The 72089-nt window shown below is 39.3% G+C and overlaps 1 long non-coding RNA gene across 1 annotated transcript; it reads left to right on the plus strand.

Annotated features, from left to right (window-relative positions):
• The first annotated feature begins 28628 nt into the window (after window positions 1-28628).
• On the plus strand, window positions 28629-47025 carry LOC104109704 (uncharacterized). Its single transcript, XR_689293.4, has 2 exons — window positions 28629-45973; window positions 46484-47025. It is a non-coding gene; the product is annotated as an uncharacterized lncRNA (long non-coding RNA).
• Window positions 47026-72089: the final 25064 nt, after the last annotated feature.

The raw sequence follows: 72089 nt of genomic DNA on the forward strand, positions 1-72089 counted from the left end.
TGAATATCAGGATTTTCTGAATTTTGAACCAGAAAACGATATGTTTTACTATTTGTCGCATATCCTATGAAAATGCAATCAACGATTTTCAGTCCAATCTTTACCCTTTTGGATTTAGGAACTTGCACTTTAGCCAACACCACCACACTTTAAGATATTTTAAGTTGGGTTTTCTTTCTTTTCATTTTTCATATGGAATGGATTGTATTTTGCTATAGGGAACTCGATTGAGTATTCGGTTTGCTGTAAGAATAGCTTCCCCTCGCAAGTTCTGAGGTAAACCAGAATTTATCAATAAAGCTATCATCATCTTCTTCAACATTCTATTCCTCCTTTCCGCAATTTTATTAGATTGCAGTGAGTAGGGGGCAGTTGTTTGGTGAATAATACCATATTCCAAACATATTTTTTCAAAAGGAAATTCATATTCGCCACCCCTATCACTTCTTATCATTTTGATATTTTAGTTTAGTTGCGTTCTAACTTTATTTTTGTATTAGTTGAATGCATAAATTGCTTCATATTTACTATTAAGTAAGTAAATATAACAATATCTAGTATTGTCGTCAATAAAAGTTATGAAATACTATTTTTCCATCGCGAGATGGTGTTGACTTCATATCACAAATATCTGTGTAAATTAAGTCTAAAGGATCTGAATTCCTTTAAACTGACTTGTAAGGATGTTTAACATACTTAGATTCCATACATATTTGATATTTCGAATTATCGCATTCAAATTTAGGCAATACTTCCAAGTTAATCATTTTCCGTATAGTTTTAAAGTTGACGTGACCTAGACGTGTATGCCATAAATTCTTTGACTCAAGTAAGTAAGAAGAAGCTTGAACTTTATTGATATCAATAGCTATTACATTCAACTTGAAAAGGCCCACAGTTAGGTAACCTTTTTCTACATACACATCATTCTTACTTATTACAACTTTTTTAATAAACAAACACACACTTAAATCCATTCTTGATAAGAAGTCCAGCAGAGACCAACTTCTTACGAATTTCAGGAACATGGAGAACATTGTTTAGAGTCATAACTTTGCCCGAAGTTATCTTCAAAGATATATTTCCAACTACTTCAATTTTGGTTGTTGCAGAGTTTCCCATAAAGATAGTATCGCCGGGCCATAGGGGAACATAAGAGGCAAATAACTCTTTGTTAGCACAAACATGGTGAGTGGCTCTAGAATCAATCCACCATTCCTTGGGATTTCCTACCAAGATGCATTCAGATAGCATGGCACATAAGTCCTCCATTTCATCATTCTTTTCAACCATGTTTGCTTGACCTTCTTCTTGTCCTTCTTTGGTGCACAACAATCCATAGCCTTATGTCCAACCTTTTCATAGTTGTGGTAATTACCTTTGAACTTCTTCTTGCTTGGGTAATTCTTTGGTCCAGACGGCTTCTTTCTTGTCACGACCCATAATTCCCACACTCGGGACCGTGATGACACCTAACATTTCACTTGCTAGGCAAGCCAACGTTAGAAATAGTTTTTGGTAATTTTTAACAAATCCAATTAAATAATACCAAGAAACTAAATAAAACTGAAATAGAGTGAGTAACCAAAATAACAGCGATGTCTAGATATAATTCCAAAACTGGTGTCACAAGTACACTGGCGACTAGAGTAATAGAAATAATAGTCTGAATGAAAGCATAATTGTATGAGATGAAATAAACAGCTAGAATAATGTAGAAGGGGACTTCAGGGCTACGAACGTCGTGCAGCTGTACCTCAAGTCTTCATCAAGCAATCAATCCGGGCAATCTACTGACCACCACTAGGTTCGACTCCAAAATTTGCATTAGAAGTGGAGAGTGTAGTATAAGTACAACTGAACCCATGTAATCTGTAAGTGTCGAGCCAAGCCTCGACTAAGTAGTGATGAGGCTAAGGCGAGTCACTTACAATAACCTGTACGCAGTATAATAATAATAATAATGGAAAGGAACACAAGAAATGATGACATAGCAGTTAACTGATGAAAACAAACTCAATCCTCGAAATCAGTGAAACCAGAAATATCAGTCCTCAGAATCTCATATGAAAATACTGAAACTTAACACAATACAAGAATGAGCACAACACACACAATCCGTTATGGCGCGTAACCCAATCCCACCGTACAAACACAATCCTCCCTTATTTCACCATATCAATATCAAGAATAACATGTAAAATCCATAGCGGTGCGCAACCCGATCCTACCATATAATCAGAATCAATATCATAATCCTTCCTTATTTCATCATATCAAAATCACATATGAAATCCGTTGCGGCATACAACCCGATTCTACCATATCAATATCAATCCTCCCTTATTCCACCCGTTGCGGCGTGCAAACCGATCCATAAACAAAATCAATATATGTAATCAATTCAACAACTCAATTCACAAGAATTTCTATGACTAAAGAATGTGAAAGCAAAGCAATAAGGAACTCCGTACCAAATCAAAGAATGCTACAACTAATACAAAGCAACAAGACAAGCCAAATATATGATAGTTAAAGTGTACAAGTAAGACAATTAAGGCAAGTAGCAATTAATCATGGAATCATGGAAGAGACGAACATTTCAATACAAGAGAAATTAATAACAAGTAACAAGTTACAGCATAGGAAGCAACTAAAGTATGTAACAGTTAAGACATGGAATAAGATAATTAATGAAATACGGGAAAACATGGAAATAACTATTTTGATGGCATATATACACTCGTCACCTCGCATATATGCCGTTAAACATATAATTCACATAACATATAGTTCTAGGGTTCCTAATTCCCTCAAATCAAGGTTAGACCCAATACTTACCTCGCTCCGCAAGCAAATCAAGCTCAACCGGGGCCTTTCCTCTAAAATACGCCTCCAAACCAATCTAATCTAACCAAAATCGACTTGATATCAACAAACAATGTGAGGAAAATCAATTACAATACATAAAGCTAAGATCTTTACACTTTTCCAAAAAAGTCAACCCCGCGCTCGCTTGATCAAAACTCGAGATTCAGACCAAAATACCGTGTTTGGAACATTTTAAATCACTAGCGTCAGGTCTTTATCGCGTTCGCAAAGGACCTGATAGGATTGCGAAGCACAACAGCCCTATAGGCCTTCGCATTCCCGAGATGCCCTACGCGTTCGTGATGTCTCTGCCTCTAGCCTTCGTATTTGTGACCTATGATCGCGTTCGCGTAGAACACTGCCCAGCTCCCCCACAATGCTTCACGTTCGCGAAGGGTAAGCCCCTTAAAGCTTCACGTTCAGGACATGTTCCCCACGTTCATGTAGAGTAAAACCACCCCAGCCCTTAGTTCCCCTTCGCGATCGCGAGAGTAGCTTCGCGATCGTGAAGCACTAAACACCATGCACCAGCAGACTCCAAACCAGTAGTAGCCTAAGCCCGAAAATCACTCCAAAGCCTATCCGGAACTCACCCGAGCCCCTCGGGCTCCAAACCAAACATGCACATAAGTGTAATAACATCATACGAATTTTCTTGCGCGATCAAAACATCAAAATAACACCTAGAATTACGAATCAGACATCAAAATGAATGATGTTTTCAAAGAAACTCAAGAACACGCAATTTTACAACCGGATGTCCGAATCACGTCAAATCAACTCTGGTTTGCACCAAATTTTGCAAACAAGTCATAAATACTGAAATAAATCTATACTAAGTTTTGGAACCAAAATTTGAACCCAGTAGCAACAAAGTCAACCTACGGTCAATCTTAGGAATTCTTTAAACCTTTAAATTGCTAGTTTTCAACAAGTTACGTTAAATCAAGTTAGGGACTTCCAAATTTGATTCCGGGCATACGCCCAAGTTCCAAATCATGATACAGACCCACCGAGACCATTTAAATACTGATCAGGGTCCATTTACATAAAATATTGGCCATGGACAACTTAAATGAGTGTTAAAGTAAAATTTCATATTTTCATCAATTTTTCACATAAAACTTTTTCGAAAAAAGACACAGACTGCGCACGCAAATTGAGAAAGGTTAAACCGAGCTATTCGAGGTCTCGGAGCACAGAAATAAAAGGCAGAAACTCAAAATGACCTATCGGGCCATCACATTCTCCACCTCTAAAACAAACGTTCATCCTCGAACGGACATAAAAAGGTACCTGGACTGGTGAAAAGGTGTTGATATCTACTCCGCATGTCCGACTCGAACTCCCAAGTGGTTACCTCGATCGGATGACCTCTCCACTTCACTCGAACTGAAGGATAACTCTTAGACCACAACTACCGGACCTGCTGGGCTGGAATAGCCACCCTCTCCTCCTCATAAGTCAAATCCTTGTCCAATTGGACTGAGCTGAAATCTAACACATGTGACGGATTGCCGTGATTCTTTCGAAGTATGGACACATGGAACAATGGATGGACTGCTGATAAACTAGGTGGAAATGCCAGCCTGTAGGCCACCTCACCCACTCTCTCAAGAATCTTAAAGGGTCCGATATACCTAGGGCTCAACTTGTCCTTCTTTCGGAACCTTATCACACCCTTCATGGGTGAAACCCGGAGCAATACCCTCTCTCCAACCATGAATGCAACATCACAAACTTTATGATCGGCATAACCCTTCTGCCTAGACTGAGCGGTGTGATATTTGGCTTAATGTATGCATATTTTGGTATATATTGCCTCACATTTTGCTCATGCCTCATAGATTTGAGATGCATAATATAATGATTTTTGCTAATTTATGGTATTTCTATGTATAGGAATCATTCGGATGCAATTTGGGATGAAAGGGCACGAATTGGAGAGATAATGGGAAGAAAAGGCAAAAGTGCAAATTTGAGGGCTACAGGCAGCGTGGGGTGCACTTTGCAGTGTTGTTGGAAAGCTGAGCGCTAGGGCCAGCGCCCCACGCTGCTCTGGATGCTCAAAATGCGAGCATCTCCTAATTCAAGTAGGACTCGGTTATTTCGATCCCAAGATGCCCCAACTCATATAAAATCCAACCTAAACCTATTTTGGGGGGGGGGGGGTGACTTTGAGAGGATAACAAAAGGACGAAACACTCGGGAGGACGGAGTTGATCAATTCTTCCATTTCTCTTCTAGTATTCATTGATTTTATGTTTGAAAATATTATTTTTGATGATTGTATGAACATGAATGGCTAAGAACCCTATTATTCTGGAGTCATGGGTGCTACATGAATGTTGATGTTTGAAGTTTAATTTGGCGAGTTTAAGTTTATCATATTGGGTTGTTTATTTGATTCAGTTTTTAATTATTTTGCAAAGTAGCTAACAGTGAAATACTATCTACGAATCTAGAGTTGAACTCGAAAGTGGGAATTCTGGATTGCATATAGAATTAAATACAACAAGTTCTTGAACCTAGGCATCGGGGAACAAATTCGCAATTAGGATAGACATATACCTAATTGCCTTGCTTGGTTGAAATACAGAAATTATACATGCATTCTTTTTAATCTTAATTCCATAGACATATAGGCATTAAGTTAGCTTGAATAGGCGAGTAAGAACTCGACAGTTTCTTATGAGTAATATCAACCCTGTCAATCAACACTCCAAATAAACTAATTAGTCATTTTAAGCCAAGAACACAACATGATTGTTAGCTAGCCTATGACCCTGGAATATCCTCTCCTACTGATTGTTATCCTAATTTGCTTAAGTGTTGGGGTTGATTTCTAGTCATTTCATTGTTTGATAGTTTTAGGTATTAAATTAGTCACTTATATATTTTATGAGAAATCTGTTGAATCGATAAGTTGTTTGAGTTTGACTTAGTCAAAAGTTAATCATAAGTCTTCATGAGAACGTCACTCTACTCACTACTTTATTACTTGACAACCATGTATACTTGAGTGAGTGTTTTTGGTCGCAACACGGTGCGAAGTCGATCCTGAATAATCTTGACCTTTTCCAAGGCACCCTGAACCAAATCGGTACCCAACAACCGAGCCTCTCCCGGCTCAAACCATCCAACTGGCGAACGACATCGCCTCCCGTACAATGCCTCATACGGAGAAATTTGAATGCTCGACTGGTAGATGTTATTGTAGGCAAACTCCGCAAGCGGCAAGGACTGATCCCAAAACCCCCAAACTCCATAACAAAAGCGCGAAACATATCCTCCAATATCTGAATAGTGCGCTCGGACTGTCCGTCTGTCTGAGGGTGAAATGTTGTACTTAACTCCACCCGTGTGCCTAACTCACGCTGTACGGCCCTCCAGAAGTGCGAGGTGAACCGCATACCTCGATCGGAAATGATGTACATGGGAACACCGTGAAGACGGATAATCTCGTGATGTAGATCTCTGAAGAATATGTAACTGCCACTGGAATGAAATGTGCTGACTTGGTCAACCTGTCCACAATGACCCATAGCGCGTCGAACTTCTTCTAAGTCCGTGGGAGTCTAATAACAAAATCCAAAGTAATAAGCTCCCACTTTTACTCAGGATTCTTTAGCCTCTGAAGTAAACCACCATGCCTCTGATGCTCGTACTTTACATGCTGGCAATTCAAACACCGAGCTACGTATACAACTATATCCTTCTTCATCCTCCTCCACCAATAATGCTGCCACAAGTGCTGATACATCTTGGCGGCACCCGGATGAATAGAATACCAGGAACTGTGGGCCTCCTCAAGAATTAACTCACGAAGCCCATCCACATTGGGGACACAAATATGACCCTGTATCTGCAAAACCACATCATCTACAATAGTAACCTGCTTGGCACCACTATGCTGTACCTTGCCCTTAAGGACAAGCAAATAAGGGTCATCATATTGACTCTCTCTAATGCGCTCATACAAGGAAGAACGAGAGACTATGCAAGCTAAAACATGCCTAGGCTCCGAAACATCTAACCTCATGAACTGACTGGCCAAAGCCTGAACATCTGATGCAAGTGGCCTCTCACCAATTGGGATATACGCAAGGCTACCCATACTCATAGCCTTTCTACTCAAGGCATCGACCACCACATTGGCCTTCCCGAGATGATACAAAATGGTGATATTATAGTCTTTCAACAACTCCAACTACCTCATCTGCCTCAAGTAAAGATCCTTTTACTTGAACAAATACTGTAGACTCTGATGATCCGTGAATACCTCACATGACACGGCGTAAAGATAGTGCCTCCAAATTTTTAGTGTATGAACAATGGCTGCCAACTCTAAGTCATGAACAAGGTAATTCTTCTCATGAACCTTCAATTGCCGTGATGCGTATGCAATCACCCTACCATCATGCATCAATACTGCACCGAGCCCAATACGAGATGCATCACAATACACCGTGTAGGATCCTGAACATGTGGGTAACACCAACACTGGGGCCATAGTCAAAGCAGTCTTGCACTTATGAAAGCTTAACTCACACTCATCCAGCCATCTAAATGGGGCACCCTTCTGGGTCAATCTAGTCAATGTGGCTTTTATGGATGAAAAACCCTCAACAAATCGACGATAATAACCCGCTAAACCCAGGAAACTCCGGATCTCTATAGCTGAAGTAGGTCTAGGCCAGTTCTGAACTATCTCAATCTTCTTAGGATCCACTTTTATGCCCTCTACTAATACAACATGCCCCAAAAAGGTGACTGAGTCTAACCAAAGCTCACACCTTGAAAACTTGGCATATAACTATCTATCTCTCAGAGTCTGAAGTACAATCCGAAGATGCTGCTTATGCTCCTCTCGACTTCGAGAGTAGATCAAGATATCATCAATGAATACGATTACGAAAGAATCCAAATAGGGCTTGAACACCCAGTTAATCAAATCCATAAATGCTGCTGGGGCATTTGTCAACCCAAATGACATCACTAGGAACCCATAATACCCATACTGAGTCCGAAAAGTCATCTTAGGGACATCAGATGCCCTAATCTTCAACTGATGGTAGCCAGACCTCAAATCAATCTTCGAAAACACCTTGGCACCCTGAAGCTGATCAAATAAGTCACCAATCCTTGGCAACGGATACTTGTTCTTGATAGTGACTTTGTTCAACTACTGATAGTCTATACGCATTCTCATCGACCCATCTTTCTTCTTCACGAACAACACAGGCGCACCCCAGGGCGAGACACTAGGTCTAATGAATTCCTTATCAAGCAAATCTTGCAACTGCTCCTTCAATTCCTTCAACTTCGGCGGGGCCATACTGTATGGTAGAATAGAAATAGGCTGAGTGCCCGAAGCCAAATAAATACAAAAGTCAATATATCTATCGGGTGGCATCCTCGACTGATCTACAGGAAACACCTCTGGAAACTCACGCACAACAGGTACTGAATCCATAGAGGGTACCTCCGCACTCGAATCACAAACATAGGCCAAATATGCTAGACATCCCTTCTCGACCATATGTTGAGCCCTAATATAAGAAATAACCATGCTGGTAGAATGGCCAGGAGTCCCTCTCGACTCTAATCGAGGCAAATCCTGCATGGCTAAGGTCACCATCTTGGCGTGATAGTCCAATATAGTATGATAAGGTAACAACCAATCCATACCCAAGATAACATCAAAATCTACCATATCAAGAAGTAGGAGATCTACGCTAATCTCAAGACTCCCAATAGTAATCACACATAAGCGATAGACGCGATCTACAACAATAGAATCTCCCACAGGCATGGACACATACACAAGATCACTCAAAGAATCACGAGGCACAACCAGATATGAAGCAAAATAGGATGACACGTTGGAATAAGTAGAGCCCGGATCAAATAGAACTGAAGCATCTCTATGGAAAATTGGAACAACACCTGTGATAACGGCGTTAGATGACTCGGCCTCAGGACTAGCTGGGAAAGCATAACATCAGGGCTGGGCCCCACCACTATGACCAACGTCTATGGGACGACCTCTAGCTGAATAGCCTCCACCTCTAACGGCCTGACCTCTACCTCTAATGGCCTGACCTCCACCTCTGGCTGCCTGACCCCCGCCTCTAGATGGCTGAGCGGGCGGTCAAGCAACCGGTGTCAGGACCATAGCACGAGAAATCTGCTGTGGCATGCCACCCAACAATCTCGGTCAGAACCTCCTTATGTGACCAGTACCTCCATACTCAAAACACCCATCCTGCTGCTGTGGCTATTGAAGGTGAAGCTGACCACAGTGATAGCTCTGAAACGAAGGCGTATTGATAGGAGCTGATGGTGCACCGTAGACTGTCTGCCCAGAATGAGGTACATAAGGACCACGACTCCCCGAAGCACTGTGAGATACCTAAAGCACTGACTGAAATGGCCTGGGAGGATGGCTTCTACCAAAAGTACCCCTGCCTCCAGATGAGGCACCACTGAAACTACCGGAATGTCAAGGCCTCTTATTAGATACCAGCCCCCTCTCTTGATCACGAACCATCTCGATCCGTCTGGCAATACCTACGACCCTCTGAAAAGTAATATCATCTCCAGCCTCCTTGGCCATCTGTAGCCTAATAGTGAAAGTGAGCCCATCAATGAATCTCCTCCCTCTCTCCTTCTTAGTAGGGAGCAAGATAATGTCATGGAGATCTAGGTCCAAAAATTGAGTCTCGTACTGGGTAACAGTCACACTACACTACTGAAGACGCTCAAACTTCCTGCAGTAATCTTCTCTCAAAGTGTCATGGATGAACTTCTCTAGAAATAGCTGTGAAAAATGACCCCATGTAAGTGCAGGCGAACCAACTGGTCTAGCCAACATATAATCTCTACACCATCTCTTGGCAGAACCAGTCATCTAAAATACTGCAAAATCGATCCCATTGGTCTCAACTATACCCATGTTCCGCAACACCTCGTGGCAGCGGTCTAGATAATCCTGTGGGCTCTCAGAAAGTGCACCACTGAAATAAATAGGAAAGAGCTTGGTAAACTTATCCAACCTCAACAAAGCCTCAAAAGACATAGCGGGCCTATCAACGGCCTGTGCCGCAATAACCGGCTGAACCATCCTAAAAGTGTGGGGCTGCTGGAGTCTGATACTGGGGATCCGCTTGCTCCGGGGTGTGAGTAGGGGGAGTCTGTGCTCCTCCCCAGCCCAAGAGATGACCGGTGCCACCGGTAATGTACCGGTCTGAGCCACACTCTCCATAAGGCCAAGCAAACGAACTAGAGGGTCCTAAAACACTGGAGTGGCTATGAACCCCTCCGGGACCTAAGCCGGTCCGATGGGTACAGTCTGGCCTGGAACCTCCTCTTCGTGATCAATCTAAGGCTCCACTGCGAGTGCTGCTGCTTGAGCTCTAGGCTGAGCTCTGCCTTTGCGTCTAGCTCAGCCTCGGCTTGCCTATGCCCCTGGTAGTAGCTGCCACAGGGGGCTCCGGATCCTGTGCGACTGTAGATGCTATGCGTGTTCTCGCCATATACGAGAGAACAAGAATAAAATTGTTCAATCATCAATGATAGAATAAAATCGCACGATAGAGAAAGAAAGAAGTGAAATTTTTTCTAAACTTCATAGCCTCTGGAAGATAAGTACAGATATCTCCGTACCGATCCTCGAGACTCTACTAAGCTTGCTCGTGAGATCTAGGCAATCTAGTGCTCTGATACCAACTTGTCATGACTCGGAATTCCCACCCTAGGGACCGTGATGACGCCTAACATTTCACTTTCTAGGCAAGCCAACGTTAGAAATAGTTTTTAGCCATTTTAACAAATCCAATTAAATGATACCAAGAAACTAATGGCTCCAATTAAAGTAACCAAAATAACATCGATGTCTAGATACAATCCCAGAAGTGGTGTTATAAGTACACGAGCGACTAGAGTAATACAAATAATGGTCTGAATGAATGCATAACTGTCTGAGATGAAATAAACAACTAGAATAATGTAGAAGGGGACTTCAAGGCTGCGAACGCCGTGCATCTGTACCTCAAGTCCCAGTCAAGGAATCAATCTGAGAAATCTACTAACCGCCGCTAGGACCGACTCCAAAATCTACACAAGAAGTGCAGAGTGTAGTACGAGTACAACCGACCCCATGTATTCTGTAAGCGTCGAGCCTAACCTCGACAAAGTAGTGACGAACCTAAGGCGGGTCACTTACAATAACCTGCACTTATTATAATAATAATAATAATAATAATAATAATAATAATAATAATAATAATAATAATAATAATAATAATAATAATAATAATAATAGGAAAGGAACACTAGAAATGACGACAAAGCAGTTAGCTGATGAAAGCAAACTCAATCCTCGAAATCAGTGAAACCAGAAATATCATTCCTCATAATCTCATATGAAAATACTGGAAGTTAACACAATACAAAAATGAGTATAACACACACAATCCGTTGCGGCGTGCAACCCGATCCCACTGTACAAACATAATCCTCCCTTATTTTATCATATCAATACCAAGAATAACATGTAAAATCCGTTGCGCGCGCGCAACCCGATCCCACCATATAATCAGAATCAATATCATAATCCTCCCTTATTTCACCATATCAAAATCACATATGAAATCCATTGCGGCGTGCAACCCGATCCTACCATATCAACATCAATCCTCCCTTATTCCACCCGTTGCGGTGTGCAACCCGATCCATAACCAAAATCAATATATGTAATCAATTCAACAACTCAATTCACAAGAATTTGTACGATTAAAGAATGTGAAAGCAAAGCAACAAAAAACCCCGTACCAAATAAGTAAGACAAGCCAAATATATGATAGTTAAAGTGTACAAGTAAGACAATTAAGGTAAGTAGCAATTAATCATGGAATCATGGAAGAGACGAACATTTCAATACAAGAGTAATTAATGACAAGTAACATGTTACGACATAGAAAGCAACTAAATCATGTAACCGTTAATACATGTAATACGATAATTAATGAAATATGGGAAAGCATGGAAACAACTATTCTAACGGCGTATATACACTCGTCACCTCGCATATATGTCGATACACACTTAATTCACATAATATATAGTTCAAGGGTTCCTAATTCCCTCAAACCAAGGTTAGACCCAACACTTACCTCGCTCCGCAAGTAAATCAAAGCTCAACTGGGACTTTCCTCTAAAATTCGCCTCCAAACCAATCGAATCTAACCAAAATCGACTTGATATCAACAAACAATGCAAGGAAAATCAATTACAATACATAAAGCTAAGATCTTTACACTTTTCCTAAAAAGTCAACAAAAATAAATCCAGGCTCGCTTGGTCAAAACCCGAGATTCAGACCAAAACCTAATTACTCATTCACCCCCGAGCCCGATTATGTGATTAGATTCGAAATCCGACCTTAATTTGAGGTCTAAATCTCAAATTTACAAAAACTTCCAATTCTTCCCAAATCCCTAATTTTCTACCAGGAAAAAGAATAGATTAAGGTTATAAATCAATAGGTATTGATGGAAATGGAAGAAAATGAGTTAACGTATACTAACCTATGAAATAGCGATGAAATTTCTTTTCAAAATCGCCTCTAGGCCAAGCTCTAATGAGAAGATAGAGAAAAATGGGTGACATCCCGTGTTTTGAACATTTTACATCACTGGCATCAGGTCTTCGTCGTGTTCGCGAAGAACCTGACGCGATCGCGAAGCACAGTAGCACTCTAGGCCTTCACGTTCACGAGATGCCCTACGCGTTCGCGATGGCTATGACCTCCTGGCCATTGCGTTCACGTAGAACACTGCCCAGCTCCTCTAGAATCTCCACAAAGATTCACGTTCGCGTGTGGGTGGTCGCATTCGCGACCTGTTCCTCGCGTTCGCGTAGAGTAAAACCATCCTATCCCCAAGTTCCCTTTCGTGATCACGAAAGTGGCTTTGCGATTGGGAAGCACAAAACATCAGACACCAGCAGACTCCAAACTAGCAGTAGCCTAAGTCCAAAAATCACTCCGTAGCCTATCTGGAACTCTCCCGAACCCTCGGGCTCCAAACCAAACATGCACACAAATCTAATAAAATCCTAAGAACTTGTTCGTATGATCAAAATATCAAAATAATACCTAGAATTATGAATCGAATATCAAAATGAATTATATTTTCTAAGAAACTCAAGAACATGCAATTTTACAGCAGGACGTCTGAATCACGCCAAATCAACTTCGTTTTGCACAAAATTTTGCACACAAGTCATAAATACTTAAATGAACCTATACCAAGTTTCGTAACCGAAATCTGAACCCGGTGGTAATAAGTCAACCTATAGTTATACTTAGAAATTCTTTAAACCTTTAAATTGCTAGTTTTCAACAAGTTACTTTAAATCAAGTTAGGGACTTACGAATTCAATTCAAAATACTGATACGGATTCGTTTACACAAAATATTGACCGTGATAAACTCAAATAAGTTTTAAAGCAAAATATCACATTTTCATCAATTTTTCACTTAGAAATTTTTCGAAAAAAGACACTGAATGCGCACGTAAATTGAGAAAGACTAAATGGAGCTATTCGAGGTCTCGGAACACATAAATAAAGGCTAAAACTGAAAATGACCTATCGGGTTATCACATTTCTTTTTTTGTTACTTGTAGAAGCTTCCTCAATAATATTTTCTCCCATAATTATTGAGTTTCCACGTGACTTCTTTTCAGTAGCCTTGTTGTCCTCTTTAATCCGTATATGAATAATAAGGTCTTCAAACGTCATCTCTTTGCACTTATATTTCAAGTAATTCTTAAAGTCCGTCCACAATGGAGATAACTTTTCAATAAATGCCGCAACTTGAAACGCTTCATTTATGACCATACCTTCAATCATAAATTTATAATTAGTAAAATAATAAATATCTTGAATAATAATATTGATTCCGCTTATTCCTTCAGCAAGGAGGTCATGAAAAATGGACTTGTGTTATGACAGATTTGCCGTCAACCATTTTGAAGTCCAGAAATTTGGCGGCCGCAAACTTCTTCAGTCCAGCATCTTCAGTCGTGTAATTCGTTTTACTAACATTCCACAACTCTCTTGATATTTTCATGGCGCTATAAACATTGTATAAATTATTTTCTAAGCAACATAAAATATATTTTGTACACAAAAAGTCAGAATGCTTTCATACCTTGGTGACCATTAATCGTTCATTTTCAGGAGTTCCCTCTGCCAAGACCGAGACATCCTCACTGATAAATCGCTACAAACTCAGTGTGGTCAGATAAAAGAACATCTTCTGCTGTCGATGCTTAAAATCCATGCCGAAAATTTTTTCAAGCTTTTCTGCTGGTGTAGGCGTTGTGCGACTTGAAGACGCAGTAGCCATTGCAGTAGTATTTGTCGCAGCATTAGTCATTGTAACAGAATCATTTTGTTGTTTTGTATCTACTGTCATTTTTATGTAAAAGTAATTGACACAACCAAATTAGTAAATCGGTGAATTTTTTATATCTTCAAATCGAATATAAACTTGGAGTAGAAAATTTAAAGATTTTAATCTCCAAAAATAGAAGTAGAAAATCACTAGGATTTTAATCTTTCAAAACAGAATATAAGATGAACACATAATAAATAATAAATTCCATAAGTTTGTTAAAATATGTGTTCGAAAATAATTTCTACAAAACAAAACAGAAAACAAAAACAGAAATAGAAATAATATAATTAAATGTTTCAAGCCGAACAGAAAACTGTGTTTTCTTAAGGAATTTTATCCCCTCATTATTGCCCAAGGTTATTTGATTAATTCTTCCCAGGATATGATGGAACAACTATTCTGTAATACCGGCAATGAAAATTACATAACTTCGTCGAACTCAAAAAACGATAGTAAACCACACTGATTCTTACGTTTTTATACTAATGCTGGAATGCAAAAGAAAGAGGGGAGAGTTTGCAGAATTTTGTGGTGAAAAATGAGGCTACTCCTCTGTATTTATAGTCAATGATTTGGGTTTCAACAGGTGCCAAGATACCTATTTGTCGAACATAATTAAAATTCTGTTAGGCGAGAATTTGACCATTAGGAACCGCGAATTTTAAATTAAACTTCTGCGAAAAAGTATCAGTAAAGAAATTAAATAATGGTAAACATGAAATAAATTTTAGTTCAAAAAATTATTTTTAGTTCAAAAAATTATCAATCAATCAACCCAACCCGAGCAACGATGACAACGGCGCGAGGCACCACTTCTTGTTAACTCTTTTAAGAGCTAGAAGATGTGCTTATATAAGCACCATAATTTCTTTTTCATTTTTCGATGAGGGACAAAGTGCCTTAGAAAAAGAAACACTTCAAACTTTCTATTTTCCTCCATTTCTCATTCACACCTCTTTATTTAATCAAATAAAAACACAACACCTACATCACACCCCTTAGAGTGCGGTCTTTCCGCGGATCCTGTATGAATGCGAGATCCTTCGTATGTGTACCGGGCTACCCCTTTTTTTTTCCATTCCTTTGAATAACAATATAGATCTTTTTTTGGTTAGGTCTTACGATGCGTGAATTGGTCACACGTTGGATTTTAAATAGAACCAGGATTTGGATTTGTGCATGAAGAAAAGTATGTGTATGAAAAATTCTATCGATTAATCCAATAAATCTGTCGTCGTTCGGTAAGAAAATCATGTCCAGCAAGACACTATGAAAGATAAAGTACCTAAAATACCAAGTGCTTAGGTATGATAAGATCCCCTACAATAACTTATTATCATTAGATACATTCTTGCTAAGTCAATATTAAAGGAAAAGAACTCATCATTTTTTTAAAAGTAAATACTAGATTCTTAAGTAATGATGCTGGGAAATGGTGGATGACAAAGTAGCTAACAAATATGAATATATTGGCCAAATTGCCAGTTGGGTTGAAGGTATGATTGAGTTCCACCAACTGAAATGTTATTTATTATCTTCTATTTCGATTACTATAATTTGTATATAGTATATATCCATTCAATTTAATATTGAAATAAAAAATTCTGCAATGAGATACGAATCTATTTGGAAGGCAACCTTTTCTTTGGGGGGGGAGTGAAGGGGTGAGAGAGGGTGTATACAACAAGGTCATCAACGAAAGTTTCAATGTTGTCTCATGCTTTAACGTTCCGAAAGCAGCCCCCTCCATTGCAGTATCCCTCCAGTTTATCCAGTGCACCTTTAATTTTATTACACCTGTCAACTTCTAGATCTAAGGGTCAATACTTGTTTAACTAATACACTCTCTTAAACCATGGTTAAGACCCACTAATTATAAATTTTATTCTTTCCGGCACATAATATCTAGGCTAAAATCTTGTTGCTCCTCCTGGAGATTCACTACTTACCAGCAAGAATAATAAAACTCATTTTCATGATTGTTTTTTAATTTTTTATGGTTCATGTCTCCAAAAATCAGTAACCCCCCACCCCCCCCCCCCCCCCCACGAAAAAATAAACCCCTTCCCCCACTAAACCCAAGCTCTTTCAAATTGTTGTATCGCTGACTACAAAAAGTAGAAGATTGATCCTTCTATATTCAGTTGCCAGATCAAATTTAAAAAAACACATGGAGTAGGCTCATCAAATTTATGATTCTTGTAGTGAAAATTGTCAGTGTGAAAACTATTAATCTCCAGAATATTTTTTGCTCACTGCATGATTTTCTATTTCCTTGCAATCGTTTGGTATTGTACCATGTAAAAAGTGTAATCTTCTGTTATTCTTGATCTCCATTTCTCTCTTGAATGAACATATGCTTTTTATGGTAAGAAAATATTTTCTCCAACCAAAAGGAATTTCCTCAGCAAAATTTTCGGATGCGAGTGTTATCCTAATAAATGGTACTGATCCAGATTTCTTTCATTTAACCATAGTCTAAGGGGGTGTATTAGTTAAACAAGTATTGACCCTTAGATCTAGAAGTTGACAGGTGTAATAAAATTAAAGGCACACTTGATAAACTGGAGGGATACTGCAATGGAGAGTTATTATCTCATCCTTGAAAAAATTCTTTAAGAAAGAGTCACGAAATTCATAACCAACTTAATTAAAATTCTTTGGCGAATGGTCTAATCTCGTTTAGAACCTCACATAGAACGAAAAGCAGTAAGAACTCTAATCTTAGTTCAATTTATTTATTCATATAATTATGTAAAGAGGATTATTGTTGTATTTGTGTAATTCTTAGGCTTTTTATAATGAAAGATTTTTTTTTTTTGGAACTCCAGAAAAACCCGCAGCCGCTACAGCCTCTGCCCTTCGGGTGAGCACTCTGTGGCAATGGCGGAGTCAGAATTTTGATAAAGGGGTATCAAAATATATAAAAGTAAACATACCAGGAAATTAAGGGCAGTCAATACATAGTTTATATATACATATATATATATATATATATATATATATATATATATATATATATATATATATATATATATATATAAAATTTATTTTTTTACCTATCTAAACAGTGTATTTTTTCAGCGAAGGGGTGTCAATTTGACACCCCTTCCTATAAGGTGGCTCCGCCACTTATCTATGGTGAGCGCTCTGTGCGCACTAGGTAAACCCCCCACTGTGTAATAGCCTGCAAACCATACAGAGGATGTAAACCGTACTAGGCAAGCCTTGTGCGACAAGCTCAGACCCATAAGGCATTGTGGATGGATCGATCCCAGGTCATCACTATGGATAACCCCCTCCAAACCAACTGGGCCGTCCCGAAGGACAACAAAATTATTTTCCAGCATCTAGATGTGTGTAATTTATCTTTATTAAAAAAATAATAAATTGATCGATGGTAGTAGTGATGGTTGGCAACTATGATTGTAGGACGGTGGTTGATGGAGGTGATTGATCGCATTGATAGATATATAGTTGTGGTGGACAGCAGTGGCGGATCCAGGATTCTGAACAATAGTGTTCAATATTATAAAGAAGTGAACAGTAAAAATTTCATCGAAGGGGTTCATCGAAATTTGTTGAATCCAAATGTAATATCAAATGGGTGCATAAAAAAAATTAAATCTAAATAGGAACTAAACTATAGTCGAAACTCATGCTAACGATATGTTGAAAACGCACACGTACTAGCGATTTATATTTTATTTTATTTGGATAGTAAGAGATTGAGATTTTTTCCTTCCTAAACAATATTAATCATGGTAACATATGTAGCAGAAGGGAATAAAATATCAGCAATTATCACCAAAGATCGAGTGAAAAGTATCTCAATTCTAAAGAAAATCAACAATTATTTTTCATAAGTTTATCAAAGCAAATGTAGTAGAAAACTCAATAATTTAAATTATTAAAGTCTACAGATTCAAGAATCAAAAAGCAACAAACAAGAGCCATTAACATAAATTAAGAATATAAAAAAAACACTAAAAAAATTCTAAAAAAGTTAGAAAGAACAAGGAATTTACCCGGGATGCTAATGCCATGATAGAAGAATAGAAAGCAGCAGCAAGGTAGAGAGATTGAAGAGAGAATTGAAACAGCGACCTTCTACAAAATCTGAATACCCATGACCACTAAGCCAAGCTTTTGGCTTGTGTCAAGGGGTTCAACATATTATATCTATACGTAAAAAATAAAATTATCCCTATATAAATGGTGTAATTTTCTGACGAAGGGTGTTCGGATGAACACTCTTCCGCACCCTAAATTCGTCCCTGATGGACAGGGAAAACAGTTGGAGGAAGTGGTTGAAGGTGATTGTTATGCTATGGAAGCTAGCTGATGGTGGTGGTTGTGTAATGATGGCCGGAGGTAGAGGTAATTTTTATGGTGGTAACTGATTTTGGTGTCCAGCAATACAGGTGGTTAGAATAATGGTTTTCTGGTGAAGGTTAGCTAGAGGAGGTGGATGTTAAAAGTGATGGTTGGTTGTCAAGATCCAAGTACGTGGCATATATTGCCCGCTTTAGCCCAACAATACATCATGGATTTATCCCCTGGCCTATTTTATCATCGAGCTCAAAAGCGAATGTATCATGTATCTTTACTTTTCTCTCCCATTCCTATGTGGAAATCACCTAAGGTGATGTGCCCCCCTTTTCATATGTTTACCAGCCTATAAGCATGATAGTCTTACTTGACCCGCCCTCGTCGGCACGCCCTTCGTCATGAGCTAATTGGTGATAGTAGTCGTGTATCACCAACTGAAGGTAAAGCTTGTTGGCTCATGATGGTCGTGTGGCGAAATTGGTGGTTGTGATTGTGCGATAGTGATGAATAGAGATTGTTAAAGGTAACCTTCACAAAATATTAAATAAATAACAACCAAATGATTTTAAGATTATGTACAAGATTAAATGAACCAAATGTGGGTAATCAGAATTTGGCCGAATGTGGGTAGTTTCTAAAGCTTGTTTTGAATTGTTTGAATGATAATTGGCTAGCTTCGGTTGGTTTGGAGGCTTGTTCTAAAAATAACATTGTGGTTGATTATTGATTGGGTTTCGAAAGAGGTAAGTGTTGTGGTTAACCTTGACTTGAGGGAATTAGAACTTGATTGGTCTATTTGATACTTGATTTATGTGTGGGGATGGCGTATATGCAAGGTGACGAGTGTATATGTGTTGTCATGGGTTACACATGGGGGAGGGGCTACTTAATCGCATGTTTTCATTTATACCATGCTTTTTTTAATTCCATGTTATTACTCATACTGTACTTTAATTGCTACTTGCCTTTACTTGTTAAATTCATGCTTTCATTCATTACATGCCTCAAATTGCTATATGCTTCCATGTATATATGCCTTCATTTATTGACCGCCTTTACTTGTTTTATGATTTTATATGTTGTTAGTTAGGTGCTTTTACTTGTCTTATGTTTGTACTTATTTAATTGCCTTACTTGCTTTCATTTCACTCTACTATGTATATTTAACCGTCTTAGAGACTTTATTTGTTTAATTCCCTTTTGCATTATGTTTGAGATACACCGTAACTGATTGTAGTATTATAATAAGTATATGTTTGATCGGGTTGTACGCTGCAACGATATTGATATGATATTGGGATTGGATTACACACCACTATGGTATTGAGATTATATATGGGATCGGGTTGCATCAGAGACAATATTGAGATTATATATTTGATCGGATTGCATGTCGCAATCGTATTAATGTTATAGATATGGGATCAGATTGCACGCCGCAACCGTATTATTATTTTGTGTGGATCGGTTTGCGCGCCTCAACGGAGAAGATGTATTATGGTTATTCTTGGTTGTTGATTATGTTACCATATGGTGTTGTTGTCACGACCCGAAATTTCTCACCGACGGGACCGTGATGGCACCTAATATTTTACTTGCTAGGCAAGCCAACGTTAGAGAGTCATTAACTAATTTTTTATTTTCATTTAATAATTAATAATAATTAACTAAGATAAAATATAATAAGTACGGAATATCATAAAACTGTATTAGTTACTACCACCCGAATCTGGAGTCACAATTCATGAACATTCTAGAATTTACTACAAGTAATAATTTGAAAGAAATACAACTGTCTGAATGAAAGAAACAGTAGAACAGAAAAGACAAGCGGGGACTTCAAGGTCTGTGAACGCCGATAGATCTACCTTGAGTCTCCAGACAGCGGACCAATAGCAAAATCTCGATCAACCCGAACCGGTATCAAAGTCTGCACAGAAAGTGCAAAGTGCAACATCAGTACAACCGACCCCATGTACTGGTAAGTGTCGAGCCTAACTTCGGCGAAGTAGTGACGAGGCTAGGACAAAACACCCACATATAACCTGAACAGTATAATCATGCTAGTGGCAACAACAGTAAATAAAGAAATAATGCAAAAATAATGGGAAGGGAACATACAGTGGGGGAATACAACATAAAGAGTGAGAATAATGAAAAGACAGAATTAAACTGAAAATCCTTAAACGAATTGAGCAATTAAAACACCAAGGAAAACTGCACGGCATCACCCTTCGTGCTTTTACTCTCAACCTCACCAAATAAAAAATAAGACTGCACAGCATCATCCTTCATGCTTTTACTCTCTTCCTCACAATATAAATAATTCATACACGGCATCACCCTTCGTGCTTTACACTCTTCCTCACAATATAAATAAATCATGTACGGCATCACCCTTCGTGCTTTACACTCTTTCTCAAAATATAAATAAATTATGCACGGCATCACCCTTCGTGCTTTACACTTCTCCTCACAATATAAATAAATCATGCACGGCATCATCCTTCGTGCTTTACACTCTTTCTCACAATTCATAGAATCAATAACAACGGATAGAGAGAAATTTCACAAGGAATCAATATTTCATCAATGATTACTTTCACAATTTAACATCTCAACCTCGAATCAATATTAACAATTTTATCGACCTTGGTGGAACCGGATACAAGTCTCCCAACATTTCAACAACAATAATAAGCATGGATAATAAGATTTAAGACTACAAATTTGCAAGAAATAGAATTTCACTCACATGCTATGACTCGACCACAACGTATAGATGCTCGTCACCTCAACTATACATCGTATTCAACAACAAAACACGTAGCAAATACTCACACAATACCTATTTCCTCAAGCCAAAGTTAGTCATAACACTTACCTCGCTCTGAATACCACTTAATTCTCAATCATAGCTTTTCCTTTGGAATTCACCTCCAAATCACTCGTATCTATTCAAAAATGACTCAATAATATCAAATATTGCTAAAGGAATCAATTATATTTCATAAATTAAATTCCCTAAATTTTCCTCCAAAAAGTCGAAAAATCGACCCCAGTCCCCTTGGTCAAAACTGGAGGTTCGGACCAAAATCCTTTTACCCATTCACTCCCGAGCCCGAATATATAATTAGTTTTGGAATCCGACCTCAAATTGGGGTCTAAATCCTCAAATTTCTGAAATTCCTAGTTTCTACCCTAACCCCTAATTCTACCATGAAAACTCTAGATTTTAGGTTGATAATTCATAAAATGTAATGGGTAATTGAAAGAAAATAGTTTAGAATCACTTACCAACACTTTGGGGAAGAAATGACTCTTGAAATCGCCTCTACCCGTTTGGTTCTTGAAAAATGTTAAAGAAATAGCTTAAACCCGTGTTTGGAGTCTGTTTTAAATCACTGGATAGGCCTTCATCGTGTTCGCGAGAGGCCTGTCGCGTTCGCGATGCACAGCGGCCTAGGGCCTTCACGTTCGCGAGTCTTTCTACGCGTTCGCGTAAGGCAGCTCCCCCAAGCCTTCGCGATCGCAACCCCGTGGATGCGTTCGCGTAGAAGAACATGACCCCCCTCCCCCAGGTCCCTTAAACTATCGCGTTCGCGTGAGACATATCATGTTCGCGAAGGGTACCATCCTCAATGCTTTGCGTTCGTGACCAGTCCTTTGCGTTCGCGAAAAAGAAAATTCTCCGGCCCCATTTTACCTTTCGTGTTCGCGACACTACCTACGTGAACGCGAAGAAGGGCACACCAGAATAGCTGATGCAGCAAAAATCTCAGATTTTCTAAGTGCAAATCACCCCGTAGCCTATCCGAAACTCACCTGAGCCCTCGGGGCTCCAAACCAAACATGTACATAAGTCTAAAAACATCATACGGACCTGCTCGTGTGATCAAATTGCCAAAATAACACATAGAACTACGAATTTAGCACCAAATCAAATAAAATTCTCAAGAACACTTTAAAATTTCTATTTTCTCAACTGGACGTCCGAATCACGTCAAATCAACTCCGTTTCTCATAAAATTTCACATACAGGTCTTAAATATCATAACGAACCTGTACCGGACTCCGGAACCAAAATACAGACCCGATACTAACAATGCCAAATATCAAACAATTCTTAAAAACAAATAATTTTCAAACTTTTAATTTTCATCAAAAATTCATAACTCAAGCTAGGGACTTCCGGATTCGATTCCGGACATACGCCCAGGTCCCATAATTTGATACGGACCTACCGGGACCGTCAAAGCATAGATCCGGGCCTGTTTACCAAAAATGTTGATCGAAGTCAACTAAAATCAACTTTTAAGGCAAACATTCTTATTTTCATTAGTTTTCAACGTAAAAGCTTTTCGGAAACCTGCCGGGACTGCGCACGTAAATCGATGAGGGTAAAAATGAGATTTTAAGGCTTAAGAGCACAGATTTGAGTTCTAAAATATAAGATGACCTTTTGGGTCATCACATTCTTCACCTCTAAAACAACCGTTCGTCCTCGAACGGACATAGAAAAGTGCCTGGGCTGGTGAAAAGGTGGGGATATCTACTTCGCATATCGGACTCGGACTCCCAAGTAGTTGCCTCAATAGGCTGACCTCTCCACTGCACTCATACTGAAGGGTAACTCTTTGATCTCAGCTGGCAAACTTGCCGGGCTAGAATTGCCACTGGCTCCTCCTCGTAAGTCAAATCCTTGTCCAACTGGACAGAGCTGAAATCTAACACGTGGGACGGGTCACCATGATATTTTTGGAGCATCGACACATGGAATACCGGATGAACTAAGGATAACCCTGGAGGCAACGCATGTCTATCAGCTACCTCCCCCACTCTCTCGAGGATCTCAAATGACCCGATATACCTAGGGCTCAACTTGCCCTTCTTCCCAAATCTCATAACACCCTTCATGGGCGATACCCGAAGCAATATTTTTTCTCCAACCATGAATGCAATAACACGAACTTTATGGTAGGCATAACGTTTTTGCCTAGACTGAGCTGTGCGAAGTCGATCCTGAATAATCTTGACCTTATCCAAGGCATCTTATACCAAATCGGTACCCAATAACCGAGCCTCTGCCGATTCAAACCAGCCAATTGGCAGACGGCATCGCCTTCCATAGCTGTTATTGTAGGCAAACTCCGCTAACGGCAAGAACTGATCCCAAGAACCTCCAAAGTCAATAACACAGGCGCGGGGCATATACTCCAAGATCTAAATAGTATGCTCGGACTGCACGTCCATCTAAGGATAGAATGTTGTACTCAACTCCACCCGCATGCCTAACTCACGCTGTACAACCCTCCAGAAATGTGAGGTAAACTGCGTACCTCGATCTGAAATAATAGGCACGGGCACCCCGTGAAGGCGGACAATCTCACGAATGTAAATTTCAACTAGCCTCTCTGAAGAATAGGTCATTGTCACTGGAATGAAATGTGCTGATTTGGTCAACCTGTCCGTGGGAGCCCAATAACAAAATACATAGTGATACGCTCTCATTTCCATTCAGGAATTTCTAACTTCTGAAGCAACCTACCAGGTCTCTAATGCTCGTACTTAACTTGCTGACAATTTAGACACCGAGCTACATATGCAACTATATCCTTTTTTATTCTCCTTCACCAATAATGTTGCCGCAAATATTGATACATTTTGGCGATACCTGGATGAATAGAATACCTGGAACTGTGTGCCTCTTCAAGAATTAATTCACGAAGCCCATCCACATTAGGCACACAAATACGACTCTGCATTCGCAGAACTCCATCTTCCCCCACAGCAACCTGTTTGGCATTACCGTGCCGCACCGTGTCCTTAAGGACAAGTAAACGAGGATCATCATACTGCCTCTCTCTGATGCACTCATATAAAGAAGACCGAGCGACTATGCAGGCTAAAACTCGACTAGGTTCTGAAACATCTAACCTCACGAATTGGTTAGCCAAAGTCTGAACATATGCAACTAATGGCCTCTCATCAACCGGAATATACGCAAGAATGCCCATACTCACAGCCTTTCTACTCAAAGCATCGGCCACCACATTGACCTTTCCGGGGTGATACAAAATGGTGATATCATAGTCTTTCAACAACTCCAACCATCTTCTCTGCCTCAAATTAAGATCTTTTTGTTTGAACAGGTACTGAAGGCAACGATGATCAGTAAATCATGAACAACGGTCTGTGAACGCCGACAGATCTACCTTGAGTCTCCGAATAACGGACTAATAGCAAAATCGCGATCAACCCGAACCGGTATCAAAGTCTGCACAGAAAGTGCAGAGTGCAACATCAGTACAACCGACCCCATGTACTGGTAAGTGTCGAGCCTAACCTCGGCGAAGTTGTGACGAGGCTAGGACAAAACACCCACATATAACCTGAACAGTATAATCATACTAGTGGCAATAACAGTAAATAAAGAAATAACGTAGAAATAATGAGAAGGGAACATACAATGGGGGAATACAACATAAAGAGTGAATAATGAAAAGACAGAATTAAACCAGAAATCCTTAAACGAATTGAGTAATTAAAACCCCAAGGAAAACTGTACGGCATCACCCTTCGTGCTTTTACTCTCAACCTCACCAAATAACAAATAAGACTACACGGCATCACCCTTCGTGCTTTTACTCTCTTCCTCACAATATAAATAATTCATGCACGGCATCACCCTTCGTGCTTTACACTCTTCCTCATAATATAAATAAATAATGTACGACATCACCCTTCGTGCTTTACACTCTTCCTCGTAATATAAATAAATTATGCACGGCATCATCCTTCGTGCGTTACACTCTTCCTCACAATATAAATAAATCATGCACGACATCATCTTTCGTGCTTTACACTCTTCCTCATAATTCATAGAATCAATAATAACGGATAGAGAGAAATTTCACAAGAAATTAATATTTCATGAATGATTACTTTCACAATTTAACATCTCAACCTCGAATCAATATTAACAATTTTATTGATCTTGGTAGAACAGGATACAAGTCTTTCAACATTTCAACAACAATAATAAGCATGGATAACATGATTTAAGACTACAAATTTGCAAGAAATGGAATTTCACTCGCATGCTATGACTCGACCACAACGTATAGATGCTCGTCACCTCAACTATACATCGTATTCAACAACAAAACACATAGCAAATACTCACACAATACCTATTCCCTCAAGCCAAAGTTAGACACAACACTTACTTCACTCCGAAAGCCACTTAATTCTCAATCACTGTTTTTCCTTTGGAATTCAACTCCAAATAATTCGTATCTATTCAAAAATGACTCAATAATATCAAATATTGCTAAAGGAATCAATTATATTTCATAAATTAAATTCCCCAAATTTCCTTCCAAAAAGTCGAAAAATCGACCTCGGGCCCGCTTGGTCAAAACCTGAGGTTCAGACCAAAATTCTTTTACCCATTCACCCTCGAGCCCGAATATGTAATTAGTTTTGGAATCCGATCTCAAATTGGGGTCTAAATCCTCAAATTTCCGAAATCCCTAGTTTCTACCATAACCCCTAATTCTACCATAAAAACTTTAGATTTTAGGTTGATAATTCATAAAATGTAATGGGTAATTGAAAGAAAATGGTTTAGAATCACTTACCAACACTTTGGGGAAGAAAATGACTCTTGCAAATCACTCCGTAGCCTATCCGAAACTCACCCGAGCCCTCGGGGCTCCAAACCAAACATGCACATAAGTCTAAAATCATCATACGGACCTGCTCGCGCTATCAAATCGCCAAAATAACCCTAGAACTATGAATTTAGCACCAAATCAAATCAAATTCTCAATAACACTTTAAAATTTCTATTTTCTCAACTGGATGTCCGAATCACGTCAAATCAACTCCGTTTCTCACTAAATTTTACAGATAGGTCTTAAATATCATAACGAACCTGTACAGGGCTCCGGAACCAAAATACGGACCCGATACTAACAATGCCAAATATCAATCAATTCTTTAAAAAAATAATTTTCAAACTTTTAATTTTCATCAAAAATTCATAACTCAAGCTAGGGACTTCCGAATTTGATTCCGGACATATGCCCAGGTCCCATAATTCAATATGGACCTACCGGGACCATCAAAGCACGGAACCGGGCCCGTTTACCAAAAATATTGACCGAAGTCAACTAAAATCAACTTTTAAGGCAAAAATTCTTATTTTCATTAGTTTTCAACATAAAAACTTTCCAAAAATCTGCTCGGACTGCACACGCAAATCGATGAAGGTAAAAATAAAATTTTTAAGGCTTAAGAGCGCAGATTCGAGTTCTAAAATATAAGATGACCTTTTGGGTCATCACAATTGTGAAACTGAGCATTGATGATATTCTGGGGCTCTCTGTTGTGTATTTCTTATTCCGATTTTCATGTCAATTGATGTTTCTCTATTCTGTTACTATTTTCTATTTATACGCGTACAAATTTATAGTGAGTGCCTTGTCATAGTCTCGTCACTACGTCGTTGAAGTTAGGCTCGGTACTTACGGAGTATATGAGATCGATTGTACTCATACTACCCTTCTGCACTTCTTGTGCAGATCCCGATGTTGGTCCCAATGGTGTTTTAGGAGACTTAAGGTAGAGCTGCACAATGTTCGCAGACTCTGAAGTCCTCTTACTATCTATTTATTATTTATTTTGATGTGGACAAATATTTTTTTATTTCAGGCCCGGTTTGTAATACTTTTAGTAGCTCATGCATTTGTTATACCAATTTTTGGGATTAGACTAGACTGCGTGTTTACGGATTTCATTATGTATTTCAAGGCATTTCAATCTTATTTCTTAATAATTTGCTTTCTAAAGTGTTATATTGAATAACTGTTGAGCTAATGTTGGCTTTCCTAACAAGCGGATGTTAGGCGCCATCATAACCCCGTGATTGGAATTTCGGGTCGTGATATCTTTTTATAACGATTTCTTTATTTTTTTCTTAATAGGTTCGAATAATTCAAATTTTGTACACAATTTTAAAAACACTAAGTCGACGTTCACTTAAAGATTCTTGTGAAGGTAACTTTTTAACACTATTCTAACTATCATAACAACACAATCGCTATTATCAACCTAAGGTCCATAACCGTCATCGTCAACCATCGCTATCAATCACCTGCACTACCAGCTCCAACCGCCACAACTATCATTGGACACCACCAACTACAATGAGAAACTACTTCCACCATTACCAATCAAAATCACCACCAGCCATGACTTTACCATCGTTAAAATTGATGAACATCGCCACCAATTTTACCGTCACTAGTGTTTAGTGTGTGCTTACTCAACAAACAGTTTTTGAAACACCATATAAATTAAAATTTCTCTAATATTTTGTTGATATAAGATTTTATTATTTCCTTAAATTTAGTATTTATTAGTTTTTAAATAAGAATAAGTTGTATATTCAGATGTTGAGAAAATAAACAGTTTTAATTATTTAGTGTTTATATTAAGAGTCTCTCTATATGTATCTTAATCTTAATAAAAATAAAATGGATCATTAGTGGGATTGAGTTTTTATCGTGTCTCACTTTTATTTCAAAAATTTAACTACTAACAAAATTCGGCCAATTGTGAAAATTCATTGGAAGCTTCCAGATATTTTGAGATGTAGAAAATGTAAACCGTTATTTCTTCTTAACCTTCTACTGTACAAGCTACCGTATGCATATACATAATGTCTTGACTAGCTAACTACTATCAAAGTGTAACCACCCCAACTAACTTATTACACGTGACAAAATATTACAATTAAGCTATCTACATGACTGGTGGAATACAACTGTATTGGACGGTAGAGATTGAATGAGACAAACGCCTATGATGTTGCCACGTGTTAATCCATGTGTTCCACTTATCAGCTACACGCCTGGCCTTGTGATTATTTCATTAATGCAAAATCCCAAATGAGAGTTTGAGAGAAAACCCTACCCGTCAAACTAGGTCTGTGGGAATGTTGAGGGTTCAATCGACAACTTTAGAGTCTTCATCGCCAACACCCCTCCTCAAGGTGGAGGGTGAAGACTGAACCCCCAGCTTGCCTAGCAAGGAGCGATGGAGTGGACTAGATAGGCGTTTAGTGAAGATGCCAGCAAGCTATGAGTACGAAGGGACAAAGAAGAGAGAAATCAATCTAGAGTGAAGCTGTTGACGCACGAAGTGGCAATCAAGCTCCACATACTTCGTGCGTTCATGAAAGACGGGTTTTTTGGCGATATGAATCGCAGTCTAACTATCAGAGTAGAGAGGAACTGGAAAAGTTAGTGGGATTGAGAGGTCATCAAGGAGATGAACAAGCCAAGTAAGCTCAGCCACCACTCAACTCGTGGATCTATATTTAGCTTCGGCGGAGGAAAGCGAAAAAGATGGTTGTTTCTTGGAAACAGGACAACCACCAAGGAAGATGAAGAAATCACTGATAGAACGAAGAGAATTCGAGCAAGACCCCCAATCAGAGTCACAAAAAACCATCAAATCAAAAGAAGGGACATCAGACATGAAAAAAACCATGCCCGGATCAAGGAGGAAATAGCGGAGGCAATGCATAGCAACAGACAAATGGGAGTCATACGGAGCTTGCATGAATTGACTCAAGTGCTGGATGGTGAAGCGCAAATTTAGGCATGTTTGTGTCAATAAATTCAATTTTCATAAAAGATGACGATACACAGTAGGATCAGAAAGAGAAGTACCAACATCAGCATGCAACTTAATGGAAAGATCCAGGGGAGAAGAAGTTGGAGAGATACCAAGGCAGTCAAATTCAGAAAGCAGCTCAAGAGAAAACTTACGCTGACTCAAGATGAGCCCAGAAGCTTCACGAAGAACTTCCATCCCCAGAAAATAAGATAAGTGCCCCAAGTCCTTTGAATCCCCAGATTTCTTATAAAAAAGAGAAAAATCATTCAACGAATGAGTAAACCCTTTGAAATTAAGAGAAACTGTAAGGCGAGAATACCATTGCCTCGAAGCTTGACGAAGACCATATAGAGATTTCTTTAGAAGACAAACCAAATTAGGAGCAAGAGGAGAAATACCTGCAGGAAACCTCATATAGACCTCCTCATGCAAATCCCCATGTAAGAACGTATTGTTAACATCTTATTAATATAAACCCCAACCCTTCTTAATAGCCAGAGCTAAAATGCACCTAATTGTGGTCATCTTGACCACATGAGAGAAAGTCTTCGTAAAATCAATACCTTCTCGCTGGGTATCATCTCTAATAATGAGCCTGGCTTTCAACCTCTCTATACTTCTATCAGAATTTAACTTGACTTTATAGACCCACTTACAAGGAATAACCTTCCTTCCAATAGGCAAGGGAATAACTTCCCAAGTCTCATTAGCCAACAGAGCATCAATTTCCTTATCCATAGCTTCTTGCCAACCAGGGTGTAAGACTGCCTCAGAGTAGGAAGTAGGCTCACGAATTGAGGTAAAGAACTCATTAATTTCTGATTAGAAGAAGATAAGGTAGCAAAAGAAAAATGTAGCGGAGTAACTAGAGAAAGAAAACAAGAGGTGGACACATTAGTGAGATGAATAGCCCCACAAACATAATCAGCCAAATAGACAGGGGTTTTATGATCCCTAGAAGACCTGCACAGGGGAGTTTGAAAGTAGGAGGAGAAGAATTAATAGAGGATTGGGAACTAGGAACAGGAGTGTGAGAAGAGTGAGGAGACAACTAGGGAATGTGAGAAGGAAAAGTAGCAGAAGTGACAGGGAAAGGAGGAGAAACAAGAGAACTAGCATGAGATGGGGGACAAGGGATAGGAGGAGGAATATAAGCATTAGGAATAGACAAAAGAATAGAACCAGGAGAAGAAATAGGTGCCGGAAATAGAGGTGGATGCACATCTTGTAAAATGGAAAAGGGACAAATTGTCTCATGGAAAATAACATTCCTGGAGAAAAATAGTTTGCGAGTCTGGATGTTTAAAAGTTTATAACCTTTTTTTCCATAAAGATATCCCAAATATATGCAAGCATCAGCCATATGATCAAGCTTTCCTCAATGTTGAGATAAAGTAGAAGCAAAGCATAAGCAATGACGAGCGCAAAACCGGTGTATAAAACTTAGGCTCGCTAGTCAAAGATAGTATAGTATTAAATCATCTCCACAGGGATTGGTTTAAATAATATTTTAATAAATCTTCATCTCAACACTATCTAGGATAATAAAATTTTGATTGATGTTATTATCATACAAATAAAACTAAGATTATCTATTGTAAAAAACTAATGACACTTTAATGACTAGTAGCAACGATTGAATATCAAGGTAAGAAGTAAGGGTTGTGACAAGATATTTCATCAACTATTATTCCGGGTAACTCTAGGTTAAGTTCATTCTTAACTTCTATTGACTCCTTCTATTTCAACAGATAATAACAGGTCATATGAACATATGCACAAAATAGTGAATGAATGATCTTTCGAAGAACATCTCTCGATTATTTTTCTAAACTGGGTTAATTGATAACTCTCTAAGCTCTTTCGACTACCTAGAAGAGGCGTAAAATCAACCCAAACAATATGGCACAATGCGAATATTAGAAACACTTCTCTTTCGATTAAAGTAAAATCACAATAAGCCTTGCAATTCAATTAATAACTCATTCAATGAATTCGGGCAGTTAACATAGAGTAAAACCCAAAACGATAGTTAAATCACAACATCCGTCAATAAGACTAAGTAAGATTACTCCACAATGGAGAAAGTATTCATCGCAAGAGTATTAGAAGAACAAGAAGACAATATAATTCCCAAATTCAAACAAACTTCCGTATTGAATGAATTGGATCAAGTATTTTGCGTTTTGCGTTGCTTCCTTCTTCTCTCCCAAAGGTTGTTCAAAAAATCCAAGATACCCTCTTTCTAGACGAGATGGGCTTTATATAGGTCAAGAGGAGTCTCCTCCAAAATTACAAAAATAGGCTTGGAAAAGTTTTCCGGACTGGACGTGCGCAGCCGCGCACCTGGGCAGGTGATCGCGCATATGGCCGCTCACTTTGGACAGTGTTCTGCTCTACTAGCGCGCCCAGTGTGTGCCCAGTGCACGGTCGCGCACCTGGGTGTCTTCCTGCTCCATTCTTCGTTTCTCTTCGTTAAGTGCATTATTGTCCGTTGATCCTCGATTACGATCCCAGCTTAATCCATGGGATTTTACTCAGACTTCAAAGTTCCAGAATAGTTCGAATTCGCTCCACAACTTCATCGTAACTCGGAATCACTCCTACAAAGCATAAAACACACACTTAGTGCAAAATAATACCATTTAAAGCTCAAACACTAGTAAAGTGCAGTGAATTAGAGAGCAATTAATGGCCAAAATACGCAATTATAGCCTACCGTCAATAACCCATACTTAAACCATTGCTCGCCCTCTAGCAATCAAATTACACTTCACCTAGAATACTTTCAACATCACTCAAACAGATTAGGTACAATATCGTAACATCTTAACCTCAAGATTTGACTCAAAAGTACCAAGCATTATCTATAACCCGCTCACTTACTCTAACATAGAGGTCAAGCTTTACCTTTTCTTCGTGAATCCAGTGTCCTCACACAACCATAGAGAGTAATTCCACACAGAAAAGACATTAAGAACAATTAGGAACTCAAGATAGAAAAAATTCAATTACTCTCAGAAATAACATTCATATGCCACAAAAGACGTACCATAGGCTTGCCCGTAGTGTACTACTCTACTAATTGAGTTCATTCAGTTAATGATCAATTAGGACTTTAATTGGTTGTAATGTAGGCTGCGGGACGGGTAGAATACATTTGGATATGAGAGTGACTACACCTCCCTAAGCACTTTTAATACATATACTTAACCATTCAAGACCCCATACTTATGTCAAACCATACTCCACCTTCACATCAATATATATTTTAACCCCTACTTCTTTAAGCACACTTACATCAAGGGTCACCACTATCAAAGAATATTTTGCACAACAATTCACTTTTTTTTTCTTTTTTTTTTCTTTAATTTAAGTGGCTCTTACTTTTTCAAACTAGTGCACCTGTATCCTTATTTCATTAGTTTCACTCTAAATTTAAACCAACCACCCCACACTTCAACTTCTAGAAAGTTCACGACAATTTCAAGTGTTAATGGGAAGTAAACGGTTCAAATTCATGCAAATGAGTAAGGCTCGAAATTTGGTTGCCAAAGAAACAAGATTATAGGCTCAAAGGGGTTAACTAAGATACATAAAAATTAGGTGGATAAGGTATATAACTGGTTCGACAAAGAAATGCCTATCTCACTTCCAAGACTGAATTAACTACTATTTCGCTTTGCAAACACACATGACAAGTTCTACACATCGAATGCAATACACAGAATAATACAAAACCTCACCCACACATGGCACATACTCACTTAGTATCGGACTCATCAAGACACTCCAATCAAAGCAGTTAAGCAAAGTCAAGAACATACAATTTAAGGTACTTCTACAAGAGTCAAAAACTGAGCTTAAGCGTCACAACTAGAGCACTCACTATTCTCAAGGCATAATAGAGTCCAGAGATATTGCTTCCATTTAAACCAGAGCTAAGGGTACCTACTCCTAACAGAAAAAAACTAACTACACCTGGATCAATCAAAACCCTTGGAAAAGAACTGCGGCACAAAAAAAACAAAGGGGGAATTAATACACTAACTAAAAGGAGAAAATCTTTTTGTCTTTTTATTTCGTATTTATTCCCTCAAGAAACCCGTCGAATGATATCAATCGTCGGGATATTTAGGTATTTTTTTCTTTTCTTTTTCTAACTACTGCAACTAACCAAAACAAATTACAACTACCAAAACAAAACTCATGTATATACAACATACATGTATATACAACTAACCAAAACAAACTACAACTACCAAAACAAAACTCATATATATACAACATACAAATATTCCCCTGTCACGCCTCCAAACTCGGGGGTGCGACCGGCGCTCAACCGAGTAAACCCGGTCGGGCAGGCCTGTTAGATACTTTCTACCCAACTCAACCATGATCAAGAGAAGACATGATTACATTAATTAGACAGTAGGAAGATCATATATACAATACTGAATCGTCTCATTAGTTACATCATTTTTAAGATTCAAGATACAACATAATCTGTTTGACTTTTCTAGCACCCATGTACAACCCACATAGTGTCTACGGAGCCTCTAAGAGATATATAAAAGAGTTATAATAGTGCCGGCAACAAAACCCCGGCTATATCTCAAAACATGATTATAATATGAAGAAAAGATACAATACATGACCGGGATAAAGTGGGGCTACCAAGTCTGTTGGGAAGAGGATGTACCACTATCGCTGATCAACACTGCCTGCTATGGAATCACCTGCATCTATTTAAAGATGCAGCTCCCCCAGCAAAAGGGACGTTACTACTGTCGAATAGTACTAGTATGTAAAACTAAACACCATCTCAGTAGAATGAATAATAATACAAGGGGGAAACAGTCATGAGTTCAATAAGAGCTTCAAACAATACTAAAACATCAAATAAGGATCACATAGGTTCTCAAGTCAATTTCCATGTTATTAGGTTGGGTGATCTTTAGAGCCAATATACCATAATTCACAATACCACCATATTCTTATACGGAGTCCGATCACGACCCGATCGGCTAGGCCGTCTCACCCGAGACATTACCATTTTCAGTCAATCTTCTCACATCATACTTCTTTCACACCCTATCAATTCATTGGCACTAGTGACCACAATTATAAAGTCATTCTTGGAACTTGGCTGTATTTCATAATTCCAGTTCCCCTTTCCACATTCAAACATCATTATCATTATCAACAACAAAAAGACTTCCCATTCAAGACATTAAATTCACATATGAGCAATTTGGGAATCTTAGGCACCTAAAGGCTTTTCATACAAGTTGGCATAATATTCCATATTTTGAACACATCCTCAAATGGAAAGATGACATGATGAAGCATTTAGAATAAATATTGAACATACTTCCTTCAACACAAACACATTAGGAATAGCCAATTCTATAATGATCAATTTGGGACTTACACTAATTACATGAACACCGTGTGATTCGATTCTAAGAAGAAGGGGGTTTAACCAACATACCTCAATTGATCTTCCTTTAGACTTTAAAACGTTCCAGAATTCTTAGCACTTCGATCTATTTTAGAAATATAACAAGTTGGACCAAAATTAGGAAGATGGTCATGAATCTAGCTCATTTGAGCACATTATCAAACCCTAGGCGTGCATTAATATTTTAAGGCCCTTTTACGAAAGATTCCATCACTCCTCAACCCATTCTCTACCATTTTTAACCCACAACCTTCCTACATTATTTGATAACACATGCATGCAAGATAACAACTCCCATACCCAAGAATTGTCTTTCAAATTATCCCATTTTGTTTGTAAATTTTCGAAATTGAGAGCTAGGACATAGATTCTTACCTTTAGGGTGAAGACTTTCTTGATAATCTTCAAGGATTGAGCAAGAATTGTTGGATATTAGGTTGAAGGTTACTTCCCCACTCTAAAAATATCAGAAATATACTCAAAATGGACTATGGCATATGTTTTAACGAAATAGGGCCAGGTTTAAAACCCCCCAAAATGAAGCTCCGGAACAGGGTATGCTGTTGCATATGCGACCACAGAATGGATATGCTATCTGCATATCGGCCGCACAATTTGGTGCCAAAAACTAGAAAATATCTGTCTGGGTCTGCGGTAGTTATGCGGCCCGCAGACCTATTCTACGGTCACATAATGTACCGCTGAACCTCCCTTCGCAAAAATCCTAAGGCTGATTGTGCGACAAAAGTGCGGCCCGCGAAATGGTTATGCGGTCGCATAGTTGGCTGCGAAATTGACATCAAAATGGCCCAAGTAGTTGCTTCACTCTACGGGCGGCCTGCAGAGTGATTATGTGGCCGCATAATGGGCCGCAGAAATACCTATTTCTGCAAAATATTTTCCTTCAACTCCCCAGCTCACTGTTGAATCCAAAACGTCTGGCATCACGGAACCCCGATTTTTAGGAAAAATTTCACGGGGCCTTACATCCTCCCCCACTTAAGATCATTCGTCCTCGAGTGAGGGTCAAGGTTCACTATTAGCATCTTATGCAACTCAGTTTTTACACCACAGACCAATAATCCCAAATTTGGCTAACTCCCTAAATTTACAAATATTTCACCAGAGTTTTCCTTGTAACTAGGCCTATCCACCTGTCAGAGAGCCCAGAAACACATCCTTAAAACATATCAACGACAACTGTGGCCTCACAAGCAATATATTAACAGGAAAGGAACATCCTTAATATCAACTGTACAAATAATCCATAATTCATGGAAAGTAACTCTTAGAATTTTCATAAATTACGACTTTATAAATACATGGCTATTCAAACAAATAAGGATACTTTTTCTTCATTTCTTCCTCGGCTTCCCAAGTAGCCTCTTCAACCTGCTGGTTTTGGCATAGCACTTTCACGGATGCAATCTCTTTATTTCTCAACCTTCGGACTTGCTGATTAATAATAGAAATGGGAATTTCTTCATACGATAGTTCTTCATTAACTTCAATGGTCTAAACCGGCACAATAGCTGACGGATCTCCAACTACCTTCTTCAATATAGACACATGGAACACCGGGTGCACTAATGACATCTCGGTTGGTAGCTCAAGCTTGTACGCCACCTGACCAATCCTCTGAATGATTTTGTACTGCCCGACATACCTCAGACTCAATTTACCTTTCCTTCCAAACCGCGTTATACCCTTCATGGAGGAAACCTTCAAGAATACCCAATCATCTTCTTTGAACTCTAAGTCTATACGACGAACATCCGAATAGGATTTTTGATGACTCTGAGCAGTTTTCAACTACTTCTTAAGCATTTTAAACTTTTTCATAGCCTGATGCACGAGGTCTGGTCCTATCAACTCAGCTTCCCCAATCTCGAACCACCCAATGGGAGATCTACATCTCCTACTATATAATGCCTCAAATTGTTCCATCTGAATACTAGCATGAAAGCTGTTGTTATAAGCAAACTATATGAGTGGAAAATGATCGTCCCATCTACCCTTGAAGTCGAGAACACAAGCACGCAACATGTCCTCAATTGTTTGAATAGTCCGCTCTGCATGCCCATCGGTCTGTGGATGGAAGGCTGTACTAAGATTCACCTGAGTACCCAAACCTTGCTGAAATTTCTTCCAAAATATTGTCGTGAACTGAGCTCCTCGATCGGAGATTATAGAAACTAGAGTGCCATGCAACCTGACTATTTCCTTGATATACAACTAAGCATATTGTTCCGCTATGTCGGTAGATTTAACTGGCAAGAAGTGTGCTGATTTCGTGAGTCGGTCCACAATCACCCAAATTGAGTCAAGCTTGCACGGAGTACGTGGTAGTCCTACCACAAAACCCATATTAATCATTTCTCACTTCCACATTGGAATTTCTATGTTCTGTGCCAATCCACCAGGCCGTTGGTGTTCGGCCTTTACTTGCTGACAATTCGGACACCTTGCCATAAAGTCCTCCACATTTATTTTCATGTCATTCCACCTATAGACTTTTTTGAGATCATGATACATCTTTATAGAGCCCGGGTGCACGGAATACCTGGAAGTGTGAGCCTCGATCATGATTCTTTCCTGGAGACCATCTACACTTGGAACATATAGTCACCCTTGGTACCTTAGTGTACCATCATCCATGCCAAGAGTAAAGGTCATAGTTTTATGTTTATGAATCCCCTCCTTCAGTTGTACCAACAATGTATCGTGGTATTGCTTCTTTTTGACTTCCACGACAAGCAATGATTCAGCCCTATTTTGTACAATTACCCCTCCTTTAATAGAGCCAGCAAGACGAATTCCCAAGCTAGCTAACTGGTGAATCTCCCTGGCCAACTGCCTTTGACATGCCTCCAAGTGAGCCAAACTACCCATAGATTTTTCGGCTAAGAGCATCCGCTACAATATTGGCTTTTCCCGGGTGATATAGGATATCAATGTCGTAATCCTTGAGTAACTCAAGCCATCTTCTCTGCCTCAGATTCAGCTCGCTTTGTTTGAAAATATATTGAAGACTCTTGTGGTCCGTGAATACATCCACATGGACCCCATACAAATAATAATGCCAAATCTTCAATGCAAAAACCACAGACGCAAGTTCTAAGTCATGTGTTTGATAGCTTTTTCATGATTCTTGAGTTGCCTAGAAGCATAAGCTATAACCTTGCCGTGTTGCATTAGCACACACCAAAGCCTCATCCTTGAAGCATCGCAATATACCACAAACCCATCTGTACCCTCTGGCAGGGTCAACACCAGCGCCGTAGTCAATCTTGATTTCAACTCCTGGAAGTTCCTTTCACAAGCATCGGACCATTGAAACTTAACCGCTTTATGAGTCAATTTAGTCAACGGAGAGGCAAGAGTAGAGAACCCATTCACAAACTTCCTATAATACCTTGCTAAGCCGAAGAAACTGCGAATCTCGGTTGGTATTGCAGGTGTAGGCCAATTCTTCACCGCTGCAATCTTTTGAAGATCAACCTTAATTCCTTCTCTGGAGACAACATGACCCAAGAATGTGACAGATTCGAGCCAAAATTCACGTTTTGAAAATTTCGCGTACAATTAGTGCTGATGAAGAGTCTGCAAAACTCCCCCGAGATGATCAGCATGGTCCTCTCGACCTTGTGAATATACAAGAATATCGTCAATGAACGCTATCACAAAGGAATCAAGAAAAGTCTTGAAACCCGATTCATAAGATCCATGAAAGCTGCTGGGGCATTTGTTAGCCCAAAAGACATTACCAGAAATTCAAAGTGCCCATACCAGGTCCTGAAAAGACATTACCAGAAATTTAAAGTGCCCATAATAGACTCGCCAACTAGAGTAGATACAGAGAATGACTCAGGAAGCTATTCCATTTCTATCCCAAATTCCATAGCAACATAAGGGGTAACATAGGACAAAGTGGAACCAGGATCAATAAGAGCATATACATCATGAGATTGGACAGTCAATATACCTGTGACAACATCTGGAGAAGCCTCTGCACTCTGGCGACCACTCATAGCATAGAAACGGCTGAGTCCTCCAGAACCCTGCGCACCACCCCTAGCTGCACCATGCCCTACTGGTGCTAGAGTGTCTCGAGCTAGAGGGGGTGTTGAAGATGTAGCAGCTGCAGAACTGGATGGCTGTGTTGTGCCCCTGCCCGCACCCTGGCGGGATGAAAGACACTCCCATTGAATATGACCCCTCAATCTGCACCCGTGACATATAGGTAGGTCCATGTAGCAGATCCCCAAGTACATCTTCACACACCTGGGGCATGGGGGCTTGCGCTGCTGCTGGAATCTCTCTCATGATTGGCTCTGCTGGTAGGGTCCTCTGCTGCCCTGATTGGGCCTGAAATGACTTCCCTGCTTCTGACTGGACCCTGCTGGCGGTGCACTGGCTGAAGACTGAGAAAATGACTGGGATGGCCCTGATTACCCTCCCCTAAAAGTTGATCTTGCCCCCACCAAATGACTCCCCAAAGTTTCTCGCAGACCGGGCCTTGCTGTTACCCTGTCGCTCCATTCTGTTCTTCAATTGTTCTCTATAGCTTGAGCAAATGCTACCATCTTCCCATAGTTTATATCATAATTCAAGGCAGTTGTGGCGGCCTCATTGATAACCAAGGGGATAAGGCCTTGCACAAACCGGCGCACTCTAGCCTCTATAGTAGGCAACATGAGAATGTCATATTTATACAGACGCGCGAACTCCATGTAATACTCCCATACACTTTTACTACCTTGTTTAAGGTTCTCAAACTCTGTGGCACGGGCTGCCCTAGTCTCGGCAGGTAGGAAATGGTCTATGAAAGCGTCAGCAAACTTACTCCACCTCGCTGGAGGTCTCCCTTCCTCTCGAGAGTCCTCACACAGCTCAAACCAAGAATAGGCCACCCCTTTCAGGCGCTAGGCGGCCAACCTCACTCCCCCCATCTCGGTAGAGTGCATAACCCGGAGAGTCTTATGCATCTCATCAATGAAGTACTATGGGTCCTCCTTGGGATTAGCACCCTTGAACATCGGAGGATCCAACTAAAGAAACCTGTTCACTCTGGAACCACTAGAATCCCCTTGTTGGCTAGAAGAAGTGGGTGCAACATTTGATATTTGGGCCTGAGAAGCCACTATCTGTGTCAGCATCTGGATAGCTCCCCTAAGATCCTTGTCGAAAATACCAGAACCACTTACATTCATTTAAAGATGCAGCGCCCCCGGCAAAAGGGACGTTAGTACTGTCGAATAGTACTAGTATGTAAAACTAAACACCATCTCAATAGAATGAATAATAATACAAGGGGGAAACAGTCATGAGTTCAATAAGAGCTTCAAACAATACTAAAACATCAAATAAGGATCACATAGGTTCTCAAGTCAATTTCCATGTTATTAGGTTGGGTGATCTTTAGAGCCGATATACCATAATTCACAATACCACCATATTCTTATATGGAGTCCGATCACGACCCGATCGGTTTGGTCATCTCATTTGAGACATCAACTATAACTATAATTTCATTATAATTTCCAGCACAGTCACCACTATGTGTGCGGCATGGCGTCTGATCATGGCTTGATCTACTATTATTAATCTCTACGCCTACCCCGACATCACGAAACCCCGAATTTTAGGAAATATTTTACGGGGCCTTACATACCCACCCCACACTTTAAATGGTGGCATGTCCCTATGACACACGAAGAAAAATGCAAAGATGAAGAAAACTCCCCTGATCAAGTCAATCCGTATCGGAGATGGTTCTGGGGTCCAACTGACAAGCCCGGCCAAGTGCACGTAGCCATGCCATGATCGTCTTCTCGGATTTGGCATTCTGTGTAGCAAGGGCGTCCATTCGAGTACCCAAATCAGTGATAGAGGTACGCTTTCCCGCCATATCCTGCTCTAAAGCGCTCATTCCCATGTCCCAACTGCCACCTGAAGTTACCCAAACATCCGGCTCATGTGGTAGAGAAGCAACGACATCCTCATTGCCCTCTTCTGGCGCATCAGATTCCTCGCTATCCACCTCAGCAGGCCCTGCAGGGTTCTTCCCGATTATAACTTTATCAGCCCAGAATTTATGTTCGCGCTTTACTTTTCTATCCAAGTCCCTGTTTTCCAGTACTCGTGCCCCACGACATAACCGAGTGACTAATGATGGGAAAAAGAACCCATACCACTGCACAGGACAATGAATCAACATCTCATCCTAAAGGATCCAAGCCACAGTTAAAATCGTGGCCATTGACAAAGCACCAAATCAAAGCCGCCCTAGGACCATTCACCTCAGTGGTGTTTCCTGAAGGCAGCAGGCGGTTATTGATAATGTAGAGCCATCACTTCCCTTCAAAGGTTAGCAAAGCCGAGTGAAAATTTTGCCCCTCCTTTATCCACACTACCTCTTTGCTAGGTACACAAATGGTTGCGAAGAACAGGCGCCACATATATGGTTCTCTGTTATGCGTGGCGTAGTAGTCACCTGTATCCGGATCTTCCTCGAATTCCGACAAATGATAGGTCCTTCGGATGGCCTCTTTGGAGAAGTCCACACTCTTTTTACTGACTGTGCAGACATGTGCGTCATGTTTCCGGTAGTTTGCATAAAACTCCCGAACAACCATTAAGTTCGCCTCGTCAGGTTCTTCAAAGAATATCCCCAAGTCGCGCCTGACCAATTCATGATATGCACGGGGATAGTCATTTTGGAGGGACACAATATCAATTCTCCTCTTCGGTATGGGCTTTTTGCTCTCCTTGTGTTGGATTCGTTCTTGGGCTTCCTAAGATACAGACTTTTTCTGATCATACGGGCCAGCAGATGCCGAAGCTTGTGATCGGGATGTGCCCGCTTGACCACTTGTGGAGGCACCTGTTGTTTTTCGTTTCTTGGATGGCGCCATAGTACCTGCACAAACCGCCAACTATTAGTTAATGAATCACATGGGGAACCAAGAGAGGATACTCAGACTTCACCCTTACAGTTGGTCACAATATTACACATAATCTCATTAAGGTAATTTCACAAACACATAACAAGCACAGGTCTTCCTAACCCCCACAACTCAATTTCATCCCTAAATAAACCAAAGATACACCAATGTCACACCCAACTACTATATAGTCAGTCTCTATGTTGGAACTTGTCTTCCACCCCACAAGAAAGGAGCAAAAAAAGAGATAAAACAAAAAACAAAAAACAAAATCTTCTACAACACAAGCAAAATCAAATACAATAACTAAAAAAAAGAGAGAGAAAGCATTTCACTTACCTGAAGGGACTTGGGAGAGAAAACGCGTGAGGTTGGGTGAAGGGAGAAGATGAGAGAGTGTTGTTTGTCTTACGGAGAGGGGGTGAGAGAGGACGGGGGGGGGGGGGAGGGGGGGTCAAATTAGGGTTGTTTAGTGTAGGGGAGAGAAAGATGGAATTTTAGAATTGGGGGGTTTTGAGAAGGGAAAGTCCGAAATTAAAATCAAAAGGGAAAAACTTACCTAAAGCGCGGTAGGTGCGCGGTCGCACACTTGAGGCAGTACACTTGTGAAAATGCGCGACCAGGTGTGCGGTCATCCCATAATATGTGCGGCCGCACACGTCCCACTTCGTATAACATTGCCTGCTGGGCGACCAAATGCGTGAGGTTCCCCCCAGGTGACTCAACCAGGTATCCTCAACTGATTTTGATGCTCAGGGATTACTGAGCAAATTCTCCAGCAATATACGGTTTTAGTTTGTGCCCATTCACTTTGAAACTTTCCGTTCCATCTTGGTTCTGGATCTCAATTGCCCCATATGGTGATACATGTTTCACCACATACGGTCCGGTCCATCTAGACCTAAATTTTCTGGGGAATAGTCTGAGTTTACTATTGTACAGTAAGACTTTGTCCCCTTCATGAAACTCATTTGGCTTAATGAGACGATCATGCCTCCTTTTAGTCTTTTCTTGAAAATCCGTGCATTTTCATACGCGTCCAGTCTAAACTCCCGTGTTCTTGGAAAAATGGTTAGTGCTTCTCTTAAGGATTGTTCGGCAAAGTTGGAAGAAGCTCTATGGGTGCACAAAACTGCGTTCAAAACAACTATAGGGACTTCACCATTCAAACTAGTGTATGGAAAATCATATCACCTACTCGTTGAGATAGAACATAAAGCTTATTGGGCAATGAAGATGCTTAATCTTGATCTTAGTCTTGTAGGTGAACACAGGTTGGCGCAGATGAATGCATTGGAGTTTAGACTGGACGCGTATGAAAATGCAATTGTTCTTAATGGTCTGGATGACTCCCTGTTTGAGTTCAAAATTGTTGGCAATGATTGGTAGAGTCCTCAAACTAGACTGTTGTTGGTTGTACACCGGTTTAGAATATCTCCTAGCGATCTCCCAGGCCTCAGAACTACATTTTAAAATTCATCCTCGATCATGTTTTGGTTGGGATTGAACCTTCGACCCCCATCATCCATTTAATCTACAATTCTACCGTCTGCTTCAGCTGCTAATCGTGCTTCCTGTTGCTGAGCTACCTCTTTCGTATCTAGGTCCACAACTTCTTTGTTGTTCACCATTGTATTTTGAGTTGAAGGCTGACCTAACAACAATCCACTCGATCATTTCTCTCTTCTCAACTGCCTCAAGTGCTTGTCTAACTCTGGGTCGTATGGCACCAAATCCTTTGAAGAGGATCGAGTCATATACCACTGAACTTAACATGTTTCCTGCACACAGATGAGAAGAGCGTAAAAAAATAAAAATAAAATAAAGTTGTTCCTGAATTAGCACTGAAAATTAATTTAAACACTATTAATTGCCTATTCCCGGCAACGACGCCAAAATTTGATGAGCGCAAAACCGGTGTATAAAACTTAGGCTCGCTAGTCAAAGATAGTATTGTATTAAATCGTCTCCACAAGGATTAGTTTAAATAATGTTATAATAAATCTTCAACTCAATACTATCCAGGATAATAAACCTTTGATTGATGTTATTATCGTACAAATAAAACTAAGATTATCAATTGTAAGAAACTAATGACACTTTAATGACTAGTAGCAATGATTTAATATCAGGGTGAGAAGTAAGGATTGTGACAAGATATGTGATCAACTAATGTTCCGGGTAACTCTGGGTTAAGTTCATTCTTAACTTCTATTGACTCCTTCGATTTCAGCAGATGATTAGGCTACTTTAGGGATTCAAATTCTTATTCTGAATGAATGAGATTCCTTTGATCAACCTAATAACAGGTCATATGAACATATGCACAAAATAGTGAATGAATGATCTTTCGACGAACATCTCTCGATTATTCTTCTAAACTGAGTCAATTGATAACTCTCTAAACTCTTTCGATCACCTAGAAGAGGTGTAAAATCAACCCAAACAATATGGAACAATGCGAATATCAGTAAAACCTCTCCTTCGATTAAAGTAAACCCACAATAAGCCTTGCTATTTAATTAATAACCCATTTAATGAATTCGGGCAGTTAACATAGAGTAAAACCCAAAACGATAGTCAAATCACAACATCCGTAAATAACCCTACGAAAGATTACTCCATAATGGAGAAAGTATTCATCGCAAGAGTATTAGAAGACCAAGAAGACATTACAATTTCCAAATTCAAACAAACTTCTGTATTGAATGAATTTGATCAAGTATTTTGCGTTTTCGTTGCTTCCTTCCTTCTTCTCTCCCAAAAGTTGTTCTAAAAATCTAAGATACCCTCTTTTTAGACAAGCTGGGCTTCATATAGGTCAAGATGAGTCGCCTCTAAAATTACAAAATAGGCTTGGAAATGTTTTCCGGACTGGACATGCGCGACCTCGCACTTGGGCAGGTGATCGTGCATATGGCCGCACGCTTTGGACAGTGTTCTGCTCCACTAGTGCGCCCAGTGCGCGGTCGCGCACCTAGGTGGCTTCCTGCTATTTAATTCCAGTTTCTCTTCGTTAAGTGGATTATTGTCCATTGATCCTCGATTACGATCCCGACGTAATCCATGGGCTTTTACTCATACTTCAAAGATCCAAAATAGCTCGAATTCGCTCCACAACATCATCGTAACTCGAAATTGCTCCTACAAAGCATAAAACACACACTCAGTGCAAAATAATACCATTTAAAGCTCAAACACTAGTAAAGTACAGCAAATTAGAGTGCAATTGATGGCCAAAATACATAATTATAGCCTACCATCAGGCAACCAAAACTTCTAAGGAAAGTATAATGAGGAGGTTTGTAAAAAAGAACCTCATAAAGGGGTTTTGTATTGAAGAATCTTGGTAGGGAACCTGTTTATTAGGAAGGTAGAAGTCAACAAGCACTCACCCAATAGCAAATACGGACTTTGGACTGAAATATTAGGGCTCTACATGTTTCCAAGAGGTATTTGTGCTTCCTTTCTACAATACCATTTTGTTGAAGGGTGGCAACACATGAGGTCTGGTGAATGATGCCTTTAGAAATAAAGTAAACAGTAGTAGAATTACTGCCCAGTTCAAGGGCATTGTCTGACCTAATCTTTTTAATTTTGGTGTTAAAACTGTGTTTCAACCATAGAAATAAAAGACTGCAAAACAGTAAAGGCATTGCTTTTAGTAATAAACATGTAGGTCCAAGTACCCCTACTATAGTCATCTACTATAGTGAGGAAGTACTTAAAGCCATCATGAGTATTGCTTTATATGTTCCCCATGTATCTATATGAATCAATTCAAAAATATGTGAGGTGAAACTGGTACTAATGGGAAAAGGCAATTTGTGTTGTCTAGCCAAAGGACATATAGTACAAGGAAAATCATTCATACCAGAGTTGTGCTGCATACAACCAGGAATATACTTCATTCTTGATTGAGGCAAATGCCCCAATCTAATGTTCCATAAATCGCTGCAAGAATAAGTACAATTAGACATAGAAATAATGGAATTAGACACTGAATGTAAAGTATGAGACTTAGCAGACACTTTATTTGAAAAAAATTGAGAATCTAAAGTTTTCTGAGCTATTTGTAGGGAATCAGAGGAAGCAACAGGATGATGAGTAGAATGAAGAAGATACAGTCCAGCCTGGATTTCACCAAGAACCAGAGGCCTCCTTAAGGAAAGGCCCTGCAAGAAATAAGAAGAATCACTGAAGGTAAGAATGGACTGAAATTAATTACAAAGTTTATGTATAGAAATCAAGTTGTACTTAAAATCTGGTACAAATAGGACTATTTGTAGAGTCAATTAAGGATGAACAATGACTTGTCCTGCATGTGTGACCTTGACCCTTTGAGAATTAGGTAAGGTCGCATTGATAGGCCTAGCCAAGTGTTTTACACTATTCATAATGGTTAGATCAAAGCTCATATGTTCAGATGGCTAGAGTCGATAATCGAAAAGTGAGTTTTGGTAGATTGAGGAAGAGAATTGGAATGAGACAGAAATATACCAGCACAATTAGCAGTGGCATGAGTTTCAGAAGATGATGTTGTGTGTTGACCAACTTTAACTTGTTGAAGCATTTCCATTAATTGAGCAAGCTGACCTTGAGTAACTCCAATTGTAGCTTCAGTTTTATTAGTATGCATCTGCCTGACATTCTCATCTAAAAACACTGCATTTTCTTGAGCTGAAGAGTGATACGTGTTCTGCCTATTACCAGTATTTTTAGCATTTTGTGGATACCCATGGAGCTTAAAACATCTCTCAATAGTATGACCTAGCTTCTGGAAATAGTTACAAAAAAGATTCTTTCATTGTTCCTAGTTATTTTTGTAAGGGACAGCCCCATTCCCTCTATTAGGATTAGGTTTCTGCCTGCCTTGACCAAAATATTGCCCAGGCACAACAAATGAACTAGAATCACTAGGATATTGAGCTATAATTTGTATACTCCTCTGTCGTTCTTCTTGTAATAGTAAGTAATATGCTCTGTCAATGGTTGGGGAAGGTTGCATCATCATGATGTTTCCTCTAATTCCAATGTATGTCTCGTTTAATCCCATCAGAAACTAAACTAATTTTTGTCTTTCTTCAATTTCATGATTCTTCTCAATTGTACTACACTTACAGTCCACACACGTGCATATTGGCCTAGAGTCAATGAGTTCTATCTCATCCCATATAGCTTTCATTTTGTTAAAATATGTTAGCAATGTTACTCGATCCTTGCACAGTTTTTAACAATTATTTTTTCAATTCAAATGATTGTGCTAGATTGGATTATCCATACATGTTCTCAAACTGTTTCCATAAAATCCTCACAGATTTGGAATGAATTACACTTGACCTAATTTCAACTGTTAGTGAATTGAGCAACCATGCGAACACTATGTCATTACACCTATTCTAGGATTTAAGGTCTGGTGTTCCATCTTTGGGCCTAAGTAAGTGTCATGACCCGAAATTTCCACCTTCAGGACCGTGATGACACCTAACATTTTACTTGCTAGGAAAGCTAACGTTAAAATAATCTTAGCCATTTTTAAACAAATCAAATTAAACGGAAGTCGATTACTGAAATAAAGTGCGGAAGACAATAACAACTGAATCATCCAAATACATCCCGGAATTTGGTGTCACAAGTGCACGAGCTACGAAAATAATACAAATAAAGGTCTGAATAAAATTCAAATTGTTTGAAAGATAATACACAATTAAGATAAGATAGAAGGGGACTTCAGAACTGCGGATGGTGTGCAGTTATGCCTCAAGTCTCCTCTGGGTGGCTGAATCCGAGCAGGTCTATGGTACGCCACTGGGACCAACTCCAAAATCTGCACAAGAAGTGCAGAGTGTAGTATGAGTACAACCGACCCCATGTACTCTGTAATTATCGAGCCTAACCTCGACGAAATAGTGACGAGACTATGACAAGACACGTACATAAACAACCTGTACGAGTATATACAAATACAAAGCAACAATAACACAATAAATAATACTTTATAAATTTGGGAGGGAACATGCGAATGGGAATGAAATAGAAATTTGAGCAGGAGAAGTGTCACGTAGCAGCCAATTAATTCATCAACAATAAAATGATCAGCTGATAATATGAAAATGTCACAGCACCACCCTTCGTACTTTTACTCTCATTCTTTCCATAAATTGATAAATAGATAATAAGATTGGCACGACATCACCCTTCGTTCTTTAACTCTCTTCTGAAAATGGCACGACATCACCCTTTCGTGCTTTAACTATCTTCTGGAAATGGCACGGCATCACCCTTCGTGCTTTAACTCTCTTCCTCACTTCATAATTTAATAAATAATAATGTGAAATTACACGACATCACCTTTCTTGCTTTTACACTCTTCCTTACCATGAAAATAATAATATAAATTCGAAAGAGTATTAAAATATGGGGATATATATTTATCAATCAATTCAATACCAGAATATCGACCTCACCTTCCAAATTATTCAACAATAATTTCATGAAAAATGATCAAATAAATAATAATAACTTAAGCAGAAATATCTTAATTAAATAAGAAATTATTCACAATAAACAAATTTCACCTGCATGTTTTGACTCAACCACAACGCATAAGTACTCGTTACCTCAAGTCAGGGTTAACCACGACACTTACCTCGCTTTTCAACCAACTCAAGATTCTAATAAACCTTTGCCTCGCGAATTGTTGTCTGAATGCCTCAAATCTAGTCACAAACAATTCAATATACTCAATACGAATTATAGAAACTAATTCTATATGAAAATACTAAATTTTCCAATCAAAATCTGAAATTCAATTCAAAAATTGACAGCGGGCCCACATCACAGAATCCGACAAAAGTTATAAAATATGAACGCCCATTTAACCACAAGTCCAACCATATAAATTTTACCAAATTCCAACATCAACTCGACCTTCAAATCCCTAAATCTTATTTACAAATCCCTAGGCCCAAATCCTCAATTTTTACTTCAAAAACACGTAATCTAGTCGGAATAATCGATGGTGATTCAATATTATTGACTAACAATGATCACAAGTGACTTACCTCAAGTTTTTCTATGAATTCTGGCTCACAAATAGCCTCAACCCATGTTGGAAATGTCCAAAATGACAAAAATTGTCGGAACCCTCTATTTTGTAATCTGTCCAGTGCTTCCGCACCTGCGGACACTTAACCGCATCTGCAGTTTCGCTTTTGCGGAGATGGTAGTCGCTTCTGCGAGCTGGCTCTCTTCTGCGGATAAGAGTTCGCTTCTGCGATGAAGTGTCCGTTTCTGCGACGAGGCTGCCCCTTCCCCCTTTCCGCTTCTGCGATGCGTGTGCCGTATCTGCGGTCGTGCTTCTGCTAGGCATCGTCCGCTTCTATGAGGCATCGTCCGCTTCTGCGGACCTCAAGCTTCTGCGATGCAAGACTCGCTTTTGCGAGCTCGCACCTGCGGTCAAAAATCCGCAAGTGTGATTACACTAGAAGGCCAAAATTTTAGAGTTTTCTTAAGTCTAAATTTTGATCCGTTAACCATCCGAAATCCGCCCGAGGCCCTTGGGACGTCAACCAAATACACCAACAAGTCCTAAAACATCCTACGAACTTAGTCGAAACCTCAAATCACGTCAAACAACGCTAAAACCGCGAATCATACCCCAATTCAAGCTTAAGGAATCTTAAGAATTTTTAACTTCTACATTCGATGCCGAAACCTATCAAATCAAGTCCGATTGACCTCAAATTTTGCACACAAAACATAAATGACATAATAGACCTATTCAAATTTTCCGAATCAGATTCCGACCCCAATATCAAAAAGTCAACTCCCCGGTCAAACTTCCAAGCTTAAATTTCTATTTTAGCCATTTCAAGTTTAATTTAACTAAGGACTTTCAAATAATTTTACGGACACGCTCCTAAGTCCAAAATCACCATACGGACCCTCCGGGACCGTCAAAACCCTGATCCAGGTTTGTTTGCTTAAAATATTGGCCGAAGTCAACTCAAATGAGTTTTGAAGTTTCATTTCACATTTTAATCAATTTTTCACATAAAAACTTTTCAAAAAATTTGCGGATTGTGCACACAAGTCGAGAAAAGCTGAATGGTGTAATTTGAGGTTTAAGAATACAAAAATAATTATTAAATTTAAAGATGACCTATCGGGTCATCACAGTAAGGTTCCATCAATGAAACCCAACTAATTTTTTGCCGATAATGCAATTAACAAAGATTTCCTCCATCCTCTATATCTAGATCCATTGAAAGGAGCCGAAACGAGTGTCATACTAGGGGATTCAGATGCATACAAGTAGTACGGATGATCACAGTCTATATTCTCCATTTCAACCACAGTTTCAGATTCAGAATCATAAATGGAAGGTTAAAATGCAAAAATCATAGCAGAATCCAACAAATCAGGATTGACCCAGAAGATGAAAGCGTTGAAATTGCAGTAGAATCTAGTGAATTTAGATGAAACTGGATATCAAATCCATAAAACTTTGAGAATTAATGTTGAAAAAATCAAAAATCAAAGCAAACTTGGATCGAGAGTCCTTAGATCTGATACCATGTGAAAATTCATTGGAAGCTTCCAGATATTTTGAGATGTGAAAAATATAAACTGTTATTTCTGCTTAACCTTCTACTGTACAAGCTACCGTATGTATATATACTTAATGTCTTGACTAGCTAACTACTAACAAAGTGTAACCACCCCAACTAAATTATTACACATGACAAAATAATACAATTAATCTATCTACATGACTGGTAGAATACAACTGTATTGGACGGTGGAGATTGAATGAGACAAACGCCTCTGATGTTACTACGTGTTAATCCATGTGCTCCACTTATCAGCAAATACTAGCGTTGGGGCTATCGCATCTACTTTAACTTTAATTAGTATTAAGCACCCCACCCAACTAGTTGCTAGCATATGTAAATGTATACAAGAGGCATCTCAGCGTATTGTAATATGACTGTTTCTTAGTATTAATGCAAGTATTCCAGTTTCTCAAAAAATGTATAAATCTTCAAAGTTATAGGATCCAACTAGCTATCATTATTATACAAAACTTACGTTAATAGAACTGGGCGTAGTTATTACGAAAATTACATCGAAATCTTTAGCAGTTTATGATACATAAACTTCAATAAGAACTGTTTAGTAGAAATAGCTTAAGATAACTATTCTGATATTCTCTTAATATTTGCCAAAAACTAGCTCCTTATTATAGTTGTTTCAAAAGAATGTCTATTAATTCCAAAAATCTAATGGAATGTCTTTCTATTCTATGACAACTCATGTGGTTTAGAAAAACCTCAGTCGTTTTTTATTTCTACAAAATATCAACTAATCATACGTCACAAAGAAAAACAAGAGGCGAACAAAGCAAAATAATTACTTCTTCTCTCTCTTCCACCCAATACCCAAACCCCACAAAAGATTAATAGTTTAATAAATAAACACTTCGGAAAAAAAGAAAAGAAAATAATGAACAGAAAAAAGAAAGAGAACAAAAAGGGATGAAAAATAAGAGATCCGACCAATTTTCCGATATTCTTGACCATGTGCTTATGTCCGAAAAGCATATATGCTAACAAACATAAATAAAAAGAAAGTTTATTTCCTACGATGGAAATACGTCGAGGAGGTTAGCAACCAATTTAATTTTAATCAAGATTTGATGAGTTTTATTTTAGCTTGATTTTATTTGATATAATCATGCCCTTGTCTCTCTGTGTTAATTATGCATAATGAGGTTAAGTATTTTACCCTGCCTCAAATTTATTTCTAAAATTCAAGTGCTAATAAAATTCAGCGTAAATAAACAAAATGACATCCAAAAAGACATGTATTTCTATGCAAATAATAGAGTATACTCCAATAATCGAACTCAATGGGGCCATTACGGCTGCTTTAATTTAGTTCTACGCACCCCGCCTCGTACAATAACTAGTTGGTGGCACAAATAAATGTATATAGTTATACACATAAATTGTATAAATGTCACGATCCGGAATTCCAACCCCGGGGTCGTGATGACGCCTAACATCCACTTGCTAGGCAAGCCGACGTGAGATAGTTAAATAGCTATTTTTTAACAATTTAAACAAAATAATGATAAGCAACGAGAAAAAAAAAAACCAATCTGATACGGTACCAACATAGTCATATGATAATATCTACTCCCAAAGATCCGGAGTCACGAGTACACGAGCAACTAGAAGTCCTACAAACAAAGTCTAAAATAAATACAACTGTTTCGCAGGAAATGAACAGGAAAATAGGTAAGAGGAAGGTACTTCAAGGTCTGCGGACGCTAGCAGATCTACCTCAAGTCTCCGTATGCAATGATCCGAGCTGACGTACCTCACGCACCGCTGGGACCAATACCAGAATCTGCACAAGAAGTGTAGAAGTACAGTATGAGTACACTCAAGTCCCAAATCACGATACGGACCCACCGGGACCGTCAAAATACTTATTTGGGTCCGTTTACACAAAACGTTGATCGTAGTCAACTCAAATCATTTTTTAAGGCTAAATTTCATATTTTATTATTTTTTTTCAAATAAAAAGTTTTCAGAAAAAGACACGAACTACACAAGTAAATCGAGAAAGGTTAAACGGAGTTATTCGAGGTCTCAAAATATAGAAATGAAGGCCAAAGCTCTAAATGACCTATCGAGTCAACACATTCTCTACCTCAAAAATAAACATTCGTCCTCGAACGGACATAGAAAGTTACCTGGACTGGTAAAAAGGAGTGGATATCTACTCCGCATGTCTGACTCGGACTCCCACGTGGCTGCCTCGACTGGATGACCTCTCCACTGCACTCTAACTGAAGGATAACTCTTAGACCTCAACTTCCGGACTTGCCGGGCTAAAATAGCCACCAGTTCCTCCTCATAAGTTAAATCCTTGTCCAATTGGACTGAGCTAAAATTTAACACATGGAACGGATCACCGTGATACCTCCGGAGCATGAAAACATGGAACACTGATGGACTGTTGATAAACTAGGTGGCAATGCCAGTCTATAGGCCACCTCACCCACTCTCTCAAGAATCTCAAAAAGCCCGATATACCTAGGGCTCAACTTGCCCTTCTTTCCGAACTTCATCACACCCTTCATAGGTGAAATACGGAGCAATGCCCTCTCTTTAACCATGAATGCAACATCACCAACACTCTGGTAGGCATAACTCTTCTGCCCAGATTGAGCTGTGCGAAGTCGATTCTGAATCATCTTGACCTTTTCCAAGATATCCTGAACCAAATCGGTACCCAACAACCGAGCCTCTCCCGGCTTGAACTAACCAACGGGCGAACGACACCGCCTCCCATATAATGCCTCAAAGGGAGCCATCTTTGAATGGTGCGCTCGGCTGTTGTTGTAGGCAAACTATGCAAGTGGCAAGAATTGATCCCAAGAACCCCCAAATCCATAACGCAAGTGCGAAGCATATCCTCCAATATTTGAATGGTGCGCTCGGACTGTCCGTCTGTTTGGGGGTGATATGATATACTCAGCCTAACTTAGGTTGTACGGCCTCCTGAGGTGTGAGATGAACTGTGTATCTTGATCAGAAATGATGGACACTGGCACACCATGAACACGGACGATCTCGCAGATATAGATCTCAGCTAACCGCTCTGAAGAATAGGTAACTGCCATTGGAATAAAATGTGCCGACTTGGTCAACCTGTCCACAGTGACCCATATCGCGTTGAACTTCTTCTGTGTCCGTGGGAGCCCAACAACAAAATCCATGGTAACATGCTCCCACTTCCACTCAGAAATCTCTAGCCTCTGAAGCAAACCACCAGGCCTCTGATGCTTGTACTTTACTTGCTGAAAATTCAGACACCGAGCTACATATACAACTATATCCTTCTTCATTACCCTCCACCAATAATGCTGCTGTAAGTCCTGATACATCTTGGTGGCACCTGGATAAATGGAATACCGGGAACTGTGGGCCTCCTCATGAATCAACTCACAAAGCCCATCCACATTGGGCACACAAATCTGACTCTGCATCCGCAAAACCCATCATCTCCCATAGTAACCTGCTTTGCACCACCGTGACTCACCGTATCCTTAAGTATAAGCAAATGGGGATCGTCATACTGACGCTCTCTGATACGCTCATACAAATAAGATCGAGAGACCGTGCAAGCTAGAACACGAGTGGGCTCCGAAATATCTAACCTCATAAACTAGTTGGCCAGATCCTGAACATCTGATGCTAACGGCCTCTCCCCAACTAGAATATACGCAAGGCTACCCATACTCACAACCTTTCTACTTAAGGCATCGGCCACCATATTAGCCTTACCGGGATGATACAAAATGGTTATATCATAGTCTTTCAATAGCTCCAACCACCTCCTCTGCCTCAAGTTGAGATCCTTTTGCTTGAACAAATACTGTAGACTCTGATGATCCGTGAACACCTCACACGACACGCCATAGTGGTAATGCCTCCAAATCTTCAGCGCATGAACAATGGTTGCCAACTCTAAGTCATGAACAGGGTAATTCTTCTCATAAACCTTTAACTGCCGCAACGCGTATGCAATCACCCTACCATCCGGCATCAATACTCCACAGAGCCCAATATGAGATGCATCACAATACACTATGTAAGATCCTGAACCTGTGGGCAACACTAACACCGGCGTCGTAGTCAAAGCAGTCCTGAGCTTCTGAAATCTTAACTCACACTCATCGTACTATCTATACGGAGCACCCTCCACGAACCTGCGATAATAACCCGCCAAACACAGGAAACTCTGAATTTGTGTAGCTGAAGTAGTTCTAGGCCAGTTCTGAACTGCCTCAATCTTCTTAGGATCCACTTTTATGCCCTCGGCCGATACAACATGCGCTAAAAAAGTGAACGAGTCTAACCAAAACTCATACTTTGAAAACTTGGCATATAACTGACTATCTCTAAGAGTCTGAAATACAATCAGGAGATGCTACTCATCCTCTTCTCGACTGCGGGAGTAGATTAAGATATCATCAATGAATACAATTATAAAAGAATCTAAATAGGGCTTGAATACCCATTTTCTCAAATCCATAAATGCTACTGGGGCATTTGTCAATCCAAATGACATTACTAGGAACTCATAATGCCCATACCGAGTCCGAAAAGCCGTTTTAGGGACATTCGATGCCCTAATATTCAACTGATGGTATCTAGACCTCAGATCAATCTTCGAAAATACCTTGGCACTCTAAAGCTGATCAAATAACTCATAAATCCTCGGCAACATATACTTGTTCTTGATAGTGACTTTGTTCAACTACCGATAGTCTATACACATCCTCATCGATCCATCTTTCTTCTTTACGAACAACACAGGCACACCCAGGGAGAGACACTAGTTCTAATGAATCTCTTATCAAACAAATCTTACAACTTCTACTTCAACTCTGATGGGGCCATACGGTATAGTGGAATAGAAATGGGATGGGTGCCCGGAGCCAAATTAATACAGAAGTCAATATCTTTGTCGGGTGGCATCCCTGACAGATCTGCAGGAAACACCTTTGGAAACTCACGCATAACAGGTACTGAATCCATGGAAGGAACCTCCGCACTTGAATCACTAACATAGGCCAAATATTCTAGACATCCGTTCTCGACTATACATCGAGCCTTCACATAAGAAATAACCCTACTGGTAGAATGGAATAAGTAGAGCCCGAATCAAAAAGAAGTGAAGCATATCTATGGCAAACTAGAACAATATCTGTGATAACAGTGTCAGATGACTCGGCCTCAGGCCTAGCTTGGAAAGCATAACACCGGGGCTGGGCCCCACCATTCTGAACTACGTCTCTGGGATGGCCTCTAGCTGGCTGGCCTCCACCTCTAATGGCCTAACCTCCACCTCTGAAGGCCTGACCTCCACCTCCGGCTGCCTGACCCCTGCCTCTAGTTGGATGAGCGGGTGGTGGAGCAATCAGTGCCAGAACCATGGCACGAAAACTCTTCTGTGTCATGCTGCCCAACAATCTCAGACCAAACCTCCTGATGTGACCAGTACCTCCACACTCAAAACACCCATCTTGTTGTTGTGGCTGCTGAAGCTAAAGCTGACCCTAACGGGGCGGATAACCATGGTGATAACTCTGAATCATAGGCATATTAATAGGAGGTGATGGTGCACTATAGGCTGGCTGCCCAAAATGAGGCACATAATGACCACGACTCCCTGAAGCACCGTGAGATACCTGAAGCACTGACTGAAATGGCCTGGTAGGATGGCCTCTACCAAAAGTACCCCTATCTCTAAATGAGGCACCACTGAAACTACCGAAATGACGAGGCCTCTTATCAAACACCCCCCTCTCCTGAGCACGAACCATCTCGATTCGTCTGGCAATATCTACAGCCTTCTAAAAAGTAATATCATCTCCGGTCTCCTTGGCCATCTGTAGAACTCTACTGCTGTATGTCACCTTGTGATATTGGAAAAAATCTAGCAAGGTGCCTCAGATCTTCACAAGTATAACAAGTCCTCGATTGATGTGACTCTTAACCTTGGAACTTGCCTTGTCGACCTGGGTAACCACTCTAATGTCTCTGGATCGGAGGTGCACTAGTAGGATGTGGTGATGCACTGTAGGCTATCTGCTCAGGATAAGACACATAAGGACCATGACTGTCTGAAGCATCGTGGGGTGCTTGAAGCGTTGACTAAAATGGCCTGGGAGGATTCAAAACTACCCTTAACTCCAGACGAGGCACCAGTGAAACTATCGAAATGACGAAGTGTAACGACCCGATAGGTCGTTTTGAGAATTTTCACTTCGCTCGATGATTTGAGGGCATGAGTAGCTCCGTATGATGTGTTACGACTTGTGTGTATCGTCGGTTTTGGTTTTTCGGGTGACTTAGAATTAGTTTGGAAGAATGAATTTCATTATTGAAGCTTTAGGTTAGAAGAGTTGACCAACTTTGACTTTTATGTGTTTGACCCCGGATCGAAGTTTTTATGGTTATGTTAGGTTCGGACGGTGATTTTGGACTTGGGCATATGCCCAGATTCGCATTTGGATATTTCTAGAAGGTTTCAACACATTTTGGCGAAAATTAGAAATTTGAAGGTTTGGAAGGTTCAGAGGTTTGATCGGGAGTTGTCTCTGTTGATATCGGGTTAAGATTTTGGTTCCATGAGTTGGTATAGTTCTATTGTGTCATTTTGAACTTGCATGTAAAATTTAACGTCATTCCGGGTTGATTTGATATAATTCAGCGCGAGTTGTATAATTTAAAAGTTCATTAAGTTTGATTTGAGGTGCAATTCGTGGTTTTGATATTGTTATGCATGATTTGAAGCTTTGAGTAAGTCTGTGTTATATTTTGGGACTTGCTGGTATGTTCAGACGGGGTCCCAGGAAGCTCGGGTGAGTTTCGGACAGGTTTTAGACTATTTTGGACCATGTTAGTTCTGCTGATTTCTGGTGCTTCATTTCTTCTTCGCGTTCCCGTCTTGGTCTTCACATTCGTAGAGTGTAAGTGGTGGTCTTCTTCGCATTTGCATCCTTGCATTCACATTCGTGTAGTGTTTTGAGCTGGGCTCGGTGGAGTTGAGGAATTCTTCTTCGTGTTCTCGAAGTAATGACAACATTCGCGAAGGCCTGGTGGAGTTGTTCATCGCATTCGCGAGTGAAGTTCCACGAACGCGTAGCTTTATTTTATGGCAGAGTAAATTGTGCATCGCGAAAATGAGTATTCTTTCGCGTTCGAGAAGGGCATCACTGTGCAGTGTTTTAAAGAACTCTATTTCGAGGGCTTTTGATATTTTATCACTTTTTGAGTTAGAGAGCTAGGATTTGGGCGATTTTGGAGGGGATTTTCACGTGTTGGTTTGGGGTAAGTGTTCCTTATCCTAATTTGATTTTATTTCATGTTTTAGTTAATTGAATGAGAAAAAATGGGAATTTTTGTAAAATCTTTCGAAAATATAAAATGAGGATTTGAAGGTTGATTTGATGTCGGAATTTGATAATTTTGGTATGGTGGGACTTGTATCGGAATGTGTGTTTGGATTTTTATAAATTTATCGAGTTCCGAAGTGCGAGCCTAGGGTTGACCTTTTGGGTTGACTTTTTAGTTTTCTTTAAAGATCGAAACTTTATTATTCGGAATTATTTCATATGGTTTTTATTTACAATATGAAGTTATTTTGGCTAGGTTTGAGCTGTCCAGAGGTTTTTTCATACGAGAAGGTTATTTAGAATATCGGTTTAGCTTCTTTGAGATAAATATCTTATCTAACCTTGTGTGGAGGAAACTACCCCTTAGGATTCAAGTTTATTGTGCTATTTGTGTTATGTGACAGTCGTGTACGCATGATGACGAGTGTGTACACAGGCTATATGTGGTATTTGACTGGCTTAGGTTATCTAGACTCTTTCCATGCCTTTACTTACATGCTCTATTTGATGTTGTTAGCACTTATTGTACCCCTTTCCTGTTATTTTTTCTTTATATGCTTGAGTTGAAGTTATTGCCTTCCTTATTGTCTTGTTACCTCTTAATTTTGCGTCCCTTCCATGACTCCGTGCCTAATTTCTACTTGCCTTACTTGTCTTACTTGTACACTTTAATTGTTGTATATTTAGCTTGCCTTGTTACTTTGTGTTAATTGTTGCTTTCCTTTGATTATTACGTGGTTACTTTATTGCCGTGTACCTATACCCTTTGATTTTAGAAATTTTTGTAAATTGAGTTATTAGATTGTTGTTGTTAATTTAAATTGCTTGTGGATCGGGTTGCACGCCGCAACAGGTGAAATAAGGGAGGATTATGATATTGAAATTTGATAATACGGTGGGATCGGGTTAAACACCGCAACGGGTGAAATAAGGGAGGATTATGATATTGATATATGATAATACAGTGAGATTGGGTTGCACGCTGCAACGGGTAGAATAAGGGAGGATTATGTGATATGGTGAAATAAGGGAGGATTCGATATTGATACGGTGGGATCGGGTTGCACGCCGCAACGGATTTTATGTATTATTCTTGATATTGATAAGGTGAAATAAGGGAGGATTGTACTTGTACGGTGGGATCAGATTGCGCGCCGCAATGAATTTTGTGTGTTGTATTCATTGGTGTATTTACTAGCTTTCAGCATTTATCATATGAGATTCTGAGGATTCATATCTTTGGATTTACTGATTTCGAGGATCGAGTTATTTTCATTAGTTTACTACTTTACCGTCATTTGTTGTTTTTCTTCCCTATTATTATTATTTTGTTAAATTGATTTTCAAGATGATTTTACTACGCTAAGTCATTATCTCATATTCTGTTGAGTTGTTAGTAATATAGCGGTTTTAAATGAAAGAATTTGGGAATATTTTCATCATGTGACTCTTAAGTTAAACTCGCCGTTTCATTCGGTACTTTACTATTCTTAATTGTTTTTATATTTCACTTTAATTGATTTTTCAACCTAAACTTCTTAATCTTTCTAATGCTTGTACTTTACCTAAAACTTGTTTTTATGCTTTAATTTAATAAATTTCTATATTAAACTCAGTAGCTTATCCTATGCTTTATTTTATTTGAAAATGTTATTTTCTTCACCCAAATAATTTCTAAAATAAACTCATTTTCTCATTGATTTTCTACTTGATTCAAAAATTTTAATTATACTTTATTGTATACAAATAGATCCCTCTAACATTTATTATTAGCATTTGATACGGATACTATGTACCTGGTAACATATGGATTTTGCCGTGCGAAAGTGATTTGTAAAATGTGGGAACAAGGTGCCATGTGTGTAAGGTTTGGAAGTTGCGACTTATGATTTGAGATTACGAGGAGTGGTACCTGGGATAATTCTTGTTGAAATTCTTGCATTAGGAATTATTTGATTGATTGTGTTGTCATCGGTTTCCCTTACTTGAATTCATTCATATTTCATATGTACCCCGACTATGTTGTTGCTTATTACTTGGTTGTTTCTCGTTGCCATTCGTGCTCCCATTATTTTCATTGTTGATTGTAATTTGTGATCCTTCTGCTATTATCCTTACATTGACATGCTTTCCATTATTAGCTTTAAGTTATATCCTGCACAGGTTTACATGTCTGGTAGGTATCTTGACCTGACCTTGCCACTACTCTATCGAGGTTAGGCTTGATACTTACTGGGTACCACTGTGGTGTACCCATGTTACGCTTCTGCATATTTTTGTGCAGATCCCGATACTTATGATCGAGTTGGTTTGAGACTTATGTATGCACAGCTGGAGACTTCAAGGTATACCTGCTTGACGTTCGCAGGCTCCGAAGTCACCTTCTGTTGTATTTTATTTCCATTGTTTCCTATTATTCCGGGACAGTTATGTATTATTATTTCTAGTGACTCTTAGAAATACTTATGACTTGTACTACCAGTTTTGGGATAATATATCATGTTGAGATTGTTGGCCTATTATATAAACTTCTCTTTTATGCTTAGTAGTTATTTGGTTAAAGATCTATTATTTAATCAGCAAGTGTTAGGCTTACATAGTCTTAGAGACTAGGTGCCATCACAATCCTACGATGGGAATTGGGGTTGTGACAAATTGGTATCAAAGCTCTAGGTTTATAGGTGCTACGAGTCATAAGCAGGTTTAGTAGAGTCTTGCAGATCGGTACAGAGACATCTGTACTTATCTTCGAGAGGCTACAGAACTATTAAGAAATTCTAATTCTTTTATTCCATATTGTACGACATTGATTCAGCTTGAAGAGTATACCTTATATTCTTTTTCATCCACTCGTTCATGATATTGTGCACTCGGTATCAGCTATGCGCTGACGGTTCGTGACGATGTGGATGTGCTACGAGGGAACTAGGGATGCTCAAACATTGTCTCAACGTGTCATCCAGACTGAGGATGCGGATGTATTGAGATACCGGTCAGTTGCTCACGTGGGGGTGCAGCGGATTCTGGCATCTGGTCGATAAGTACGAACTTGGAAAGATTTAATTGGTTGCCTAATCGTCGCGATCATGGTAAGGTCACGAGGTGGCTGGTGATTTGAGGATAGTTGGTGGTATTAGAGACTATGTGGTTCATATGGGATTTCAACCTAATGGAAGGTACAAATTATCATTCAAGGCACTGGAGGAAGCGAGTTGACTGTCACGAGGATGGACATGCACTTAGAAAATGACTTGAGGTATCTTATGATTGGTGTTGTACAAAGGTTAGTATTGTAGGCCATCGGATGTTGTGTCCTATGGCTTCGCACCAAGTGGGAGAGTCCACTATCGACGATCAAATTGCAGGGTCATGTGTTATATCAGTTTGGCCTGAGATGTAAATGGGTTTTGAAGGATTTTCCCAAAATTTGTATATGATTAAGATCTGAGATTAGCATGGGTTAATGATGGGACTTGCGGTATTTCTGCGTCATTAATAATTCTACACTTCAGCATCAGAGTGGTTAGAGAAACAACTTCAGACTCACCGAAGGTCTCTTCAGAGTGGGTATCTCGGTTACGACATTATGGGATGCTTCGGAGGAAATACAATGGTTTATGAGCTTCTAGGCTACGTGGTTCATGCTAGGATATCTTATGGTGAGCTTTGGATAAGGATAGTGGTGTTCTGGCATGGAGAAGTGCCACCGTGAGGGTAATTCAGAAGGAACTCGGAGAAATAGGATAGCTTGGTAGTTGGTTGGATCAACGCAGTAATGATATGATCGGTTCTTTAGGTAATTATGATGTGGTGAGTCTTTACAGGCGCTTTATGGCACTACTCTTGGTTTAGGCGATCTGCGTGGCTTGGTTGAGTTAGAGTGATTCAGTTTTGATGGCTTGGCTATGTGCAAATGGGTTTCAAAGAGTTCTCGATGGTTTCTACCACGGTTTGAGATGGATATTTCCTACCGGTGTGAGGAGCATGTTGCATATTGTGATTTTCTCCCGGATGGGATCAAATGAAAGATTTTTGCCTGATCGGGCTTGTATTATGCTGGTGACTCAAAGTTGATTATGAGATCCTCAAGCTCTTCATATGATGGCATGATAGATGTGGCGCGTCCTGTGGGATTGAGATTGGCAAGTACAAGGTGGCGGTTTAGTTCTGAAGGGAAGGTCATGAATTTTTAGATAACATGGACGGTTTCAGATGACTAGATGAATGCTATTACTACTTGGTATTGCCTGAGAAGGGTGCGCATTTCAGAAGACGCACTGTGTTTTGACTTATGATTGCTTCACTAGTATTGCGGTACTTGCCTGGTTGATCGCTTGCTGATGTTCAGTTTTAGCTATGTGGTATGGAAGGCTTATAGAAGTATTTCTCAAGGGGATGATTATGTATGAGAGATGTGTTAGTCATTCAAGTAGTGGAGTTGGGATCGGCTATGGTGATTCAGGTGTTCTATGGATTTGGAGACTGGGAGTTCTCAGAAGCAGATTGTTTCGGGGTTGCGGACTGTGAAGATGTGGCCAAAGTTAGCTAGATGGTAGTACGTGTTATGGCTAGACTTTTATGGGCTTTTGGATGGATATTTATCCATTTGGGGATGACCGGAGTTGATTTGGGGGTCGTTGGTAGGGCTGAGGAGGATGTGTATTCCACACCGGGTCGGATTTGGTGACTCATCACCGTTATTGCTGAAAGGTGTGTCATTCAGTTGAGTTGAGCTTGTTCGTGTCCTGATATATTCTATGTGTTACTATTCTATGCTACGAGGGGTTGTGATTTATTGTTATATGTACACCAGATGCGGTTATGTTTGGGTTGTGTAGCGGAATTTGAGCGAGATGGTTATTGGGATGTTAAATGGTTGATTGTGTCTTGGCTATGGTCTTTCCGGATTGTGGTATATTGTGCTATTTACTTCTCCATGGTTATGGTCATGCACTTCGTGTACTTGATGTCGAATTGCGTGTAGTTGTTGATTTTGAGCATTGTAGCTTGAGGTATTTCGTGTGAACCGGTGTTTGGATGGATCACGCATTGCAACAGGGCTATGTTGGGATATGATCCTTTGTGTTAGATTCGTGTGTCTTGGTCCTACTATGTGTGATAGGTTCATAGCCTTGCATTGTAGTGGTATTTGTTGATCTCATGAGTGGTTATGAGTGTACGATAATTTTGATCAATGTTTTATTTGATATGAGGTTCATTACCGGTATTGGGTTTGATTTGAGCAGCTACTATGATAGAGAATCTTTGCTACCAGTATGCGAGTTGTGTGGTATATCATTTGATTATGTCTTGGGTTTATGGTTATGGCTTGATATAGCTTGTTTAGACTTATAAAGTGTGTGGATGCGAGATTCGAGTCTTGCAAGGGATTTCGGATGTTGGAAATTGAGTTTCAAGATTTATAGGCTAAGGTCAAAATAATGATCTTCAGTTATGTTGTGTGGTCAGGCTTACATGGATTGGGGTGACGTGGGATCACCCCGAGTATGTGCATGGTAAGGTCACATGGTGATTTGACGGCTTTGGAATGACTCTTTACATGTTCAAGGATGAACCTATATTTAAGTGGAGCGGGGGAGGGGGATGTAACGACCTGACCGGTCGTTTTGAGCATTTGCACTTCGCTCGGTAGTTTGAGGGCATAATAGCTCCATATGATGTGTTACGACTTGTGTATATCGTCGGTTTCGGTTTTCGGGTGATTCAGAATTAGTTTGGAAGAATAAATTTCATTGTTGAAGTTTTAAATTAGAAGAGTTGACCAAGTTTGACTTTTGTGTATTTGACTCCAGATCGGTGTTTTTAAGGTTCCGTTAGATCCGGATGGTAATTTTGGACATGGGCGTATGCCCGGATTCGCATTTGGATATTTCTAGAAGGTTTCGTCACACTTTGGCGAAAATTGGAAAGTTGAAGGTTTGGAAGATTGAGAGGTTTGACCAGGAGTTGACTTTGTTGGTATCAGGTTTGAATTTCAATTCCTGGAGTTAGTATAGTTCTTTTGTATCATTTGGAACTTTCATACAAAATTTGACGTCATTCTAGGTTGATTTGATATGATTCGGCGCGAGTTCTAGAAATTGAAAGTTCAAAAGTTCATTAAGTTCGATTTGAGATGCAATTCGCGGTTTTGATGTTGTTATGTGTGATTTGAGGCCTCGAGTAAGTCCGTGTTATATTTTGTGACTTGTTGGTATCTTCGGACGGGGTCCCGGGGGCGTGGGTGAGTTTCGGACGGGTTTCAGACTATTTTGGACCATGTTAGTTCCGCTGGTTTATGCTGATTTCTGGTGCTTCATTTCCTCTTCGTGTTCACGTCCTGGTCTCCGCGTTAGCAGAGTGTAAATGGTGGTCTTCTTTGCATTCTCTCCCTGCATTCGCATTCGCATAGTGTTTTGAGCTTGGTTGAGCGGACTTGACGAATTATTCTTCGCGTTCGCGAAGTAATGACAACATTCGCGAAGGCCAGGTGGAGTTGTTCATCGCGTTCGCGAGTGAAGTTCCGCGAACATGCAGAGTAAATTGTGCATCGCGAAAGCGAGTATTCTTCCGCTTCGCAAAGGGCATCACTGGGCAGTGTTATAAAGAACTCTATTTCGAGGACTTTTGATATTTTATCACTTTTTGAGTTAGAGATCTCGGATTTTAGCGATTTTGGGGGGGACTTTCACGTGTTGGTTTGGGGTTAGTGTTCTTTATCCGAATTTGATTATATTTCATGATTCCATAATTATTGTTATCATTAAATTAGTGAATTGAATGAGAGAAAATAGGAATTTTTGTAAAATCTTTCAAAAATATAAAATGAGGATTTGATGGTTGATTTGATGTCGGAATTTGATAATTTTGGTATGGCGGGACTCTTATCGAAATGGATGTTCGGATTTTGTGAATTTTTTTGGGCTCCGAGGTGCGAGCCCAGGAATTATTTCCTATGATTTTTATTTATGATATGAAGTTATTTTGGCTAGATTTGAGCTGTCCGAAAGTTGTTTCACACGAGAAGGTCATTTTAGAGTATCGGGTTAGCTTTTTTGAGGTAAGTATCTTGTCTAACTTTGTGTATGGGAAACTAGCCCTTGGGATTCGAGTTATTGTGCTATTTGTGTTATGTGAAAGCCGTGTACGCAATGTGACGAGTGGGTACACGGGCTATATGTGGTATTTAACTGGTTTAGTTTATCTAGACTCTTTCCCTGCCTTTAATTGAATTGTCATGACGTGTTATATCTCTCATTGTTAATCTACTGTTACATGCTCTATTTGATGTTGTTACCACTTATTGTACCTCTTTCCTGTTATTTTTCCTTTATATGCTTGAGTTGAAGTTATTGTCTTCCTTATTGTCTTGTTACCTCTTAATTTTGAGTCCCTTCCATGACTCTGTGCCTAATTGCTACTTGCCTTACTTGTCTTACTTGTACACTTTAATTGTTGTATGTTTGGCTTGCCTTGTTATTTTGTGTTAATTCTTACTTTACTTTGATTATTACGTGGTTCCTTTATTGTCGTGTATTCATACCCTTTGATTTTAGAAATTTTTGTAGATCGAATTATTCTATTGTTGTTGTTAATTTAAATTGCTTGTGGATCGGGTTGCATGCCGCAACGGGTGACATAAGGGAGGATTATGATATTGATATATGAGATACGGTGGGATCGGGCTGCACGCCGCAACAGGTGAAATAAGGGAGGATTATGATATTTATATATGATGATACGGTGGGATCGGGTTGCACGCTGCAACGGGTGGAATAAGGGAGGATTATGTGATTGGTGAAGTAAGGAAGGATTCGATATTGATGTGGTGGGATCGAGTTATGTGCCACAACGGATTTTATGTGTTATTTTTGATATTGATATGATGAAATAAGGAAGGATTGTGCTTGTACGGTAGGATCGGGTTGCGCGTCGCAACGGATTGTGTGTGTTGTATTCATTGTTGTATTATGTTAGCTTTTAGCATTTATCATATGAGATTCTAAGGACTGATATCTTTGGATTTACTGATTTCGAGGATTGACTTGTTTTCTATTTTCCTTCCCTATTGTTATTATTTTGGTGAATTGATTTTCAAGATGATTTTACTACACTGAGTCATTATCTGATACTCTGAGTGTTTTAAATGAAAGAATTTGGGCATGTTTTCATTATGTGACTCTAAAGTTAAACTCGTCGTTTCATTTGGCACTTTACTATTCTTAATAGTTGTCATATTTCACTTTAATTGATTTTTCAACTTAAACATCTTAATCTGTCTAATGCTTGTACTTTATGCTGGTCACTCAGAGTTGATTATGAGATCCTCGTGCTCTTCATATGATGGCATGATAGATGCAGTGCGTCCTGTAGGAGGCGGTTCAGTTCTGAAGAGAAGGTCATGAGTTCTTAGATAACATGGACGGTTTCAGATGACTAGATGAATAATATTACTACTTGGTATTGCCTGAGAAGGGTGCGCATTTCAGAAGGCGCACTGTATTTTGACTTATGATTGTTTCACTGGTGATGCGGTACTTGCCTGGCTGATCGACTGCTGATGTTTAGATTTTGCTGTGTGGCCTGGAAGGCTTATAGAAGTATTTCTCGTGGGGATGATTATGTATGAGAGATGTGTTAGTCATTCGAGTGGTGGAGTTAGGATCGGCTATGATGATTTAGGTGTTCTATGGATTTGGAGAGTGGGAGTTCTCAGAAGCAGATTGTTTCGGGGCTGCAGACTATAAAGATGTGGCCAAAGTTAGCTAGATGGTAGTACGTGTTATGGATAGACTTTTGTGGGCTTTTGGATGGCTATTTATCCATTTGGGGATGACCGGACTTGATTTGGGAGCCGTCGGTAGGATTGAGAAGGATCTGTATTCTACACCGGGTCGGATTTGGTGATAGAGCACCGTTATTGCTGAAAGGTGTGTCATTCAGTTAGAGTTGAGCTTGTTCATGTCCTGATATGTTCTATGTGTTACTCTTCTACGCTACGAGGGGTTGTGATTTGTTGGTTATATGCACACCTGTGCAGTTCTGTTTAGGCTTTATAGCGGAATTCGACCGATCTGGGCCACACTCTCCATAAAGTCCACCAAACGGACTAGAGCGTTCTGAAGCATTGGAGTGTCTATGAACCCCTCCGGGACCTGAGCTGGTTCGGCAGGCATGGTCTGAGCTGGGATCTCCTCCTCATGATCAATATAAGGCTCCACTACAGGTGATGCTTCTCGAACTCTAGGTTGAGTTCTGCCTGGCTCGGCCTCTAGCTCGGCCTCGGGCTCGACTCTACCCCTGGTAGTAGCTGTCACAGGGGGCTCCAGTTCCTGTCCGACTGCAGATATTATGCGTGTTCTCGCCATCTGTGAGAGAACAAGAATAGAATGGTTCAATCATCAATGATTGAATAAAATCGCACGATAGAGAAGGAAAGAAGTGATTTTTTTTCCCTATGCTCCAGAGCCTCTAGAAGATAAGTACAGACGTCTCCATACCGATGCTTCAGACTCTACTAAGCTTGTTCATGACTCGTGAGACCTAGGCAACTTAGTGCTCTGATACCAACTTGTCACGACCCGAAACCCAACTTCGGGGTCGTGATGGCAACATCCACTTGCTAGGTTGGCCGACATGAGATAGTTAAATAGCCAAATTTTAATAATTTAAACAAAATGATTATAAACAAAAAGAAATAGAAACCCAATCTGATACAGTACCAACATAAGTCTTGTGATAATATCTACTGCCAAATATCCGAAGTCACGAGCACACGAGCAACAAGAAGTTCTACAAATACAGTCTGAAATAAATACAACTGTTTTCGAAGGAAATGAACAGTAAAAGAGGAAAGAGGAAAGGGACTTCAAGGTCTGCGGACGCCAACAGATCTACCTCAAGTCTCCATATGCAATGATCCGAACTGACGCTCCTCACGCACTGTTAGGACCAATATCAGAATTTGCACAAGAAGTACAGAAGTGTAGTATGAGTACAACCAACCTAATGTACGTAGTAAGTGTCGAGTCTAACCTCGACGAGGTAGTGATGAGGCTATGACAGAAAACCTACGTAAATAAACTTGTACAAGTATATATATACAAGGCAGTAATGATAACAGAGAATAACAACGTACAAACCGGGAGGGGGCATGCAAAAGGGGAAAGATATGATAACTACAATAGGTATGAAATCACGTAATAATCAAATTGATCTTCAACCAATGAAATCAGATAACCAATGTTATGAAAATGGCACGACATCACTCTTCATGCTTTTACTCTCGTCCTTACCATGAAATGATGATATAAGTAAAAAAAACAAAGTGGCACGGCATCACCCTTCGTGCTTTTACTCTCTTCCTTACCATATAAAAATGAATAAATGAGACAAATGGCACGACATCACCCTTTGTGTTTTTACTCTCTTCCTCACCATATAATAATGAATAAATGAGATAAATGTCACGACATCACCCTTCGTACTTTTACACTCTTCCTTACCATGACATGAAGATAATATGAATTCGGAAAAATAAATAATGTGGAGAATATACTTAACGTGAAATATGATACCAAGATACCAAACTTCAACTTCCAAAGTACTCAACAATTACGAAATAGGCAATAATTACGGAAGGAATGATCAAAGAAGTAGTAACCTAACCTAAGCATAGATATCATAATTAAAAATGCAATAAAATACAAGGAAACAAGTTTCACCCGCATGCTTTAACCCAACAACGACGCATAAGTACTCGTCACCTTACATATACATTGTACCCACACATTAAACACATAGCAAATAGGCAAACAAGTCCTAATCCCTCAAGTCAAGGTTAACCACAACACTTACATTGCTCCGCAATCAAATCTAAGCTCAACCGGGGCCTTTCTTCTAAAATTTGCCTCAAAACCAATCGAATCTAACCAAATATAGTTGAAACAATTCAAAATAAGCTTTAGAAACTACCCATGAGTGAAAAAGATTCAATCTTTAATGATTTCGAAAAAAGTCAACAAAATCAACCCCGAGCCCGCTTGGTCAAAATTCGAGATTCGCACCAAAACCCAATTATCCATTCACTCCCGAGCCCGATTATGTGATTAGTTTCGAAAGCCGACCTCAATTTGAGGTCTAAATCTCTATTTTATAAAAATTCTCAATTCTACCCAAATCCCTAATTTTCTATCATGAAAGAGCATAGATTAAGATTAGGAATCAATGGGCGTTGATGGAAATGGAAGAAAATGAGTTAGAATATACTAACCTATGAAGTGGGGGATGAAATTATTCTTCAAAATCGCCTCTAGGCCGAGCTCTAATGTGGAGATGGTGAAAAATAAAGAAAATCTCGATTTTTAGAAGTTTAAAAGACTAGGCGTCAGGTGTTCATCGCGTTCGCGAAACACCTGACGTGTTCGCGAAGCACCTGACGCGCTCACGAAGAGCACTGGCCAATGGGCCATCGGGATCGCGATCAACCCTCCGCGTTCGCGTAGGCTTAGCCTCCCTGGCCTTCGCGTTCGCGAAGGAATGGTCACGTTCGCGAATGAATGGTCACGTTAGCGAAGGGTAGACCCTTCACTGCTCCGCGTTCGTGACCAACTACGCGTGTTCGCAATGAGTAATTTCCTCCCCAACCCAGTTTTCCCCTCGCGATCACGAGAGTACCTTTGTGATCACAAAGCACAAAATGTTAGACACCAACAACATCAAAACCAGCAGATTTCTTAAGTCCAAAAATCACTTCGTCGCCTATCCGAAACTCACCCGAGTCCCTCGAGCTCCAAATCAAACATGCACACAAGTGTAATAACATCATAAAAACTTGCTCGCTCAATAAAACACAAAAATAACACCTAAAACTACGAATCGGACACCAAAACGAATGAAATTTTCAAAGAACTTAAAAACTTTCAATTTAACAACCGGACGTCCGAATCACGTCAAATCAACTCCGTTTTGCACCAAATTTTGCAGACAAGTCATAAATAGCGAAATGAACATATGCCAAGTTGCGAAATCGAAATCCGAACCCGGTAGCAATAATGTCAGCCTAGGGTCAAACTTAGGCTAAATTTCACATTTTCTTCAATTTTTTACACATAAAATTTTTTCAGAAAAAGACACGGACTACGCATGCAAATCGAGGAAGGCTAAACGAAGCTACTCGAGGTCTCGGGAACACAGAAATGAAGGCTAAAGCTCTAAATGACTTATCGGGTCATCACGATAAATGTCCAAAAATAGTATAATATCCAACTGACATTATTATTATACAAAAGTTACATTATAAAAGTTGGCATAATCATGAGAAGTACATGGACATCTTTCTAAGTTTTATAATAGATCAACAAGTTGTTTAGTCGTACAGTATATTGCTACAGACTACCAACTAATCAGATCTTTACCTTTCCTCTGTCCTCTGCCCTATGCACCCTAACTTCCACCTAAAGGAATAACAAAAACTATACACTTCCGAGAAAGAAAAAAAATAATGAACAGAAAAAGAAAGAGGAAAAAGAAGGATGAAAAAAGAGACAATATCCGACCAATTTTCAATACATTTGATCGAAATCCTGTGTGTATATATACGTATATATTTTAAAAATAGTTAATTTAAAATAGTTGGCACCCTGAACATTAAAAGCATTTAAGGGACACTGATTAATCAGAATAATGTACCCGTCCCGTAAAATTCTGGGTTCGCCTTCTGTTTGACCATGTTCTTTATGTCCAAAAGGCAAATAATATATGCACAGATGGCCATAATTTCTAGCAAACATAAATAGAGAAAGAAAATTATTTTTTATTTATGATGGAAATAAGTTCGTGGATGCATTTGACAGCACGTGTTTCACAATATATATTCATGAGGAAAAGTTTTGCCACTTGATTCGTTAGAGTAGGATAATAACGGCTTAAAGTTTATGCCTAACAAAATCCAAAAAATACCTCATTAGGTGAAGATCACATAAAAATCTAATTACACCATCCCACACCAATGTGGGAGTACTTCCGAGAAGCATCTCATAATCGTAAAACAGTATCAAATCGAAAAGTCAAACCAAACCGATTAAAAAACTCGATTAGATTTGGTTTGGTATTGAATAAAAGAGTCTGAACCAAACTGACATATAAATATATAATTTTTATATATACTTTTAAACTTTTGTATAGAATTTTCTTTAAAAAATATATACAAATATTTAGGATTCTCTCATGAAATATAATATTTAATAGAACTATGAAGTGCATACATTTTTATTTACTTTAAACAATAGTGTATGATCACTTTTATCAAGTGTTATTGAAATGCGTTAATCTCTTTGTTTTTTTATATTCATATGCCAAGATCTGATAAATTCTTATACCCTTTTCAAATTTAAAATGACATTTCGATCATTTGAAAATTAAATAGAATATATCATTATTTAGGTTTCAAATTGATTTTTATGTTTAATTATTAAATTCGGTTAACCTTAAAAGCGTACATCAACGGAATATTATTGTTAGACGACTAAGAAAATAAAATTCATATATTACTAAAAACTTCTCCCATAAGAATATTTTAATAAATTATTTTTTTGTCTGTTATTTTAATTTTAACTAAACATATATTTACTTATCAAAACTTTATTTATAACTTTAACAAGTAAGATTGAAATAATATTCATGTAACAAAAAAAATTCAAAAAACTGACAAAACGAACCAATACAAACCGATATAGTTGGTTTGGTTTGGTTTGATAAAAATCGAACCAACTGAATCCATGTACACCCCAGCTCATAACTATGAGAATAATTCAATAAGACACACAAATTACAGGTATAAACTATTGTTTTCTTGCCAATAATAATACACAAAATAAGAGATGATTCAAACAAATGTAGACAAAGAGGGTTTAACTATTATGCTAAAAATAGGTAATGATTTGAGAATTAGGAAGTTCGTGGGAGGGCTTAAATGTAGCTAGTACTGATTGTTTTTTTGGTGGGGGTGGGGTGGGGTGGGTGGGGGGTTAGGGGTCACGATTAGTCGTGTCTTCCCTCTTAATTCCTTGTTATAATGAATTGGTGAGGAGTTCACGACCTGTCACTGACCCTACATTTTTTTCAAGAAGTCTTCCCTTGTTTTCTTTTCCACCTTTTTCCTTTTGTAATATAGTTTCATATAAAACTGGAAATATAGATTTTCATAATCTTCAGAAGATTGTGAAAGATGTGTGTGTTCAGTACTTCAGTTTGAATAAGAGATACTATTACAGAATGTCAAATTAAAACTTCAGTAACGTTCCTAACACAATTGCTAACTTGACACTTAGTGGTAGT

This window comes from Nicotiana tomentosiformis, chromosome 3 (genome assembly GCF_000390325.3).
Source record: "Nicotiana tomentosiformis chromosome 3, ASM39032v3, whole genome shotgun sequence".
NCBI classification, from domain to species: Eukaryota; Viridiplantae; Streptophyta; class Magnoliopsida; order Solanales; family Solanaceae; genus Nicotiana; species Nicotiana tomentosiformis.